We start from the raw sequence: 58,490 nt of genomic DNA on the forward strand, positions 1-58,490 counted from the left end.
CGATCGAGGCATCCGAGGTGGCATTAGATGATGATTTGGATGGAGACAACGTGTAGGGGTACAGGGAAAAGGCAAAGCAATGGCACTAGGTCATAACGCTCATCAGGAGAGCCGGTGCAGACACGACGGGCCGAATGGTCTCCTTCTTGGTACTTTTCCACGTTCAAAGTGACACTTCCTGAACGAAGGGCCCTTTTGGAAGCTGGTGACTAATGCAACCGCCATTTCCTCGCCACAGCCTGGGCTGGAAAGCGTCGGACCCGGGAAGGCTTGACCAGCTTCAGTCCCGTTATTTTCTCCATCCGCTTTCCTTTCCCAAAGCTTACATTCAATCTGTTCCCTTCCCCCCTCTCCCACCCACCCCCTCCCCCCCCCCCCCCCACCCCCCACCCCCCACTCCCCAAACGCCCTGAAATTTCTTCAAGTCTCCCTCAAACGATGGCAGGTTTCCTTCCCCTCCAGCGAGCGATTCGGGTCTCAGCAAAAACGTCCGTTGGCTTCACCGCCCCCACCTCAAGCGCGCATCGTGTTGCCAACTCCGGTTGGCCGCATTCCTGGAGCTGGCGTCCTCCGAACTTTGCACCTGGAATCGTCGGCCATTCCTTCCCCCCCACCCCCCCCCCCCCCCCTCCCTCCCTCCACACCCTACGCCCCATCTCCAAGCGGCCCTCGCTTTCGGTCACCGGACCGTGGCTGACCACGCCAGGCCAGGCCAGGCCAGGCCCTGCCCGGGAGGACCGGTTGGCTTCTCGACTCCCCCCTGGGTCAAGGTCTTGCCCAGGCAGCGTCCACCATATCCACAACTCATGAGGGTGGGGAAGGGGAAATTTTGCTTCCTTGCGTTTTCTTTGGTGAGGTTGGGCTGACCTCCCCCTCCCCCTCCCCCCGCAAGAAAGGATTTGCTGAGGAAATTCACCTTGCAATCGGTCCCAGGGGACCTTCCGGGCCGGTTGGCAACCGGGATGGGCGCGAAACGTTGACCGGCTCGAGGGCTGGGCCGGAGTGCGCACGCGCGCAAGACCAACCGCCGTTTTCGGTCCCGCCCGGCGCGAGGGCGCGGTAGTGCGCATGCGTCCGGGTGCCGGCCCCCGGCCCTGGGTGGGTGCTGGCGCGTGTTTCTCGGCGGGTGACCCCGCTGGGTTGGAGATGCCACTGCGCAGAAGCGGCAGGGTGGTGGGCGGGGCGACGCGTCAGGTTGAAAACACGCCCACTACCCCTCACAGCCGGGCTCGGTTCCCCCTCGCCCCGTCCCATGCCCTTCTCACCAAGGCCACGTAACTCAAACTAACCCCGCCCCCTTTCAGTGGCCCCCCCCCACATCGTTACCCGCTGGCCACGCCTCCTGCCTTCAGGTCACGCCCCTTCTTTATAAGCCCCACCCACTCTCCATGTACCTCGCAATTCCCCAAGGCCCCGCCTACTCGCTCCTGGTACCTCCCCCCGTTATGAGGGCCCCTCCACTCTCGAGGCCCCGCTCCCTCTCTCAAAGCCCTACACCACACTGTCCCCGCCCCAATCATTCAGGCCCCTCCCCACCCCTTCAGGCCCCTCCCCCTCTATACAGGCACCTGCCCCTCCGTCCAGGCCCCTCCCCTTTCATCCAGGCCCCCCCTCCCCATCCGAAACCTCCGCCACGCTCCAGACCCCACCCCCTCCCGCCACGCCACACCCACTCCCTCCAGGCCCCGCCCACTCCCTCCGGAACCCCCGCCCCCTCCCACGGGGCCCAACCCCTTTCTCCAGGCCCCTCCCCTCCGACATGGCGGCCTCCTCGGCGCTTGGTGATGACTCTCTGTATCCCATCGCCGTCCTCATCGACGAGCTGCGGAATGAAGACGTTCAGGTGACAGACAGAGGGGGAATAAAATACATTAATACTGTAAAAAATAAATATATAATATATATAAACTTAAAATGCGATGGGGGGAGCGATCAGTGAGGGGGAGGGGTCAGTGGAGGGGGAGGGGGAAGGAAGGGATGGGGGAGGGGAGGGGGTGGGGTCAGTGTGGTTGAGGGGGAGGGGGTGTGGCAGGGGAGGGGTGTTGAGGGGGAGGGGTCAGTGGAGGGGAGGGGTCAGTGGAGGGGAGGGGTCAGTGGAGGGGGTGGGGTCAGTGAATGGGAGCGGTCAGTGGAGGGGAGGTGTCAGTGGAAGGGGAGGGTTCAGTGGAGGGGGTGGGGTCGGTGCAGGGGAGGGGAGGGGACGTGAGGGGGAGGGGAGGTGAGGCGGAGGGTTCAGTGGAGGGGAGGGGTCAGTGGACGGGGAGGGGTCAGTGGAGGGGTGGGGTCAGTGGAGGGGTGGGGTCAGTGGACGGGGAGGGGTCAGTGGAGGGGGAGGGGTCAGTGGAGGGAGAGGGGTCAGTGGAGGCGACCAGTCAGTGAAGGTGAGGGGACAGTGAAGAGGAGCGGTCAGTGGAGGGGGCGAGGTGAGGGGAGGAGAGGGGTCAGTGAAGTGGAATGGTCAGTGGAGGGATAGGAGTCAGTGGAGGGAGTGAGAGGTTTCAGTGAAGGAGAGGGGTCAGTGAAGGGGAGCTGTCAGTGACGGGGAGCTGTCAGTGAAGGGAAGCGGTCAGTGCAGGGGGTCGGTTCAGTGGAGAGGAGGGGAATGGAAACGGTCAGTGGAGGGGGAGGGCGAGGGGTCAGTGGAGGGGAGCAGTCAGTCGAGGGGTAGGAGTCAGTGAGGGTAGGGGTTAGTGGAGGGGGAGGGGTAAGTCGAGGGAGAGGGGTCAGTCGAGGGAGAGGGGTCAGTGGAGAGGAATGGGTCAGTGGAGAGGGATGTGTCATTGAGGGGGAGTGGTCAGTGGGGAGGGAAGGGTCAGTGGAGGTGGAGGGAATCAGTGGAGGTGGAGGGAATCAGTGAAGGGGAGGGGTCAGTGAGGGGAAGATGTCTGAGGGGGAGGGGTTAGCAGAGGGGGAGGGGTTATTGAAGCAGAGGGGTCAGTGAAGGGGTGCGGTCAGTGGAGGGGAGGGGCAGCGGTCAGTGGAGGGGAGCAGTCAGTGTGACGGTCAGTTGAGGGGAGGGGTCAGTGGAGGGGTAGGAGTCAGTGAAGGTAGGGGTTAGTGGAGGGGGAGGGGTTAGTGGAGGGGGTGGGGTTAGTGGAGGGGGAGGGGTCAGTGGAGGGAGAGGGGTTAGTGGAGAGGAAGGGGGTCAGTGAAGGGGAATGGTCAGTGGAGGGGGAGGAGGAGGGGTCAGTGGAGGGGGAGGGGGAAGGGGTCAGTGGGGGTCAGTTGAGGGAAGGGGTCAGTGGAGGGGTAGGAGTCAGTGAAGGTAGGGGTTAGTGGAGGGGTCATTGAGGCTGAGTGGTCAGTGGGGAGGGAAAGAATCAGTGGAGGTGGAGGGAATCAGTGGAGATGGAGGGAATCAGTGGAGGGGAGGGGTCAGTGGAGGGGGAGGGGTCAGTGAATGGGAGTGGTCAGTGGAGGGGAGGGGTCAGTGAAGGGGAGCAGTCAGTGGAGGGGTCAGGGTCAGTAGAGGGGAGGGGAAGGGTCAGGAAAGGGGTGTGGTCAGTGGAGGGGAGTGGTCAGGGGAGGGGGAGGGGTCAGTGGATGGGAGGGAATCAGTGGATGTGGAGGGAATCAGTGGAGGGGAGGGGTCAGTGAGGGGGTGGGGTCTGAGGGAGATGGCTCAGTGAGGGGGAGATGTCTGGGGGGAGGGGTCAGTGAGGGGGAGGGATCTGAGGGGGATGGCTCAGTGAGGGGGAGTTGTCGGGGGGAGGGGTCAGTGAGGGGGTGAAGCTCTGTGAGTGAGAGGACTCAGTGATGGAGAGGTGTCTGGGAATGTGTGATAAGAGGATTTTGTTGAAGTGGAGCAGGCCTGAGGGGTTGAATAGCCTCCTCCTCCTCCTATTTCTGATATTTTTACCGGCGAGTTACTGGTAAATGGGAGGGCACGGATGGATGTACTGCTTGTGATGCCCTTTGCTGGATGTATTATCCTTGGAAAGGAGACAGCAGTGCCCCTGAAGGTGATGCCAGAGGTTCGGTTACGAGGAAAGGTTGCACAGACTGGGCTAGTATTCCATCAAGTCGAGAAAATTGAGGGCTGTTCTAATAATTTGATAGGGTAGAGATGGAGAAACATATTTCCTCTGCTTGTGGAAGTGTCTGGCAAGGAACTTGCCTGCATGAGGTGTCCTAGTTATCAGAGAGGCTGTAATACTTGGGACTTTACGCTTTCCAGAAGTGAGATTCAACAGGCAAGGAAGGTTGAACGTCATTGCTTGTACGCTTTGGTCTCTGGATCCTGAACCCCTCCTCCCACCCCCCAAAAAAGGCCCCCATGGCCAGAAATGATGGCAGGTGGAAATCGTTGCAGGTATAGCGATGGTCTGAGCCTATAATGTTACTGCTCTGTGTTCCAGCTCCGTCTCAACAGCATCAAGAAGCTGTCTACCATTGCTCTGGCTCTGGGGGTGGAACGGACACGCAGCGAGCTCCTCCCATTCCTAACAGGTGAGTGCGAGGGATAGAGAGAGAGAGAGAGAGAGAGAATGACGGAGACAGAGAGTGGTATTCCTGGCTGCGTATCGTATCTCAGTATCCCACGCTTTGCTCAGGTTCAGCGCTTCTCGTTCCACAGAGCTTCCCTTGCCCCGGGTTTAACATCAGCAGCATATGCTGCTCAGACGACACCATTTCCAGCACAGAAACAGGCCATTCGGCCAGTCTGCTCCATACGAGTCCCCTCCCACCCCCTCTGCATCTCACCCCCATCCTTCTATCCTTATCCTCATATTCTTCTGTTCCTTTCTCCCCCTCATGTGTTTATCCAGCTTCCCCCTTAAATACATCGACACTATTCACCTCAACCACTCCCTGTGGGAGCGAGTTCCACGTTCTCCCCACTCTCTGGGTAAAGAGGTTTCTCCTGAATTCCCCATTGGATTTATTAGTGACGATCTTGTATCGATGGCCCTTAGTTCGGGTCTCTTCCCCCCTAGGTGGAAGCATCTTCTGTCGTCTACCCTACGGAAACCCTTTCATCATTTTAAAGACCTCTATCAGGTCATCCCTCAGCCTTCTCTTTTCTAGAGAAAAGAGCCCCAGCCTGTTTACTCTTTCTTGATCGTTATAGGCTCATAATTCTGGGATCCTTCCAATTAATCTTTCTTCAGTGCCTCCATAACTATGTTATGATATGGAGATTGGAACTATGCACAGTGCTCCAATTGTAATCTAACCGAGGTGTATGGAGACTAGAACTGTGCACAGTGCTCCAAGTGTGGCCTAATTAAGGGATATGGAGACCAGAATTGTGCACAATGCTCCAGGTGTGGTCTAACTGAAGTTTATGGAGACCGGAACTGTGTACAGTGCTCCAAGTGTAGTCTAATTGAGGTTTATCGAGACCAGAACTGTGCACAGTGCTCCAAGTGTGGTCTAACCAAGGGATATGGAGACCAGAACTGTGCTCAGTGCTCCACGTGTGGTCTAACCAAGGGATATGGAGACTGGAACTGTGCTCAGTGCTCCACGTGTGGTCTAACCAAGGGATATGGAGACTGAAACTGTGCACAGTGGTCCAAGTGTGGTCTAACTGAAGTTTATGGAGACCAGAACTGTGCACAGTGGTCCACTTGTGGTCTAACCAAGGGATATGGAGACCAGAACTGTGCATAGTGCTCCAAATGCGGTCTAACCAAGGTTTGATACAAGTCAAATACAGCTTCTCTACTATTTCCTCCAGAAACAAACCCCAGTGCTCGATTTTCATGCTGGGTGGATTCTGAGTGAACATAAACGTGTACTCTTTTATACTCTAGACACGATATACGATGAGGACGAGGTACTGCTGGCCTTGGCTGAACAGCTGGGATCGTTCACGGCCCTGGTGGGAGGCCCTCCATTTGTCCATTGTTTGCTGGTGAGTTATGGAGATTTCCCCTGTGCTGTGCCGCGCTAAGGGAGCGGGTGGCATTCCCCGACGCGTCTGAATAAAGGGAACAGCAGAGGTTTTCAGCAAAGTCACGAAGTGCAAGTGGACAGCTCCTAGGAAACTTTTAATCAAAAGGTGATTGGAATGTCGGCCTTTATCTCCAGCGGCCTGGGTCACAAACTGAAGCAGTTCTCTGACGGTTTGATCAGAACCCCCCCGCCCCAGCTGAAGTCACTGGGTTCAGTTCTGGGCCCCGCTCCTCAGGGAAGATGTATTGTCCTCGGAGGGGGTGCAGCGCAGAGTCACCAGAACGATCCCGGGGCTGAAAGGGTTAAATCCTGAGGATAGGTTGCACAGATCAAGAACAGGAGGAGGCACATTCAGCCCCCCACGAGCTTGTTACACAGGAACAGAAGGAGGCCCATTCAGCCCCTCGAGCCTGTTACACAGGAACAGGAGGAGGCCCATTCAGCCCCTCGAGCCTGTTACACAGGAACAGAAGGAGGCCCATTCAGCCCCTTGTGCCTGTTACACAGGAACAGGATGAGGCCATTCATCCCTTGTGCCTGTTACACAGGAACAGGAGGAGGCCCATTCAGCCCCTCGAGCCTGTTACACAGGAACAGGAGGAGGCCATTCAGCCCCCTCGAGCCTGTTACACAGGAACAGGAGGAGGCACATTCAGCCCCTTGTGCCTGTTACACAGGAACAGGAGGAGGCCCATTCAGCCCCTTGTGCCTGTTACACAGGAACAGGAGGAGGCCCCTTGTTGCTGTCTCCATGCTGTGCAGATGATACAGTTTCTGGAGCGCGCTGTAGTAACGGTTGCTTTCGGGTGTCCCACTGTGTGTAACCTTGTCTGTCATTTCCACGCCCCCCCCCCCCCAACTCCTCTCCCCTCCCCACCTACCGTCTGTCATTCCCACCGCCCCCCCCCCCTTCCCCACCCCCCACACTCAGCCTCCCCTCGAAAGCCTGGCCACAGTGGAGGAGACGGTGGTGCGGGACAAGGCAGTGGAATCTCTGCGTGCCATCTCCAAGGAGCACTCGCCCTCCGATCTGGAACGCCACTTTGTGCCGCTGGTGAAGCGCCTCACCAGCGGGGACTGGTTCACCTCCCGGACTTCGGCCTGCGGCCTCTTCAGCGTGTGTTACCAGAGAGTCTCCAACACCGTCAAGGCGGAGCTGAGGCTGTAAGTATGGCGTACCGAGCAGTGCGGGCTCGGCTGTGCGCGTGGCACAGGTGAAGGCCATTCGGGGTGTGTGGTGTCGAGGCGGGGATATGCCCCCTGAAGCCTCACTCTGAATGAACACCGGGATGGCGCTTTGAGAATCTCGCTATAAAGATCGATTTGCGATCCCCTCGCGCCTTTCACCACCTCGGGACACCCCAAAGTGTTTCACAGCCAATGAAGGAGTGCGGTCACCGTTGTAATGTAGGAAATGCAGCAAGAACCAAGAACCAGAACTAGGAGGACTATCGATATAAGATCGTCACTAATAAACAAAATGGGGAATTCAGGAGAAACCTCTTTACCCAGAGAGTGGGGAGAATGTGGAACTCGCTCCCACAGGGAGGGGTCGAGGTGAATAGTGTCGATGTATTTAAGGGGGAAGCTGGATAAACATCTGAGGGAGAGAGGAATAGAAGGATATGGTGATGGGGTGAGATGGAGAGGGGGTGGGAGGAGGCTCGTGTGGAGCAGAAACCCCAGCACGGAGCAGATGGGCCGAATGGCCTGTTCCTGTGCTGGGAAGATTTAGTTGAAAAGATCTTTGCTGGATACATTAAACTATTTGTACTGACATGCGTGCTGCGTGTTTTCAACCTGATCTGTTTATTTACTTGATTTTCCTTTCCCTCCCGAAACTTTGCCTCCCTCCAATGTGGGGTCCCTCGCCCCGTTCCCCTCTTCCCTCTCCCCCTCCTCCCTTTCCCCCTCCTCCCTCTCCCCCTCTCCCTCTCCTCCCTCACCCCTCCTCCCTCACCCCTCCTCCCTCACCCCTCCTCCCTCACCCCTCCTCCCTCTCCCCCTCCTCCCTCTCCCCTCCTCCCTCTCCCCCTCCTCCCTCTCCCTCTCCTCCCTCTGCCTCTCCCCCTCTCCCCTTCCTCCCTCTCTCCCCTCTCCCCCTCCTCCCTCACCCTTCCTCCCTCACCCTTCCTCCCTCTCCCCCGCTCCCTCTCCCTCTGCTCCCTCTTCCCCCCTTCCCTCTCCCCCTCCTCTTACTCCATCTTTCCTCCTTCTCCCTCTCCCTCCCCCTCCTTCCCCATCTCTTCCTTCTCCCCCATCTCCTCCTTCCCCGTCTCCTCCTCCTGCATCTCCTCCCTCTCCTCCCCCTCCTCCTCCTCCTGCTCTTCTCACTCCTCCTCCCCCCTCTCCTCCTCACCGTTTCCCTTGCAGGAACTTTAAGAACCTGTGTACGGACGACACTCCCATGGTGCGGCGAGCAGCAGCCTCCAAACTGGGCGAGTTCGCCAAGGTCCTCGAACTGGACAACCTGAAATCTGAGATCATCCCCATGTTCACCACCCTGGCCTCTGATGAGCAGGTACCTGTCAGAGAATCCCTCCCTCACCCTCATAAATAGACCTGTTTGAATGAGAGGCTGCAATGTATTTGTCAATTCAAAATAAAAGGGAAAAAGAGTTGTATTTCAAAGCGCCTTTCACCACCTCAGGACATATGAAGATACGAAATAGGAGCAAGAATAGGCCATTCGGCCCCTTGAGCCTGCTCTGCCTTTCAATAAGATCATGGCTGATCTGCTTGTGTTTCGAGTTCCACATTCTCAACTACCCCCGATAACCTTTGATTCCCTTGTCTAGCAAGATTCTATCTCCCTCTGCCTTAAAAATATTCAGTGGCCCCCACCTCCACCGCCTTCTGGGACTGAGAGTTCTAAAGTTGCACAACCCCCTGAGAGAAAACAATTTCTCCCCATCTCTGCCCTGTAAGGATGACCCCCTAATTTTAAACCAGTGCCCCCTAATTCTGGACTCGCCCACAAGAGCAAACATCCTTTCCACGTCCACCTTGTCAAGGCCGTTCAGGATCTTGTACACGTCAATCAAATCACCCCTCACTCTTCTAAACTCCGGTGGAAACAAGCCCAGCCTGTCCAACCTCTCCTCATAAGACAACCCGCTCGTTCTCGGTATCAATGCATTAACATGCTTCCTTAAGTAAGGAGACCAAAACTGCACACAGTATTTGAGATGTGGTCTCACCAATGCCCTGTACAACATTTATGTTCAATTCCTCTCATAATAAAGGATGGTATTCCATTAGCCTTCTTGATTACTCGCTGTAGTTGCACACTAACCTTTTGTGACTCATGCACGAGAACACCTAGATCCCTCTGCACGTCGGAATTCTGCAGTTGCCCTCCGTTAAGTATTTCTCTGCTTTTTTTTTATTCTTCCTGCCAAAGCGAACAAATTCAGATTTTCCCACATTAAACTCCATTCGCCAGATTTTTGCCCACTCGCTCAACCTATCTATATCCATTGCAAACTCCTGATGTCTTCTTCACAACATACTTTCCCATCTAGTTTTGTGTCGCCTGCAAATTTAGTAGCCATGCCTTTCCTCCCCTCATCTAAGTCATTGACGTAAATTGTAAAAAGTTGAGGACCCAGCACAGACCCCTGTGGGACTTCACTCACCACATCCTGCCAATCGGAAAAAGACCTATTTATGCATTCTCTGCTTTCTGCCTGCTAGCCAAACCTCTATCCAGGCTAATGTGTTACCCCCTACACCATGAGCTTTTATTTTCCACAATAATCTCTGATGTGGCACCTTATCAGATGTCTTCTGGAAATCCAAGTACAGTACATCTACAGGCTCCCTGTATCCACCACACATATTACCCCTTCAAAGACACCCAATAAGTTGGTTAAACCTGATTTCCCTTTCACAAAACCATGCTGACTCTTCTCAATTACCTTTAGTTTTTTCCAAGTGCCCCGCTATAACCTCTTTAACAATCGATTCTAACACCCTCCCCACAACAAACATCAAGCCAACTGGCCTATAATCTCCTGTTTTCTGCCTCCCACCTTGAATATAAGGGTAATATTTGCAGCTTTCCAGCCTGATGGAACCTTTTCAGAATCTAGGGAATTTTGGAAAATTAACACCAACACACCTGCTACCTCATTAGCCACCTCTTTTAAGACCCCAGGATGAAGTCCATCTGGACCCGGAGACTTGTCAGCCCGCAGCTCAATCAGTTTGCTCAGTACCTCTTCCCAAGTGATTGTAATTTCACCAAGTTCCCCTCCCACCTCCGCCTCCCGATTTACAACTATCACTGGAATGTTTTTATACCCTCTATAGCGAAGATAGAAGCAAAATATTTGTTTATTTCATCTGCCATTTCTTCATTATCTACTATTCACTCTCCATTCTCACTCCCTAGAGGACCAACACTCACTTTGCTTACCCTTTTCCTTTTTAAATGCCTGTAGAAACTCTTGCTATCCATGTTTACATTTCTAGCTAGCTTCCTCTCATACTCCAACTTCTTTCTCCTGATTAACCTTTTAGTCATTCTCTGCTGTTCTTTATATTCTATCACAGTACCTTAACAGTGCAGGAGGAGGCCATTCCGCCCATCGAGTCTGCACTGGCTCTCTGAAAGAGCATTCCACCTAGTCCCACTCCCCTGCCTTATCCCCGTAACCTTGCACATTCTCTCTTTTCAGGGAGCAACCCAATTCCCTATTGAACACCACCCTCTCAGGAAGTTTGTTCCAGGTTCCAACACCACCCTCTGGGTGAAAAAATGTTTCCTCACATCACATTTACTCCTTTTGCCAATTATTTTGAGTCTGTGCCCTTTAGTTCTTGATACTCTCTTGAGTGGGAACAATTTCTCACTATTTACCTTGTCCATACCTCTCAGGATCTTGAATATCTCCATCAAGTCTCCTCTCAACCTTCTTTTCCCCAAGGAAATCATTCCAACATCTCCAATTTATCCTCATAGCTACAGTTCTTTATCGCTGTACACAAAAGGGAGCCTGTTGATGTACTGTACTTGGATTCCCAGAAAGCATTTGATAAGGTGCTACATTTATTGCTGGAGTCATTCTTATGAATCTCCTCTGTACTCTGTCCAAAGCCATCACATCCTTCCCCAAGATTGAAGCCCAGAACTGGATGCAGTACTACAGATGAGGCCTGACCAATCATTTGACCTGCCATTCATCTTTACGCAGTTATATACTTTTTCCTTAAGTTTGCTGCTTTCCTTAACTTCTTTAGTTAACTACGCATAGTGGAACCTCACTATAAAATGTTTCTTTATAGAGGTAATCTTCTGAGTATTCTGAAATACTCCCTTAAATGTCCGCCACTGCTTCCCTATTGATCTAACCCCTATCCTAGTATCCTAGTTCACTTCAGCTAGCTCAGCTTTCATGCCCACATAGTTGCCCTTATTTAAGCGTTTCACAGCCAATGAAAGACTTTTTTTTTGAAGTGCGGTCTCTGTTGTAATGTAGGAAACGCAGCAGCCAATTTGTGCACAGCAAGCTCAAACAAACAGCAATGTGATAATGAAGTTATTTGGGGGATAAATATTGACCCCAGAACACCAGGGAGAACTCCCTACTGCTCTTCTTCCAAATAATGCCTGAGAGGACAGTCGAGGCCCCGGCTTAATGGCTCATCAGAAAGAGCACATCTCTGAGGGTGCCGCGCCCCTCAGCAATGACTCTCCGACAGTGCACCGCTCCCTCAGTACTGACAGGATGACAGCAATGCACTACCTCATTACTGACCCTCTGACAGTGCAGCACTCCCTCAGTACTGACACTCTGACAGTACAGCACTCGCTCAGTGCTGACCCTCTGACAGTGCAGCGCTCCCTCAGTGCTGACCCTCTGATAGTGCAGCACCCCCTCAGTACTGACTCTCCGACAGTGCAGCACTCCCTCAGTACTGACCCTCCGACAGTGCAGCACTCCCTCAGTACGGACCCTCTGACAGTGCAGTACCCCCTCAGTACTGACCCTCTGACAGTGCAGCATCCCTTCAGCACTGACCCTCCGACAGTGCAGCACTCCCTCAGTACTGACTCTCCGACAGTGCAGCACTCCCTCAGTACTGACCCTCCGACAGTGCAGCACTCCCTCAGTACTGATCCTCCGACAGTGCAGCACTCCCTCAGTACGGACCCTCCGACAGGGCAGCACTCCCTCAGTACTGATCCTCCGACAGTGCAACGCTTCTTCCGTATTGATCTTCTGAAATTGCAGCACTCCCTCAGTACTCATCCTCTGACGGTGCAGCACTCCCTCAGTACTGACCCTTTGACAGTGCCGCACTCCCTCAGTACTGACCCTCTGACAGTGCAACACCCCCTTAGTACTGATCCTCTGACAGTGCAGCACTCCCTCAGTACTGATCCTCCGACAGCGCAGCACTCTCTCAGTACTGATCCTCCGACAGTGCAACGCTTCTTCCGTATTGATCTTCTGAAAGTGCAGCACTCCCTCAGTACTCATCCTCTGACAGTGCAGCACTCCCTCAGTACTGACCCTCTGACAGTGCAGCACCCCCTTAGTACTGACCCTCCGACAGTGCAGCACTCCCTCAGTACGGACCCTCCGACAGTGCAGCACTCCCTCAGTACTGATCCTCAACAGTGCAACGCTTCTTCTGTATTGATCTTCTGAAAGTGCAGCACTCCCTCAGTACTCATCCTCTGTCAGTGCAGCACTCTCTCAGTACTGACCCTCCGACGGTGCAGCACTCCCTCAGTAATGACCCTCCGACGGTGCAGCACTCCCTCAGTACTGACCATCCGATGGTGCAGCACTCCCTCAGTACTGACCCTCCGACGGTGCAGCACTCCCTCAGTACTGACCCTCCGACAGTGCAGCACTCCCTCAGTACTGACCCTCAAACAGTGCAGCAGTCCCTCAGTACTGACCCTCTGACAGTGCAGCACTCCCTCAGGACTGACCCTCAGACAGGACAGGTGGTCTCCCTCAGAGTCTGTCCACTATCTATCTTAGCATCTGTCCACAGTCTCCCTCAGAGTCTGTCCACTGTCTCCCTCAGAGCCTGTCCAGTGTCTCCTTCAGAATCTATCCAATCTCTCCCTCAGAGTCTGTCCACTATCTATCTTAGCATCTGTCCACAGTCTCCCTCAGAGTCTGTCCACTGTCTCCCTCAGAGCCTGTCCAGTGTCTCCTTCAGAATCTATCCAATCTCTCCCTCAGAGTCTGTCCATTGTCTCCCTCAGAGTCTGCCCACTCTCTCCCTCAGAACCAGTCCCCTGTCTCCCTCAGAGCCTGTCCCCTGTCTCCCTCAGAGTCTGTCCACTGTCTCTCTCAGAGTCTGTCCACTACCTCCCTCAAAGTCTTTCCACTGTTTCCGTCAGAGTTTGTCCACTGTCTCCCTCAGAGTCTGTCCACTCGATGGTGGGATAGTTCGATCGTGGGAGAGCTCGATGGTGGGATAGCTCGATGGTGGGATAGTTCGATGGTGGGATAGTTCGATGGTGGGATAGTTCGATGGTGGGATAGTTCGATGGTGGGATAGTTCGATGGTGGGAGAGCTCGATGGTGGGATAGTTCGATGGTGGGATAGTTCGATGGTGGGAGAGCTCGATGGTGGGATAGTTCGATGGTGGGATAGTTCGATGGTGGGATAGTTCGATGGGATAGTTCGATGGTGGGATAGCTCGATGGTGGGATAGTTCGATGGTGGGATAGTTCGATGGTGGGATAGTTCGATGGTGGGATAGCTCGATGGTGGGATAGTTCGATGGGATAGTTCGATGGTGGGAGAGCTCGATGGTGGGATAATTCGATGGTGGGATTGGTTGATGCTGGGATAGTTTGATGGTGGGATAGTTCGATGGTGGGAGAGCTCGATGGTGGGAGAGCTCGATGGTGGGAGAGCTCGATGGTGGGATAGCTCGATGGTGGGATAGCTCGATGGTGGGATAGCTCGATGGTGGGATAGCTCGATGCTGGGAGAGCTCGATGGTGGAAGAGCTCGATGGTGGGATAGCTCGATGGTGGGATAGTTCGCTGGTGGGATAGCTCGATGCTGGGAGAGCTCGATGGTGGGATAGTTCGATGGTGGGAGAGCTCGATGGTGGGATAGTTCAATGGTAGGAGAGCTCGATGGTGGGACAGCTCGGTGGTGGGATAGCTCGATGGTGGGATAGTTCGATGGTGGGAGAGCTCGATGGTGGGATAGCTCGATGGTGGGAGAGCTCGATGGTGGGATAGTTCGATGGTGAGATAGCTCGATGGTGGGATAGTTAGATGGTGGGAAAGTTCGATGGTGGCAGAGCTCGATGGTGGGAGAGCTCGATGGTGGGAAAGTTCGATGGAGACTGCTGCTCCCGGGTTCCTCTCACTGACTGACTGCACGGCTCTTGCAGGACTCTGTGCGGCTGCTGGCTGTGGAAGCCTGCGTGAACATCGCCCAGCTCCTGAAGCGCGAGGAGGTGGAGAACCTGGTTATGCCCACTCTGCGCCAGGCGGTGGAGGACAAGTCGTGGCGGGTGCGCTACATGGTGGCAGACAAGTTCACCGAGGTAAGCCGGCCAGGCGGGAGGAATGGGTCGCGTCGGCCCCGCGCGAGGGAAAAGCTTTTGTTCCCAGTTGTCCCCTTCAGGGTTTTGAACGCTGCTGTCAAACTTCCCCGTCTGCTTGAAGGAGAACTGTCCCGGCTTCGAGGCGGCCCACAAAGCTGTGTGTTTGGCCCAAGGTGCTTTCTACCTGAAACTGAACAATTCCCTGTCCCTTTTGGGCGATTGCCGCTTCTCCTCTTAAAATATCAATTCCTCGAGCCTCTTATACAGGAACAGGAGGAGGCCCATTCAGCCCACTCGAGCCTGTTACACAGGAACAGGAGGAGGCCCATTCAGCCCCTCGAGCCTGTTACACAGGAACAGGAGGAGACCCATTCAGCCCCTCGAGCCTGTTACACAGGAACAGGAAGAAGCCCATTCAGACCCCTCGAGCCTGTTACACAGGAGCAGGAGGAGGCCCATTCAGACCCCTCGAGCCTGGTATACAGGAAGAGGAGGAGGCCCATTCAGCTCCCTCGAGCCTGTTACACAGGAACAGGAGGAGGCGTATTCAGCTCCTCCTCGAGCCTGTTACACAGAAACAGGAGGAGGCCCATTCAGCCCCTCGAGCCTGTTAAACAGGAACAGGAAGAAACGCATTCAACCCCTGCTCGAGCCTGTTACACAGAAACAGGAGGAGGCCCATTCAGACCCCTCGAGCCTGTTACACAGGAACAGGAGGAAACGCATTCAACCCCTCCTCGAGCCTGTTACACTGGAACAGGAGGAGGCCCATTCAGTCCCCTTGAGCCTGTTACACAGGAACAGGAGGAGGCCCTTTCAGCCCCTCGATTATGTTGTACAGGAACTGGAGGAGGCCCATTCAGACCCCACGAGCCTGTAACACAGGAACAGGAGGAAGCCAATTCAGACCCCTGGAGCCTGTTACACAGGAACAGGAGGAGGCCCATTCAGACCCCTCGAGCCTGTTACACATGAACAGGAGGAGGCCCATTCAGACCCCTCGAGCTTGGTACACAGGAAGAGGAGGAGGCCCATTCAGCTCCCTCGAGCCTGTTACACAGGAACAGGAGGAGGCCCATTCAGACCCCTCGAGCCTGTTACACTGGAACAGGAGGAGGCCCATTCAGTCCCCTTGAGCCTGTTACACAGGAACAGGAGGAGGCCCTTTCAGCCCCTCGATTATGTTGTACAGGAACTGGAGGAGGCCCATTCAGACCCCACGAGCCTGTAACACAGGAACAGGAGGAAGCCAATTCAGACCCCTGGAGCCTGTTACACAGGAACAGGAGGAGGCCCATTCAGACCCCTCGAGCCTGTTACACATGAACAGGAGGAGGCCCATTCAGACCCCTCGAGCTTGGTACACAGGAAGAGGAGGAGGCCCATTCAGCTCCCTCGAGCCTGTTACACAGGAACAGGAGGAGGCCCATTCAGACCCCTCGAGCCTGTTACACAGGAACAGGAGGAGGCCCAAACAGACCCCTCGATTATGTTGTACAGGAACTGGAGGAGGCCCATTCAGACCCCCTGAGCCTGTTACACAGAAACAGGAGGAGCCTAACTCATCTCCTTGCATCTGTTACACAGGAACAGGAGGAGGCCCATTCAGACTCCATGAGCCTGTTACACAGGAACAGGAGGAGGCCCATTCAGCCCCTCGAGTATGTTGTACAGGAACAGGAAGAAGCCCACTCAGCCCCTCGAGCCTGTTACACAGGAACAGGAGGAAGCGCATTCAGCCCCTCGAGTATGTTGTACAGGAACAGGAGGAGGCCCATTCAGACCCCTCGAGCCTGTTACACAGGAACAGGAGGAGGCCCATTCAGACCCCCCGAGCCTGTTACACAGAAACAGGAGGAGCCTAATTCATCTCCTTGCATCTGTTACACAGGAAGAGGAGGAGGCCCATTCAGTGCCCTGGAGCCTGTTACACAGGAACAGGAGGAGGCCCATTCAGACTCCTCGAGCCTGTTACACAGGAACAGGAGGAGGCCCATTCAGACCCCTCGAGCCTGTTACACAGGAGCAGGAGGAGGCCCATTCAGCTCCCTCGAGCCTGTTACACAGGAACAGGAGGAGGCGTATTCAGCCCCTCCTCGAGCCTATTACACAGAAACAGGAGGAGGCCCATTCAGCCACCTGGAGCCTGTTACACAGAAACAGGAGGAGGCCCATTCAGCCACCTGGAGCCTGTTACACAGAAACAGGAGGAGGCCCATTCAGACCCCATGAGCCAGTTACACAGGAACAGGAGGAGGCCCATTCAGCCCCCTGGAGCCTGGTACACAGGAAGAGGAGGAGGCCCAATCAGATCCCTCGAGCCTGCTACACAGGAACAGCAGGAGGCCCATCCAGCCTCCTTGAGCCTGTTACACAGGAACAGGAGAGGCACATTCAGCCCCCTCGAGCCTGTTACACAGGAACAGGAGGAGGTCCAATCAGATCCCTGGAGCCTGTTACACAGGAACAGGAGGAAGCGCATTCAACCCCTCCTCGAGCCTATTACACAGAAAAAAGAGGAGGCCCATTCAGACCCCTCGAGCCTGGTACACAGGAAGAGGAGGAGGCCCATTCAGCTCCCTCGAGCCTGTTACACAGGAACAGGAGGAGGCCCATTCAGACCCCTCGAGCCTGTTACACAGGAAGAGGAGGAGGCCCTTTCAGCCCCTCGAGTATGTTGTACAGGAACAGGAGGAGGCCCATTCAGACCCCTCGAGCCTGTTACACAGGAACAGGAGGAGGCCCTTTCAGCCCCTCGAGTATGTTGTACAGGAACAGGAGGAGGCCCATTCAGACCCCTCGAGCCTGTTACACAGGAACAGGAGGAGGCCCATTCAGACCCCCCGAGCCTGTTACACAGAAACAGGAGGAGGCCCATTCAGCCCTTCGAGTATGTTGTACAGCGACAGGAAGAAGCCCACTCAGCCCCTTGAGCTTATTACACAGGAACAGGAGGAAGCGCATTCAGCCCCTCCTCGAGCCTGTTACACAGAAACAGGAGGAGGCCCATTCCGCCACCTGGAGCTTGTTACACAGAAACAGGAGGAGGCCCATTCAGACTCCTCGAGCCTGTTACACAGGAACAGGAGGAGGCGCATTCAGACCCCTCGAGCCTGTTACACAGGAGCAAGAGGAGGCCCATTCAGACCCCTCGGGCCTGGTACACAGGAAGAGGAGGAGGCCCATTCAGCTCCCTCGAGCCTGTTACACAGGAACAGGAGGAGGCGTATTCAGCCCCTCCTCGAGCCTATTACACAGAAGCAGGAGGAGGCCCATTCAGCCACCTGGAGCCTGTTACACAGGAACAGGAGGAGGCCCATTCAGACTCCACGAGCCTGTTACACAGGAACAGGAGGAGGCCCATTCAGACCCCTCGAGCCTGTTACACAGGAGCAGGAGGAGGCCCATTCAGCTCCCTCGAGCCTGTTACACAGGAACAGGAGGAGGCGTATTCAGCCCCTCCTCGAGCCTATTACACAGAAACAGGAGGAGGCCCATTCAGCCACCTGGAGCCTGTTACACAGAAACAGGAGGAGGCCCATTCAGCCACCTGGAGCCTGTTACACAGAAACAGGAGGAGGCCCATTCAGACCCCATGAGCCTGTTACACAGGAACAGGAGGAGGCCCATTCAGCCCCCTGGAGCCTGGTACACAGGAAGAGGAGGAGGCCCAATCAGATCCCTCGAGCCTGCTACACAGGAACAGGAGGAGGCCCATTCAGCCTCCTTGAGCCTGTTACACAGGAACAGGAGGAGGCACATTCAGCCCCCTCGAGCCTGTTACACAGGAACAGGAGGAGGCCCATTCAGACCCCTCGAGCCTGTTACACAGGAACAGGAGGAAGCGCATTCAACCCCTCCTCGAGCCTATTACACAGAAAAATGAGGAGGCCCATTCAGACCCCTCGAGCCTGGTACACAGGAAGAGGAGGAGGCCCATTCAGCTCCCTCGAGCCTGTTACACAGGAACAGGAGGAGGCCCATTCAGACCCCTCTAGCCTGTTACACAGGAAGAGGAGGAGGCCCTTTCAGCCCCTCGAGTATGTTGTACAGGAACAGGAGGAGGCCCATTCAGACCCCCCGAGCCTGTTACACAGAAACAGGAGGAGGCCCATTCAGCCCTTCGAGTATGTTGTACAGCGACAGGAAGAAGCCCACTCAGCCCCTTGAGCCTATTACACAGGAACAGGAGGAAGCGCATTCAGCCCCTCCTCGAGCCTGTTACACAGAAACAGGAGGAGGCCCATTCCGCCACCTGGAGCTTGTTACACAGAAACAGGAGGAGCCTAATTCATCTCCTTGCATCTGTTACACAGGAAGAGGAGGAGGCCCATTCAGCTCCCTCGAGCCTGTTATACAGGAACAGGAGGAGGCGTATTCAGCCCCTCCTCGAGCCTATTACACAGAAGCAGGAGGAGGCCCATTCAGCCACCTGGAGCCTGTTACACAGGAACAGGAGGAGGCCCATTCAGCCCCCTGGAGCCTGGTACACAGGAAGAGGAGGAGGCCCAATCAGATCCCTCGAGCCTGCTACACAGGAACAGGAGGAGCCCCATTCAGCCTCCTTGAGCCTGTTACACAGGAACAGGAGGAGGCACATTCAGCCCCCTCGAGCCTGTTACACAGGAACAGGAGGAGGCCCATTCAGACCCCTGAGCCTGTTAAACATGAACAGGAGGAAGCGCATTCAACCCCTGCTCGAGCCTGTTACACAGAAACAGGAGGAGGCCCATTCAGACCCCATGAGCCTGTTACACAGGAACAGGAGGAAGCGCATTCAACCCCTCCTCGAGCCTATTACACAGAAAAAAGAGGAGGCCCATTCAGACCCCTCGAGCCTGGTACACAGGAAGAGGAGGAGGCCCATTCAGCTCCCTCGAGCCTGTTACACAGGAACAGGAGGAGGCCCATTCAGACCCCTCGAGCCTGTTACACAGGAACAGGAGGAGGCCCTTTCAGCCCCTCGAGTATGTTGTACAGGAACAGGAGGAGGCCTATTCAGACCCCTCGAGCCTGTTACACGGGAACAGGAGGAGGCCCATTCAGACCCCCCGAGCCTGTTACACAGAAACAGGAGGAGGCCCATTCAGCCCTTCGAGTATGTTGTACAGCGACAGGAAGAAGCCCACTCAGCCCCTTGAGCCTATTACACAGGAACAGGAGGAAGCGCATTCAGCCCCTCCTTGAGCCTGTTACACAGAAACAGGAGGAGGCCCATTCCGCCACCTGGAGCTTGTTACACAGAAACAGGAGGAGGCCCATTCCGCCACCTGGAGCCTGTTACACAGAAACAGGAGGAGCCTAATTCATCTCCTTGCATCTGTTACACAGGAACAGGAAGAGGCCCATTCAGTGCCCTGGAGCCTGTTACACAGGAACAGGAAGAGGCCCATTCAGTGCCCTGGAGCCTGTTACACAGGAACAGGAGGAGGCCCATTCAGACTCCTCGAGCCTGTTAGACAGGAACAGGAGGAGGCGCATTCAGACCCCTCGAGCCTGTTACACAGGAGCAAGAGGAGGCCCATTCAGACCCCTCGATCCTGGTACACAGGAAGAGGAGGAGGCCCATTCAGCTCCCTCGAGCCTGTTACACAGGAACAGGAGGAGGCGTATTCAGCCCCTCCTCGAGCCTATTACACAGAAGCAGGAGGAGGCCCATTCAGCCACCTGGAGCCTGTTACATAGAAACAGGAGGAGGCCCATTCAGCCACCTGGAGCCTGTTACACAGAAACAGGAGGAGGCCCATTCAGACCCCATGAGCCTGTAAAACAGGAACAGGAGGAGGTCCAATCAGATCCCTGGAGCCTGTTACACAGGAACAGGAGGAGGCCCATTCAGACCCCTCGAGCCTGTTAAACAGGAAGAGGAGGAGGCCCATTCAGCTCCCTCGAGCCTGTTACACAGGAACAGGAGGAGGCGTATTCAGCCCCTCCTCGAGCCTATTACACAGAAGCAGGAGGAGGCCCATTCAGCCACCTGGAGCCTGTTACATAGAAACAGGAGGAGGCCCATTCAGCCACCTGGAGCCTGTTACACAGAAACAGGAGGAGGCCCATTCAGACCCCATGAGCCTGTAAAACAGGAACAGGAGGAGGTCCAATCAGATCCCTGGAGCCTGTTACACAGGAACAGGAGGAGGCCCATTCAGACCCCTCGAGCCTGTTAAACAGGAACAGGAGGAAGCGCATTCAACCCCTGCTCGAGCCTGTTACACAGAAACAGGAGGAGGCCCATTCAGACCCCTTGAGCCTGTTACACTGGAACAGGAGGAGGCCCATTCAGTCCCCTTGAGCCTGTTACACAGGAACAGGAGGAGGCCCTTTCAGCCCCTCGATTATGTTGTACAGGAACTGGAGGAGGCCCATTCAGACCCCAAGAGCCTGTTACACAGGAACAGGAGGAGGCCCTTTCAGCCCCTCGAGTATGTTGTACAGGAACAGGAGGAGGCCCCTTCAGACCCCACGAGCCTGTTACACAGGAACAGGAGGAGGCCCATTCAGACCCCTGGAGCCTGTTACACAGGAACAGGAGGAGGCCCATTCAGAGCCCTCGAGCCTGGTACACAGGAAGAGGAGGAGGCCCATTCAGACCCCTCGAGCCTGTTACACAGGAACAGGAGGAAACGCATTCAACCCCTCCTCGAGCCTGTTACACTGGAACAGGAGGAGGCCCATTCAGTCCCCTTGAGCCTGTTACACAGTAACAGGAGGAGGCCCTTTCAGCCCCTCGATTATGTTGTACAGGAACTGGAGGAGGCCCATTCAGACCCCACGAGCCTGTAACACAGGAACAAGAGGAGGCCCAATCAGATCCCTCGAGCCTGTTACACAGGAACAGGAGGAGGCCCATTCAGACCCCTGGAGCCTGTTACACAGGAACAGGAGGAGGCCCATTCAGACCGCTCGAGCCTGATACACATGAACAGGAGGAGGCCCATTCAGACCCCTCGAGCCTGGTACACAGGAAGAGGAGGAGGCCCATTCAGCTCCCTCGAGCCTGTTACACAGGAACAGGAGGAGGCCCATTCAGACCCCTCGAGCCTGGTACACAGGAACAGGAGGAGACCCATTCAGACCCCTCGAGCCTGTTACACAGAAACAGGAGGAGCCTAACTCATCTCCTTGCATCTGTTACACAGGAACAGGAGGAGGCCCATTCAGACCCCATGAGCCTGTTACACAGGAACAGGAGGAGGCCCATTCAGCCCCTCGAGTATGTTGTACAGGAACAGGAAGAAGCCCACTCAGCCCCTCGAGCCTGTTACACAGGAACAGGAGGAAGCGCATTCAACCCCTGCTCGAGCCTGTTACACAGAAACAGGAGGAGGCCCATTCAGACCCCTTGAGCCTGTTACACAGGAACAGGAGGAAGCGCATTCAACCCCTCCTCGAGCCTATTACACAGAAAAAAGAGGAGGCCCATTCAGCCCCCTCAAGCCTGTTACACTGGAACAGGAGGAGGCCCATTCAGTCCCCTTGAGCCTGTTACACAGGAACAGGAGGAGGCCCTTTCAGCCCCTCGATTATGTTGTACAGGAACTGGAGGAGGCCCATTCAGACCCCAAGAGCCTGTTACACAGGAACAGGAGGAGGCCCTTTCAGCCCCTCGAGTATGTTGTACAGGAACAGGAGGAGGCCCCTTCAGACCCCACGAGCCTGTTACACAGGAACAGGAGGAGGCCCATTCAGACCCCTGGAGCCTGTTACACAGGAACAGGAGGAGGCCCTTTCAGCCCCTCGAGTATGTTGTACAGGAACAGGAGGAGGCCCCTTCAGACCCCACGAGCCTGTTACACAGGAAGAGGAGGAGGCCCTTTCAGCCCCTCGAGTATGTTGTACAGGAACAGGAGGAGGCCCCTTCAGACCCCACGAGCCTGTTACACAGGAACAGGAGGAGGCCCATTCAGACCCCTGGAGCCTGTTACACAGGAACAGGAGGAGGCCCATTCAGAGCCCTCGAGCCTGGTACACAGGAAGAGGAGGAGGCCCATTCAGACCCCTCGTGCCTGTTACACAGGAACAGGAGGAAACGCATTCAACCCCTCCTCGAGCCTGTTACACTGGAACAGGAGGAGGCCCATTCAGTCCCCTTGAGCCTGTTACACAGTAACAGGAGGAGGCCCTTTCAGCCCCTCGATTATGTTGTACAGGAACTGGAGGAGGCCCATTCAGACCCCACGAGCCTGTAACACAGGAACAGGAGGAGGCCCAATCAGATCCCTCGAGCCTGTTACACAGGAACAGGAGGAGGCCCATTCAGACCCCTGGAGCCTGTTACACAGGAACAGGAGGAGGCCCATTCAGACCGCTCGAGCCTGATACACATGAACAGGAGGAGGCCCATTCAGACCCCTCGAGCCTGGTACACAGGAAGAGGGGGAGGCCCATTCAGCTCCCTCGAGCCTGTTACACAGGAACAGGAGGAGGCCCATTCAGACCCCTCGAGCCTGGTACACAGGAACAGGAGGAGGCACAAACAGACCCCTCGATTATGTTGTACAGGAACTGGAGGAGGCCCATTCAGACCCCACGAGCCTGTTACACAGGAACAGGAGGAGACCCATTCAGACCCCCCGAGCCTGTTACACAGAAACAGGAGGAGCCTAACTCATCTCCTTGCATCTGTTACACAGGAACAGGAGGAGACCCATTCAGACCCCCCGAGCCTGTTACACAGAAACAGGAGGAGCCTAACTCATCTCCTTGCATCTGTTACACAGGAACAGGAAGAAGCCCACTCAGCCCCTCGAGCCTGTTACACAGGAACAGGAGGAAGCGCATTCAGCCCCTCCTCGAGCCTGTTACACAGAAACAGGAGGAGGCCCATTCAGCCACCTGGAGCCTGTTACACAGAAACAGGAGGAGGCCCATTCAGCCCCCTCGAGCCTGTTACACAGAAACAGGAGGAGCCTAATTCATCTCCTTGCATCTGTTACACAGGAAGAGGAGGAGGCCATTCAGTGCCCTGGAGCCTGTTACACAGGAACAGGAGGAGGCCCATTCAGACTCCTCGAGCCTGTTACACAGGAACAGGAGGAGGCCCACTCAGACCCCTCGAGCCTGTTACATAGGAGCAGGAGGAGGCCCATTCAGACCCCTCGAGCCTGATACACAGGAAGAGGAGGAGGCCCATTCAGCTCCCTCGAGCCTATTACACAGGAACAGGAGGAGGCGTATTCAGCCCCTCCTCGAGCCTATTACACAGAAACAGGAGGAGGCCCATTCAGCCACCTGGAGCCTGTTACACAGAAACAGGAGGAGGCCCATTCAGCCACCTGGAGCCTGTTACACAGAAACAGGAGGAGGCCCATTCAGACCCCATGAGCCTGTTACACAGGAACAGGAGGAGGCCCATTCAGCCTCCTTGAGCCTGGTACACAGGAACAGGAGGAGGCCCAATCAGATCCCTCGAGCCTGCTACACAGGAACAGGAGGAGGCCCATTCAGCCTCCTTGAGCCTGTTACACAGGAACAGGAGGAGGCCCATTCAGCCCCCTCGAGCCTGTAAAACAGGAACAGGAGGAGGTCCAATCAGATCCCTGGAGCATGTTACACAGGAACAGGAGGAGGCCCATTCAGACCCCTCAAGCCTGTTAAGCAGGAACAGGAGGAAGCGCATTCAACCCCTGCTCGAGCCTGTTACACAGAAACAGGAGGAGGCCCTTTCAGCCCCTCGAGCCTGTTACACAGGAACAGGAGGAGGCCCATTCAGACCCCTTGAGCCTGTTACACAGGAACAGGAGGAAGCGCATTCAACCCCTCCTCGAGCCTATTACACAGAAAAAAGAGGATGCCCATTCAGCCCCCTCAAGCCTGTTACACTGGAACAGGAGGAGGCCCATTCAGTCCCCTTGAGCCTGTTACACAGGAACAGGAGGAGGCCCTTTCAGCCCCTCGATTATGTTGTACAGGAACTGGAGGAGGCCCATTCAGACCCCAAGAGCCTGTTACACAGGAACAGGAGGTGGCCCTTTCAGCCCCTCGAGTATGTTGTATAGGAACAGGAGGAGGCCCATTCAGACCCCACGAGCCTGTTACACAGGAACAGGAGGAGGCCCATTCAGACCCCTGGAGCCTGTTACACAGGAACAGGAGGAGGCCCTTTCAGACCCCTCACGCCTGGTACACAGGAAGAGGAGGAGGCCCATTCAGACCCCTCGAGCCTGTTACACAGGAACAGGAGGAAACGCATTCAACCCCTCCTCGAGCCTGTTACACTGGAACAGGAGGAGGCCCATTCAGTCCCCTTGAGCCTGTTACACAGTAACAGGAGGAGGCCCTTTCAGCCCCTCGATTATGTTGTACAGGAACAGGAGGAGGCCCATTCAGACCCCACGAGCCTGTTACACAGGAACAGGAGGAGGCCCATTTAGACCCCTGGAGCCTGGTACACAGGAAGAGGAGGAGGCCCATTCAGCCTCCTTGAGCCTGTTACACAGGAACAGGAGGAGGCCCATTCAGCCCCCTCGAGCCTGTTACACAGGAACAGGAGGAGGTCCAATCAGATCCCTGGAGCCTGTTACACAGGAACAGGAGGAGGCCCATTCAGACCCCTCGAGCCTGTTAAACAGGAACAGGAGGAAGCGCATTCAACCCCTGCTCGAGCCTGTTACACAGAAACAGGAGGAGGCCCATTCAGACCCTTCGAGCCTGTTGCACAGGAACAGGAGGAAGCGCATTCAACCCCTCCTCGAGCCTATTACACAGAAAAAGGAGGAGGCCCATTCAGCCCCCTCGAGCCTGTTACACTGGAACAGGAGGAGGCCCATTCAGTCCCCTTGAGCCTGTTACACAGGAACAGGAAGAGGCCGTTTCAGCCCCTCGATTATGTTGTACAGGAACTGGAGGAGGCCCATTCAGACCCCAAGAGCCTGTTACACAGGAACAGGAGGAGGCCCTTTCAGCCCCTCGAATATGTTGTACAGGAACAGGAGGAGGCCCATTCAGACCCCACGAGCCTGTAACACAGGAACAGGAGGAGGCCCAATCAGATCCTTCGAGCCTGTTACACAGGAACAGGAGGAGGCCCATTCAGAGCCCTCGAGCCTGGTACACAGGAAGAGGAGGAGGCCCAATCACATCCCTCGAGCCTGTTACACAGGAACAGGAGGAGGCCCATTCAGTTCCCTCGAGCCTGTAACACAGGAACAGGAGGAGGCCCAATCACATCCCTCGAGCCTGTTACACAGGAACAGGAGGAGGCCCATTCAGTTCCCTCGAGCCTGTAACACAGGAACAGGAGGAGGCCCAATCACATCCCTCGAGCCTGTAACACAGGAACAGGAGGAGGCCCAATCACATCCCTCGAGCCTGTTACACAGGAACAGGAGGAGGCCCATTCAGCCCCCTCGAGCCTGTTACACAGGAACTGGAGAAGGCACATTCGGGCCTTTGATCCTGTTCCATCATTCAATTAGATCTCCATCTGTATATTAACCCCATCCACCGACTCGGTTCCTTAAACCTTAACCCCCCGACCCAACAAAAATCTCTAAATCTCAGTTTTGAAATTTCCAATTGACCCCTCCCAGCCTCGACATCTTTTTCTGGGGGAGAGCGTTCCAGATTTCCACCCCCCCTTTGTGTGAAGAAGTGCTTCCTGACATCACCTCCTGAACGGCCTGGCTCCAATTTTAATGTTCTGCCCCCTTGTTCTGGACCCCCCCACACCACCAGGGGAAATAGTTTCTCTCTGGCGACACTATCGAATCCTTTAATCATCTTAAACCCCTCGATTAGATCAGCCCTTAATCTTCGAGACTCGGGGGAACACAAGCCTGGTCTGTGCAACCTATCCTCGGGATTTAACCCTTTCAGCCCCGGGATCGTTCTGGTGACTCTGGGCTGCACCCCCTCCGAGGGCAATATATCCCAGGACTGAACCCGGTGACTCCAGGTGAGGTCTCACGCGGGGAATGCAAGCCCGGCCTATGTGACCGGTGCTGGTAATTTAATCCCCTCTGCTCCGTTGGGGATCCCAGGCTATGTTTGCCCCGATCTTTAATGGCTTCTTATTCGCTTTTCTCCTTTGTTCTTCCACCCGCCCACGCGCGTGTGTTGTGCTGGGCAGTTGCAGAAAGCCATCGGGCCCGAGATTACCAAGAAGGACCTGGTACCAGCCTTCCAGAACCTCATGAAGGACTGCGAAGCAGAAGTCCGGGCGTCAGCTGCCAACAAGGTCAAAGGTCAGCGTTTGCGCTAAGTTCACCGCGCAGAAAGAGCTCGGCCCCGCGGTCTCCGAAGCCAGTGGCGGAGTTTTTTTTTGAAGCGGAGTCACCGTTGTGATGTAGGAAATGCGGCTCCGATGATGCACACAGCAAGATCCTACAAAACAGTGACGTGACAGTGACCCAGACCATCTGCTTTCCATCATGTTGTTTGGGGGAGAAACGTTGCTCTGTGGCCACCAGGGGAAGCCCCTCTCATGGTGGCCGTGGATGTGTTACACACACCAGAGAGGGCAGGTCGAGCCTCGGTTTAATGGCTCGTCCGAAAGACAGCACCTCTGACAGTGCAGCGTTCAATCAGTACTGACCCTTCAACTGTGCAGGACTCCCTCAGTACTGACCCTTCGACTGTGCAGCACTCCCTCAGTACTGACCATCCAACTTTCAGCACTCCCTCAGTACTGACCCTCCGACAGTGCAGCACTCCCTCAGTACTGATCCTCCGACAGTGCAGCACTCCCTCAGTACTGACCCTCTGACAGTGCAGCACTCCCTCAGTACTGACCCTCCGACAGTGCAGCACTCCCTGAGAACTGACCCTCTGACAGTGCAGCACTCCCTCAGTACTGACCCTCCGACAGTGTAGCCCACCCTCAGTACTCACCCTCCGACAGTGCAGCACTCCCTCAGTACTCACCCTCTGACAGTGCAGCACTCCCTCAGTACTGACCCTCCGACAGTGCAGCACTCCCTGAGAACTGACCCTCTGACAGTGCAGCACTCCCTCAGTACTGACCCTCCGACAGTGTAGCCCACCCTCAGTACTCACCCTCTGACAGTGTAGCACTCCCTCAGTACTCGCACTGGCAGCATAGCAACATAAGATGAGGAGTAGGCCATTCGGTCCGTCAAGCCTGCTCCACCGTTCAACTAGATCATGGCTGATCATCTACCTCACTGCCACTTTCCTGTGCTATCCTCATATCCCTTGATGTCATTGGTCTCCAGAAACCCATTGATCTCTGTCTTGAAGATGCTCAATGGGGCAGGGAATTCCAAACATCCACCACCCTGTGAGTGAAGAAATTCTTTCTCATCTCAGTCTTAAATGGCCTACCCTTATTCTGAAACTGTGTTCCCTGGTTTTAGACTCACCCGCCAGGGGAATCATCCTATCTACATCCACTCTGTCACACCCTGTCAGAACTTTGTAAGCTTCAATGAGGTCACCCCTCATTCTTAGAAACTCTGGGGAATACAGGCCCAGTCTCCTCAATCTCCCTTCAGAAGAGAATCCCCCCATCCATCGATTAATCTGTTACACTCCCTCTGTGGCAAATGCACCCCCTCCTTAGATAAGGGGACCAACACTGTTCACAATACTCCAGGTGGGATCCCACCAAGGCTCTATATAATTGCAGCAAGACATCAACTTTACTCCTGTACTCAAATCCCCTCGCAATGAAGGCCAACATACCCATATGCTAACCCTTAGTGACTCATGAACAAGGACTCCCAGCTCCCTTTGGATACCTGCACTTCCCAACCTCTTGCCATGATGGAAATACCCTGCCTTTCTGTTTCTTTCGAACTTTACACTTAGTCACATTATATTCCATCTGCCATGTTCTTGCCCTTTCACTTAGCTTGTCCAAAATCCCCTTGAAGCCTCCCTGCATCCTCCTCGCAACTTGCATTCCCGCCCACTTTGGTGTCACCAGCAAATTTGGAAAGATTACAATTGGTCTCCACATCCATATCATTAACATAGATTGTGAACAGCTCTGGGCCTAGCATGGATCCTTGTGGTCCCCCAGTAATAACAGCCCGCCATCCTGAAAATCATCCGTTTGTTCCTGCTCTCTGCTTGCTAACCAATTCTCCATCCATACCAGGATATTTCTTTTTATTCATTCACGGGATATGGGCTTCGCTGGCTGGGCCCAGCATTTATCGTCCTTCCCTAGTTGCCCTTGAGAAGGTGCTGGCGAGCTGCCTTCTTGAACCGCTGTGGCCCATGTGGTGTAGCTGTTAGAGAGGGAGTGCCGGGATTTTGACCCAGTGACAGTGAAGGAACAGCCGATATATTCCCAAATCAGGATGGTGAGTGGCTTGGAGAGGAACTTCCAGGTGGTGGTGTTCCCATCTATCTACTGCCCTTTTCCTTCTAGATGGTAGAGGCCATGGGTTTGGAAGGTGCTGTCAAAGGAGCCTTGGTATTACCCCCAATCCCATGTGCTCTAATTTTGTTCGCTGACCTTCTGTGTGGGACCTTTTATGAAAAACTTTCTGAAAATCCAAATACACCACATCCACTGGTTCTCCTTACCCATGCCGCAAGTGACATCCTCAGAAAACTCCAAGAAGTTTGTCAAACATGATTTCCCTTTCAGAAATCCATGTTGACTCTGCCCAATTTTACCATTCTTTTCTAAATGACCTTAATAATAGATTCCAACATTTTCCCTGCTACTGACGTCAGACTAACAGGTCTGTTGTTCTCCATTCTCCCTCTCCCTCTCTCCTGAAATAGCGGGGTTACATTTGCTACTTTCCAGTCTGCAGGAATCTTTCCAGAACGTTCTGAATTTTGAACGATAACCACCGATGTATCCACCATCTCTCCAGCCACCTCCTCCATCACTCTGGGATGAAGCTCGTCAGATACAGGGGATTTGCCAATCTTCAGTCCAGTTAATTTTTCAAGCACTACCTCTGTACTAATACCCATTTCTTCTAGTTCCTCAGTTTCACAAGTCCCTCGGTCACATAATATTCCTGGGAGTTTTCCTGTATCTTCCTCCGGGAAGACAGATGCAAAGTAATTTTTTAGCTTCTCCGCTATTTCCCTGTTCTCCATTATAAATTCTCCTGTCTCCACCTGTAATGGACCCACACTTGTTCTCGCTAACCTTTTCCTTCTCACCTACCTAAAGAGGCTTTTACAGTCTGCCTTTATTTTTTTAAATTCCTTCAGGGGACCTGTGCATCGCTGGCTCAGCATTTATTGCCCATCCCTAAACTGAATGGCTTCCTAGGCCATTTAAAAGAAGTCAACCATATTGCTATATCTAACCCCGTGCTGTACCTGTCCTGGGAGTGTTTGATGGGGACAGTGTAGAGGGAGCTTTACTCTGTATCTAACCCCGTGCTGTACCTGTCCTGGGAGTGTTTGATGGGGACAGTGTAGAGGGAGCTTTACTCTGTATCTAACCCCGTGCTGTACCTGTCCTGGGAGTCTTTGATGGGGACAGTGTAGAGGGAGCTTTACTCTGTATCTAACCCCGTGCTGTACCTGTCCTGGGAGTGTTTGATGGGGACAGTGTAGAGGGAGCTTTACTCTGTATCTAACCCCGTGCTGTACCTGTCCTGGGAGTCTTTGATGGGGACAGTGTAGAGGGAGCTTTACTCTGTATCTAACCCTGTGCTGTACCTGTTTTGGGGGTGTTTGATGGGGACAGTGTAGAGGGAGCTTTACTCTGTATCTAACCCCATGCTGTACCTGTCCTGGGAGTGTTTGATCGGGATGGTGTAGAGGGAGCTTTGCTTTGTGTGTAAGGACAGCAGATTTCCTTCCTTAAAGGGCATTAGTGAACTAGATGAGTCTTTACAACAATCAGCAATTCCAGATGTTTATTGAATTCAAATTTCACCATCTGCGATTCGAACCCAGGCCCCAAGAGCATTACCCTGAGTCTCAGGATCACTAGTCCAGTGACAATACCACTGGGTCATCGCCATCTTCCTCACTAGTTTATATTCATATTCCCTTTTCCCTGTCTCTATCAGTTCCTTGGTCCTCCTTTGCTGCGTTCTAAATTGCTCCCAATCCTCAGTCTCACTACCTCTTCTGTCAATCTTACCAACCATTTCCTCTGATTTAATGCAGTTTTTAACTCCTTTTGTTAACTACGATGGATTTACCTTTCCCTTTGGCTGCTTGGGTCTTAGAGGAATGTATATCTGTTGTAGACCGTGTATATTCCTTTAAATACCAGCCATTGCCTGTCTATCGTCAAATCTGTCTGTGTTTTCTCGCAATCCATTCAGTTAGCTTTCGTTGTAATATGAATGCACCCTGAAATGTTCAAGGATATTGGGATAAGAATTGTGAGCTCTTCAGTGAATCTTTGTTTCTTTCAGATTTCTGTGAGAACCTGCCCACTGACGGGCGGCAGCAGATCATCCTGACGCAGATCCTACCCTCCATTAAGGTGAGCTCTCCCAACCGAACCCAGCCCTCACTTCCCCTGACCAAACCTCTGCCCTTTTCCCACAGCCATGTCCATCTTTCCCTTGTACAACACTCAAAGTGTATCCAACCCCATGCTGTACCTGTCCTGGGAGTGTTTGATGGGGACAGTGTAGAGGGAGCCTTACTCTGTATCTATCCCCATGCTGTACCTGTCCTGGGAGTGTTTGATCGGGACGGTGTAAAGGGAGCTTTACTCTGTATCTAACCCCGTGTTGTACCTGTCCTGCGAGTGTTTGATGGGGACAGTGTAGAGGAAGCTTTACTCTGTATCTAACTCCGTGCTGTACCTGTCCTGGGAGTGATTGATGGGGACAGTGTAGAGGAAGCTTTACTCTGTATCTAACTCCGTGCTGTACCTGTCCCGGGAGTGTTTGATGGGGATGGTGTAAAGGGAGCTTTACTCTGTATCTAACCCCGTGTTGTACCAGTCCTGGGAGTGATTGATGGGGACAGTGTAGAGGAAGCTTTACTCTGTATCTAACACCGTGCTGTACCTGTCCTGGGAATGTTTGATAGGGACGGTGTAGAGGGAGCTTTACTCTGTATCTAACCGCGTGCTGTACCTGTCCTGGGAGTGTTTGATGGGGACAGTGTAGAGGGATCTTTACTCTGTATCTAACCCTGTGCTGTACCTGTCCTGGGAGTGTTTGATGGGGACAGTGTAGAGGGAGCTTTACTCCGTATCTAACCGCGTGCTGTACCTGTCCTGGGAGTGTTTGATGGGGACAGTGTAGAGGGAGCTTTACTCTGTATCTTACCCTGTGCTGTACCGGTCCTGGGAGTGTTTGATGGGGACAGTGTAGAGGGAGCTTTACTCCGTATCTAACCCCATGCTGTACCTGTCCTGGGAGTGTTTGATGGGGACAGTGTAGAGGGAGCTTTACTCTGTATCTAACTGCGTGCAGTACCAGCAGTGTAAAACGTCAGATGAGTGCTCACCGAGCTGTGTTCTGCTTCAAACAGGAGCTCGTATCGGATGCAAATGAGCATGTGAAGTCCGCTCTGGCCTCAGTCATCATGGGTTTGTCTCCAATGCTGGGGAAGGACGGCACTGTGGAACACCTCCTGCCCATGTTCCTGGCGCAGCTGAAAGATGAGGTTTGTTCTCTGGGCTCCAGTCGTCTCTCTGGTACCGGGGCCCTTGCACCTGATACTTGTTGACATGTGAAATCCTAATGCTCTGGTTCGCCATCAGCTTTCCCACTTTGGAGCAGGGTTAGAGTAACCTTTCGCAGACCGAAGCGGACTGAGAGGGAGGATACATCTCGCGTGTGTGGGCTCTGCTGAGTTTGCTCAGCTCTTTGATTGCTTGGGTACGGACACAGACCCCTCGGATCCCCTGGCCTGGATGGGAAATGAAACATTTCTCGTTCCACAATTTCCCCCTGCCCTACCCAGTAACCTGACTCTGCCCCTGCTCCCATTCCCCTCTGTGCATCTGAAAGTTGCGATTAAATCTACATCCACCGCCCCTTCAGGCGGTTCCAGATCACAACCTGCTGCATGAAAAATCAGCTCTGTGTCCTCACAACACGTTGTGTCAGATTGTTTGACATTCTCTTCCGTGCTTATTATATCCTCTTTGCCCATCTTTCTATCCCTGTCTGTTTCCCTCTCCGTGCCTTCTGTATAACATCTCTTTCTCGTTATCCTGCCTCTCTTTCTCTCTGACACTTTCTCTCTGCCTCTCTCTCCCTATGCCCCTCTCTCTCTCTCTCTCTCTCTCTGTCCCTGTCTCTCTCTCTCCCCGCCTCTCTCTCGCTCTCTCCCCGCCTCTCTCTCGCTCTCTCCCCGCCTCTCTCTCCCTGCCTCTCTCTCGCTCTCTCCCCGCCTCTCTCTCGCTCTCTCCCCGCCTCTCTCTCGCTCTCTCCCCACCCCTCTCTCGCTCTCTCCCCGCCCCTCTTTCGCTCTCTCCCCGCCTCTCTCGCGCACTCTCCCCGCCTCTCTCGCGCTCTCTCCCCGCCCCTCTCTCGCTCTCTCCCCGCCTCTCTCTCGCTCTCTCCCAGCCTCTCTCGCGCACTCTCCCCGCCTCTCTCGCTCTCTCCCCTGTCTCTCTCTCTCTCTCCCTCCCTGTCTCTCTCTCTCTCTCCCTCCCTGTCTCTCTCGCTCTCTTTCTCTCCGCCTGTCTCTCTCTCTCCGCCTGTCTCTCTCTCTCCCCCTGTCTCTCTCTCTCCCCCTGTCTCTCTCTCTCCCCCTGTCTCTCTCTCTCCCCCTGTCTCTCTCTCTCCCCCTGTCTCTCTCTTTCCCCTGTCTCTCTCTCTCTCCCTGTCTCTCTCTCTCTCCCCTGTCTCTCTCTCTCTCCCTGTCTCTCTCTCTCCCCTGTCTCTCTCTCTCTTCCCTGTCTCTCTCCCCCTGTCTCTCTCTCTCCCCCTGTCTCTCTCTCTCTCCCTGTCACTCTCTCTCTCCCCTGTCTCTCTCTCTCTCCCTGTCACTCTCTCTCTCTCCATCTCTCATCTTTTCTCTTTCTCCCCCTCTCTCTCCACCTCTATTGATAGGATAATGCTAAGAGCATATTATTTCCCCTCGTGGGAGAATCTAGCACTTGGGAGACCTCTTAAGACAGAGATGAGGAAGAATTTCCTCTCTCAGAGGGTCATCCGAGTTTGGAATTCTCTTCCCCAGAGAGCAGTGGAGGCTGGGTCATTGAATATACTCATGGCTGATCGACAAGCGAGTCGAGGATTATGCAGGGAGTCAGGCTGCAAAGTAGGATTAAGGCCACAGTCAGAGCAGCCATCATCTTATTGGATGGCAGAGCAGGTTTGTGGGGCTGAATGGCCGATGCCTGATTGTATTTCTTATGTTCTCTCTGCACTCTGTCTCTCCCTCTCTCACTGTTTCTGCGGTGTCAATGTCTCTCCCACGCTCTCTGTGCTCTCTCTCTCCTTCCCCATCTGTCTCTCTCTCCTACTTTCCCCTGCTCCCCACTGTCCTTCTCCCCCTCTTCATCCTCTGTCTCTCAACCCCTATCCCCCTCTGTCCCTCTCTCTCTCTCTCTCCCTTTTCCCCCTCTGTCCCTCTCTCTCTCTCCCTTCTCTCCCTCTGTCTCTCTCTCTCTCTCTCCCTTCTCCCCCTCTGTCTCTCTCTCTCTCCCTTCTCCCCCTCTGTCTCTCTCTTTCTCTCTCCCTTCTCCCTCTTTGTCTCTCTCCCCCTTTCCCCTCTTGTCCTCTGTCTCTCTGTGTCTCTCCAACCCCCCCCGCCGTGTGCTCTTCACTCTCAGTGCACTCTTTCTCTCTCACTCTGCACTCTGTCTCTCTTTCTCTCTATCTCATCCCCTCTCTCTCTCCCTCTCTCTCTCTCCCTCTGCACTCGGTCTCTTCCTCTGTCTCGGCCTCTCTCTCCGTCTCTCTCCCCCTTTTTCTTTGTCTGCACTCTTGTGTGCCTCTCTCTGTCTCTTTCCCTTTCTCTCTCCCTGAACTCTGTCTCTCTTTGCACGCTCTCTCTTTCTCAATGCACTCTGTCTGTCCCCCTGTCTCTCTGTCTGTCTGTCCCTCCCCCTTTCTCTCTCTCTCTGACTCTCTCTCTCTCTCTGACTCTCTGCAGTGCCCAGAGGTCCGACTGAACATCATTTCTAACTTGGACTGTGTTAACGAGGTGATTGGCATCAGGCAGCTGTCACAGTCCCTGCTACCTGCCATTGTCGAGCTGGCAGAAGATGCCAAATGGCGCGTGCGATTGGCTATCATCGAGTACATGCCCCTGTTAGCGGGACAGCTGGTAAGTATGTGACCTGATTTAGTCATGTGAGAAAGACAGGCTTGCATTTCTCTAGCTCCTTTCCCCACCTCTGGACGTCCCAAAGTGTTTCACAGCCAATGAAGGACTTGTTATGAAATGTGGTCACTTTTGTAATGTAGGAAACATGGCAGCCAATTTGTGCACAGCAAGATCCCAAAAATAGCAAGGGGATTATGACCCAGATCATCTGATTTTTTTTTTGTTTCTATTGATTTGTTCGGGGGATGTGGGCTTCGCTGGCTGGGCCCAGCATTTATTGCCCATCCCTAATTGCCCCTTGAGAAGGTGGTGGTGAGCTGCCTTCTTGAACCTCTGCAGTCCATGTTTTGTAGGTACACCCACAGCGCTGTTAGGGAGGGAGTTCCAGGATTTTGACCCAGTCACAGTGCAGGAACGGCCAATATTTTCCAAGTCAGGATGGTGAATGTCTTGGAGGGGAACTTACAGGCGATCGTGCTCCCATGTGTCTGCTGCCCTTGTCCTTCTAGATGGTAGAGATTGCAGTTTTGGAAGTTGCTGTCGAAGGAGCCTTGGTGAGTTGCTGCGGTGCATCTTGTAGATGGTACACACGCTGCTGCTACTGTGCGTCGGTAGTGGAGGGAGTGAATGTTTGCGGATGGGGTGCCAATCAAGCGGGGCTGCTTTGTCCTGGATGGTGTCGAGCTTCTTGAGTGTTGTAGGAGCTGCACTCATCCAGGCAAGTGGGGAGTATTCCATCACACTCCTGACTTTCTTGTAGATGGTGGACAGGCTTTGGGGAGTCAGAAGGTGAGTTACACGCCGCAGGATTCCCAGCCTCTGACCTACGCTTGTAGATACAGTATTTATGTGGCTGATGCAGTTCAGTTTCTGGTCAATGGTGGTCCCCAGGATGTTGATAGTGGAGGATTCAGCGATGGTAATGCCATTGAATGTCAAGGGGAGATGGTTGGATTCTCTCTAGTTTAAGAAGGTCATTGTCTGGTACAAGTGTGGCATGAATGTTACTTGCCACTTGTCAGCCCCAAGCCTGGATATTGTCCAGGTCTTGCAACATTTGGACATGGGCTGCTTCAGTATCTAAAGAGTTGCAAATGGTGCTGAACATTGTGCAATCATCAGCGAACATCCCTACTTCTGACCTTATGATGGAGGGAAGGTCGTTGATGAAGCAGCTGAAGATGGTTGGACCAAGGACACTACCCTGAGGAACTCCTGCACTGATGTCCTGGAATGAGATGATTGACCCGCAACAACCCCAACCGTCTTCCTTTATGCTAGGTGTGACTCCAACCAGCTGCTTGGGCTAACCAGTGCCCAGCGATGTTGTTTGAGGGATTAAATATTGGCCCCAGGACACCGGGGAGAACTCCCCCCTGCTCTTCCTCCAAATAGTGGCCGTGGGATCTTTCACACCCGCCCAAGAGGGCAGACGGGGGCCTCGGTTCAATGTCTCATCCAAAACACAAGTGAAGAAAGCTCGCCGTTATCTCAGTTAGTTCCGTTTTTTGATTTGGCTGCTGTGTTACCCAACATTACAACAGTGAGTGGAATTCAAAGGGAAGTTGTTCTCCTCTGAGTTTAGAAGATTAACGGGTGATTTGAACCAAGATATTAATGAGAACAAGGGTTGATAGAAACTATTTCCGCTGTTTGTGGGGAGTCTGGGACAAGGGGGCAGTCTAAAAATAAGAGGCTGACCTTTCAGAAGTGAAATTAGGAAACATTTCTACACACAAAGGCTGGGAGAAGTTTGGAACTCTCTTCCCCAAATGGCATTTGATGCTCAGATCAAATTGTTCATATTATATTGGGGAGATTGATAGATTTTTGTTAGGCAAAGGTATTAAGGGATAAGGAGTAAAAGGTGGGCGCATGGAGATAGGTCGCACATCAGCCATGATCACATTGAATGGGGGAAACAGACTCAAGGGGCTGAATGGGCCTCCTCTTGTTTTTGTATAACAGGCTTGATTGGGCTGAATGGGCCTCCTCCTGATCCTGTGTAACAGGCTCAAGGGAGCTGAATGGGTCTCCTCCTGTTCCTGTGTAACAGGCTCAATTGGGCTGAATAGGCCTCCTCCTGTTCCTGTGTAACAGGCTCAAGGGGCTGAATGGGTCTCCTTGAATTCCGATGGATATATAAAGACATTTGGATAGCTGTTGCGGCAACATAGGGAACTGCTTCTGTGCCTTGGCTTTGGACCTCTTGGCCGCTAGAGACTGGCAGTGTGATTGGGAGGCTAGTGACACGTGGCCAGTGTGATATTTAACCTGTGTGCTGCATGAAGTGAACAAGTGTCAACTTTAGACATCTCTTTAACTGTCCCTTTGCCTCCACAGGGTGTTGAGTTCTTCAATGAGAAGTTAAACGCGATCTGCATGGCCTGGCTGGTAGATCACGGTAAGGACGGGAACCAGCGTCATCCACTTACTATATCCTTGTCACCATCGTTTCTATAAGTGTTGTACGGTTTAATTTAAGAGGCAGCCACCTTGTGAGGGAGCTTTTGCCTCAGGCTCCTGTAATCATAGAATGGTTACAGCACAGAAGGAGGCGATGGTTCATAAAATGTAAAAGCAGAGTGTTACTTAAACGGAGAACGGCTGCGCAACTCCGAGCTGCAGAGGGATCTGAGTGCTCTCGTGCATGAGTCACACAAAGTTAGTCTGCAGGTTCAGCGTGTCACCAGGAAGGCGAATGGAATGCTATCCTTTATTACGAGAGGGATTGAACATAAAAGTAAGGATGTTATGCTTCAGTTATACAGGGCATTGGTGAGACTGCACCTCGCATACTGTGCGTGGTTTTGGTCTCCTTATTTAAGGAAGGATGTAGATGCGTTGGGAGCAGTTCAGAGGAGGTTTTCTAGATTGACACCTGGAACGAGCAGGTTGTCTTATGAGGGTAGGTTGGACAGACTGGGCTTGTTTCCACTGGGGTTTAGAAGAGTGAGGGGTGATCTGATTGAAGTGTACGAGATCCTGAAAGGCCTTGACAAGGTGGATGTGGAAAGGATGTTTCCTCTTGTGGGTGAGTCCAGAACTAGGGGGCACCGGTTTAAAATTAGGGGTCGCCCTTATGGGACACAGTTGAGGAGAATTTTTTTCTCTCAGAGGGTTGTGTGACTTTGGAACTCTCTGTCTCAGAAGGCGCTGGAGGTGGGGGCCACTGAATATGTTTAAGGCGGAGTCGATAGATTTTTGTTAGGCAAAGGAATTTTATAAAAAAAAAATAATTTACAGGATGTGGGCATCGCTGGCTGGGCCCAGCATTTATTGCCCATCCCTAATTGCCCCTTGAGAAGGTGGGGGTGAGCTGCCTTCTTGACCCGCTGCAGTCCATGTGGTGTAGGTACACCCACAGTGCTGCTAGGGAGGGAGTTCCAGGATTTTGACCCAGCGACAGGGAAGGAACGGCCGATATATTTCCAAGTCAGGGTGGTGAATGGTTTGTGGGGGAACTTCCAGGTAGGGGTGTTATTGGGTGTGGATAGGAATGTGGAATTCGAAACGCAAACAGATCAGCCATAATCTTATTGAATGGCAGAGCAGGCTCAAGGGGCCGAATGGCCTACTTCTGCTCCTATTTTATATGCTATATGTACACTCATACCTTACAGCACTGAAGGAGGCCATGGTCACAGCACAGAAAGAGACCAGTCGGCCCGTTTGTGTCTGCTGGCTCTCAGCTGGTCTCACTCCCCCACCTTCTCCCTGTAACCCTGTAAATTTTGCCTCTTCAGATAATGATCCAATTCCCTTTTGAAATCCTTGATTGAGTCTGCTTCCACCACACTCTCAGGCGCTCAAAAGCGAGATTCTACGGGCACAGTGTAAACATTTCCCCACAAATTAAAAGGGTGGTACTGCTAAATCTAGAGCCCCCTGGTTATCCAGAAGCATACAGGGTGAGTAAAGCATAAAAAGAAAGCTTATAACAGTCACAAAACACTTGCACATTAAGAGCAAGAGAATAGCTAAGGAAAGGGTAGGCCCTATCAGATGTACATGATAACTTGTGGGTTGATGTAGAAGATGTGGGCAGGGTTCTCAATGATACTTTGTCTCTATCTTCAGTAAGGATGCAGACATTCTAGTTAAAGAGGAGGAGTGTGAAATATTAGATACAATAAGCATAGCGAGAGAGGAAGTACTGGAGGGACTGACATCCTTGAAGGTGGATAAATCACCAGGGCCTCATGGACTGTATCCCAGTCTATTAAAGGAAGCCAGGGAGGAAATCACGGATGCTCTGAGGATCATTTTCCAATCCTCACTCGATGCAGATGAGGTACCAGAGGATTGGAGGTCGGCGAATGCTGTGCCATTATTTAAAAAGGGTGCGAGAGATAGGCCAGAAAATGATAGGCCGATCAATCTGACTTCGGTGGTGGGCAAATTATTGGAAACAATCCTGAGAGACAGGATAAACTATCACTTAGAAATACTCGGATTGGTCAGGGATAGTCAGCATGGTTTTGTTCAGGGAAGATCGTGCCTTATTAAATTAATCGAATTTTTTGAGGAAATAACAAGGAGGATTGATGAGGGTAGCGCAGTGGATGTTGTCAACATGATTTCAGTCAGGCATTTGACCAGACCCCACATGGCAGACTGGTCAGAAAAGTAAAAGTCCAAGGGAGACAGGGGAAGGTGGCGAGTTGGATCCAAAATTGGCTCAGCGACGGGAAACAAAGGGCAATGGTCAATGGATGTTTTTGCGAATGGTAAACAGTTTCCCGTGGTGTTCCACAGGGGGCAGTGTTGGGTCCCTTGCTGTTTGTTGTCCATATATTAATGATTTAGACTTAAAGGTGGGAGGCACGAGTGGGAAGTTTGCAGATGACACAAAACTGGCTGTGTAGTTGGTAGTGAAGGGGATAACTGTCGACTCCAGAATGATATCAACGGTTTGGTTGAGTGGGCGGTAGAATGGCAAATGGAATTCAATCCGGAGAAGTGCGAGGTAATGCACTGGGGGAGGGCAAACAAAGCAAGAGAATTCGCGATAAATGGGAGGGAGGATATTGAGAAGGGTTGAGGAAGTGAGAGACATTGGAGTGCATGTCCACAGGTCCCTGAAGGTGGCAGGACAGGTGGATAAGGTGGTAAGGAAGGCATATGGAATGTTTTCCTTTATGGGGCGAGGTATTGAGCACAACAGGGGCGTAATGATGGAACTGTATAAAACGCTGGTTAGGCCACAGCTGGAATTTTGTGTCCAGTTCTGATCACCACATTACAGAAAGGACATCATTCCTCTGTAGGGAGTACAGAGGAGATTTATAAGAATGCTACCGGGGCTTGAAAATTGCAGCTATGAGTAAAGATTGGCTGGGCTGGGGATGTTTTCCTTAGAACAGAGAAGGCTGAGCCGTGACCTAATTGAGGAGTACAGAATTATGAGGGGCCTAGATACGTTAGACAGGAAAGACTTGCTTCCCCTCGTTGAGAGGTCAGTTCCCAGGGGGCATAGATTTGGTGATTGGAGGGGACATGAAAAAAAACCTTCTTCACCCCGAGAGAGGGCGGTGGACATCTGGATTGATGGCTGAATTGGTGATTGAGGGTGAAGCGCTCAACACATTTGAAAGGTACCGGGATCTGCATCTGAAGGGCTGGAACCTGCAAGGAGAACAGTCCCAACTTCTCCAATCTCTCAACCTAGTCCCTCATCCCTGGAACCATTCTCGTGAATCTTTCCTGCACTCCCTCTCTCTAAAGCCTTCTCATTATCCCTAAAGTGTGGTGCTCAGAACCAGACGCAATACTTCACTTGAGGATGAACCAGTGTTTTATACACGTTTAACATAACCTCCCTGCTCTTGTACTCTGTGCCACTAATAATAAAGCCCAGGATACTGTATGCTTTATTAACTGCGCTCTCAACCTGTCCTGCCACCTTCAATGACATTTACACCCAGGTCCCTCCACTCCTGCACCCCCTTTAGAGTTGCACCCTTATTTTATACTGTCTCTCCATGTTCTTCCTACCAAAATGAATCAGTCCACGCTCCTCTGCATTAAATTTCACCTGCCACCTGTCCGCCCATTCCACCAACCTGTCTAAGTCCTCTTGAAGCTCTACACACTCCTTCTCGTGGTTCTCAGTGCTTCTCGGTTTTGCCTGATCTCAGAGGGGCAACGACTGGCCAGCAGTAATAGCTGCCCCAGGTCCTTGGGCTGGTTCCTGAGGACGGACTGATTCCAGCTCCCCTCATCGCAAATCCCCGTCACTGAGCCGATGGCATGTGACACAAAATACCAGAGCGCAAGGGATAGGACCCGTCAAGCCTGCCCCGCTATTCAGTGCGATCATGGTTGATCCTGGGCTTTAACCCCAGTTTCCCGCCCGCTCCCCATATCCCTTAATTCCCTCAGAGACCGAAATTCTGCCTGTTGCAGCCTTAAACATCCACAACCCTCGGTTGGGGGTGGGGGGGGTGCGGGTGGGGGTGGTGGGGGCAGAGAATTCCAAAGATTCACAACCCTTTCAGGGAAGAAATTCCTCCTCATCTCAGACCTAAATGATCGGCCCCTTATCCTGAGACTGTGCCCCCCTGCCTCGCCCAGTGTGTTTGAGCCCCCCGACCAGCGGAAACAATCTCTCCGCATCCACCCTCTCGAGCCCCTTCAGAATATTGTTGGTTCTTCTAAACTCCAGAGTGTATAGACCCCAATTTACGCAGCTTCTCATCACAGGACAACCCCCTTATCCCCAGGAACCAATTTACTGAACCTCAGCTGTGCCGCCTCCGATACGAGTATATCCTTGCTTAAGTAAGGAGACCAAAACTGCACCCAGGTGTTCCACGCGGCATTTTATTGCACTGCAGTCCCTGGCAGAGTAATTGCTCAAATCGCTGTGTTGTGCCGTTTTATCAGAAGCTGCAACATGCTCCTGTGTTCAGTCTTTTGCTGTCCCTTTACCTTTTTAGACTGCGACCCTGTCTAAGCTGCCTGATCTTCATCTCTCCCCAGCTCCCTGCAGCTGAAGGGAAGTATTTCCAGTTGCACTCGTAACGCTTCCTTGATCAAAGTGACGAAGTGGCCGGTGGGGAGGGGAGGGGGAGGGGGAGGGTGAGGGTGGGGGCGGTCGTTTTGATAGGGTGGACGTAGAGAAGGTGTTTCTATTTGAGGGGGCGGAAGGCCTGAACCAGGGGCCATCGATATAAGATCGTCACTAATAAATCCAATGGGGGAATTCAGGAGAAACGTCTTTACCCAGAGAGTGGGGAGAATGTGGAACTCGCTCCCACAGGGAGTGGTGGAGTGGAATAGTGTCGATGTATTTAACGGGGAAGCTGGATAAACACGTGAGGGAGAGAGGAATAGAAGGAACATGGGGATGGGGGTGAGATGAAGAGGAGGTGGGGGGAGGCTCGTGTGGAGCAGAAACACCAGCACGGAGCAGATGGGCCGAATGGCCTGTTTCTGTGCTGTGGACCCGATGTGTTAGAGATTAGGTGCAACGTTAGAACTCAGTTACCTTGCGTGGTGTCACTAAGGAATATTATGAAGGGCTGTCGCTAGGTGAGGGGCTGTGCTGACGAGAGTGGTACAGGGCTGCCAGGCAGTGGTTCTGGGTGGAGATTTTTCCAGCTTGGTTTGTGACCTTTTCCTTTTCTCCCCCCGACCTCTCCACCCCCTCTCCCCCCACCAACCCCCACCTCACCCCCCCCAACCCCGCTCCACCTTCAGTCTACGCCATTCGCGAGGCGGCCACTAACAACCTGAAGAAGCTCACCCAGAAGTTCGGCAAGGTTTGGGCCCAGAACACCATCATCCCCAAGGTTCTAGCCATGTCCAGCAACCCCAACTACCTGCACAGGATGACCACTCTCTTCTGTGTCAACGTAAGTCTCTGCTACAGGCTGGACTGTTGCCCCCCCCCCCCCCCCCACCATCTCCCACCACCCTCGTCCGCGGGCTCCATTACCCCCCCCCCCCCCGATAACGGTGCGGCACAAAGGAGGGGTCTCGCTCGGCCCTTGCAGAGGGGCGGATAGGAGTCGACCACCTCGCCGTGGGGTCTGGGAAGCCACGTTGTAGGCCAGACCGGGTAAGGGAGGCAGATTTCCCCTCCCCAAAGGAGACATTAGTGACCCAGATGGGTTTTTTTTTTCAGCAGTCGACGACAGTTTCGCGGTCACCGTCGCTGAGACCGGATTTCAATTCCCGATTTTGTTCAGTGAGTTTAAATCCCACCAGCTGCCCTGGCGGGATTCGAACCCACGGCCCCCCCCCCCCCCCCCCCAGAGCATTAGCCCAGTGACATTGCCGCGCTCCCACTGTCCTCCCGATCCCCCGAGCCCCATTTAAACTTCTCTGCAGCGCCTGCTCAAATGACTTCTGAAAATCGAGAGACCACATCTGCCAGTTCACCCTTTTATTGACTCGGTTAATGATAACTCTCCAAAACCCTCAAACCGATTTCTCAACCACAGCTTCCTTTCAGAAACCAAGTTGACTGTGTCTAATCGTGCTCTGAATCTCTGTGACCTCTCACCACATCCTCAGTAACAGAACCCAGCCTTATTTTTTCACAGCAGCTGATGTTAGGCTGCACTGTTTTCTCTCTCCTTCTGCTCTTGAACAGCGGGGTTACATTTTCTAACCCCCCCCCAATCTGCTAGGAGCGTTCCAGAACCTTGTGGGTACTAGGCAGCAAGTGAAAGAAATGGCCTGTCGCTGCAAATATATCCTTCCAAAACCGTCAACGTCCTGGTGGGTTACCATTGACCAGAAGCTGGACTGGACTAGCCATTTCATGACTGTGGCTGCAAGAGCAGGTCAGAGGCCAAGAACCCTGCACAGAGTAACTCATCTCCTGACTTCCCCACCCCCAATGTCTGTCCACTATCTACAAGGCACAGGTCAGGAGTATGATGGAATACTCTCCACTTGCCCTGGATGAGTGCAGCTCCCACAACACTCGAGAGGCTTGAAACCATCCGGGACAAAGCAGCCCCGCTTGATCGACACCCCATCCACAAACATTCACCCTCTCCCCCACCGACGCACAGTGGCAGCAGTGTGTGTACCATCTACAAGATGCACTGCAGCAACTCAGCAAGGCTCCTTCGACAGCACCTTCCAAACCCACGACCACTACCATCTAGAAGGACAAGGGCAGCAGACACATGGGGAACACCACCACCTGGAAGTTCCCCTCCAAGTCACTCACCATCCTGACTTGGAAATATATCACCGCTCCTTCACTGTCGCTGGGACAAAATCCTGGAACTCTCTCTCTAACAGCACGGTGGGTGTTCCTACGCCACATGGGGTACAGCAGTTGAAGGAGGCAGCTCATCAGCACCTTCTCAAGGGCAATTAGGGATGGGCAACAACTGTTGGCCTTGCCAAAGACACTCATCTCGTGAATGAATTTTAAAAAGTCCAGCATCCTACTTGCAACCACTAGAGGGAGCCATGGTTTAATGGTTTAACACTGTCTCCCCCATCTCTCTCTCTGTTTCTATCTCTCGTTCTCCCTCTGTCTCTCTCTCTGTTTCAATCTCTCTCTCTCTCTCTCTGTCTCTCTGTTTCTTTTTTTTTTCTGTGTCTCTCTCTCTCTGTCTCCATCTCTGTCTCCCTCTCTCTCTCTGTTTCAATCTCTCTCTCTGTCTCTCTGTTTCTTTGTCTTTTTCTGTCTCTCTCTCTCTCTGTCCATCTCTGTCTCCCTCTCTCTCTCTTTCAATCTCTCTCTCTCTGTCTCTCTGTTTCTTTGTCTCTCGCTGTGTCTCTCTCTCTCTGTCCATCTCTGTCTCCATCTCTCTGTCTCCCTTTCTCACTCCCTTTTCTCTCCCACTCTCTTGTCTCTCCTACTCTCTGTCTCTGTCCCTGTACCTCTCTCTCTCCCTCTCTCTCTGCCTCTATTGCTCTCTGTCTTTCACTGCCTGCCTCTCTGTCCCTATCTTTCTCTCTCTCTCTCTGTCTGTCTCTATATCTCCCTCTCTCTGCCTCTGTCTGTCTGCTCTTGTATCTCGCTTTGTCTCTATCTCGCTCTCTGCCTCTGTATCTCTCTTTCTGCCTATCCCTGTATGTCTTCTCTCTCTGTCTCTCTTTCCCTCTCCCCGTCCCCCCTCTCTCTCCATCTCTCTCACACTCTCTCGCATTCTCGCTCTCTCTCTCTCGCTGTCTCTCTCTCTCTCACTGTCTCTCTCTCTCTCTCGCTGTCTCTCTCTCTCGCAGTCTCTCTCTCACTGTCTCTCTCTCTCTCTCTCTCTGTCTCTCTCTCTCCATCTCTCTCCCTCTCCCCGTCTCTCTCTCTCCCCGTCTCTCTCACTCTCTCCCCGTCTCTCTCACTCTCTCCCCGTCTCTCTCACTCTCTCCCCGTCTCTCTTATTCTCTCCCCGTCTCTCTCCCTCCCCCGTCTCTCTCCCTCCCCCGTCTCTCTCCCTCCCCCGTCTCTCTCCCTCCCCCGTCTCTCTCCCTCCCCGTCTCTCTCCCCGTCTCTCTCACTCTCTCCCCGTCTCTCTCACTCTCTCCCCGTCTCTCTTATTCTCTCCCCGTCTCTCTCCCTCCCCCGTCTCTCTCCCTCCCCCGTCTCTCTCCCTCCCCCGTCTCTCTCCCTCCCCCGTCTCTCTCCCTCCCCCGTCTCTCTCCCTCCCCCGTCTCTCTCTCTCCCCGTCTCTCTCTCTCCCTGTCTCTCTCTCTCCCCCCCGACTCTCTCTCTCCCCCCGACTCTCTCTCTCCCCCCGTCTCTCTCTCTCTCCCCGTCTCTCTTTCTCTCCCCGTCTCTCTCTCCCCCTCACTCCCTCCCCCTCACTCCCTCCCCCTCTCTCCCTCCCCCTCTCTCCCTCCCCCCTCTCCCTCCCCCTCTCTCCCTCTCCCCGTCTCCCCCTACCCGTCTCCCCCTCCCCGCCTCTCACTCTCTCTCACTCTCTCTCTATCTCTCTGCCTCTCTCTCTCTATCTCCCCACCACTGTCTCCCCCTCTGTTTCTCCGTCTGTCTCTCTCTCTCTGATTCTTTGTCTCTTCCTGTCCCTCTCCATGTCTCTCTCTCTCTATCTCTCTCTCTCTGTGTCTTTGTCTTTTCTCTCCTCCCCTCAAGCTGTGACCCGGCGATCCAGGCCGGCAATGCAGAGTAAACATCCTCTCGTTGTCCCAAAATGCTGCCAGTGCCTTGAAGCGAGGTCACTGTTGTCATGTAGGAAACGCGGCAGCCGAATTGCGCACAGCAAGATCCCAGAAACGGCAACCTGACAATGAACCGGATCTTTACAGCGACGTAGTTTGAGGCATAAATATTGGTCCCAGGATTCTGAGCGAAACCCCTCTGCCCAAACTCCGCACATGCTGTTGTTCCTTCACCTCCATTTCTCTCTCTCTCCTTGTCCCTCTGTTTCTGCCTGCTCTCTCTCCATCTCTCTCACACTCTCTCGCATTCTCGCTCTCTCTCTCTCGCTGTCTCTCTCTCTCTCACTGTCTCTCTCTCTCTCTCGCAGTCTCTCTCTCACTGTCTCTCTCTCTCTCTCTGTCTCTCTCTCTCCATCTCTCTCCCTCTCCCCGTCTCTCTCTCTCCCCGTCTCTCTCACTCTCTCCCCGTCTCTCTCACTCTCTCCCCGTCTCTCTCACTCTCTCCCCGGGATCCTTCACCTCCATTTGAGATTTACCCTCGGATTTTTTTATTTTGTCGCCAATTCCTAAGAGTGGGGGGTGCTGTCTTTCAGAGGTAATTAATTCTGTGTTCCGCCGCACCCCCACCACCCAGGGCTGGGGGGGGTTAAAGACCCCACGCCTCCCAGCAGGGAGGGTTATTGTGAGGGAACAGGGGTGTCAGTGGAAATCCGCTGCTGTTTCTGGGATCTGGCTGGGCCGTGTTTCTGAGGTCACCGCAGGGACATCGCTGGAGGAAGCTGCGCGGCGACGTCCCGAACCAGCGCGGGATCTTCCTGTGTAGCTCTAATTCTCCTCCCTCCCCCTGTCCGCACCCCCACGCCTCCCCTCCCCCCTCCCCTCCCACTCACCCGCACACCCTCAACCCACCCCCACACCCTCACCCCACCCCCACCCGCTCCCCCACCCACCCCCACACCACCACCTCACCCCACCCACCCCCACCCCCACACCCTCACCCCACCCCCACCCGCTCCCCCACCCACCCACCCCCACCCCCTCACCCCACCCACCCCCACCCCCACACCCTCACCCCACCCCCACCCGCTCCCCCACCCACCCCCACACCACCTCCCCCCCCCTCCCCCACACCACCACCTCCCCCACTCCCCCACACCACTACCTCCCCCCTCCCCCACACCACCACCTCCCCCTCCCCCACACCACCACCTCTCCCCCTCCCCCACACCACCACCTCTCCCCCTCCCCCACACCACCACCTCTCCCCCTCCCCCACACCACCACCTCTCCCCCTCCCCCACACCACCACCTCTCCCCCTCCCCCACACCACCACCTCTCCCCCTCCCCCACACCACCACCTCTCCCCCTCCCCCACACCACCACCTCTCCCCCTCCCCCACACCACCACCTCTCCCCCTCCCCCACACCACCACCTCTCCCCCTCCCCCACACCACCACCTCTCCCCCTCCCCCACACCACCACCTCTCCCCCTCCCCCACACCACCACCTCTCCCCCTCCCCCACACCACCACCTCTCCCCCTCCCCCACACCACCACCTCTCCCCCTCCCCCACACCACCACCTCTCCCCCTCCCCCACACCACCACCTCTCCCCCTCCCCCACACCACCACCTCTCCCCCTCCCCCACACCACCACCTCTCCCCCTCCCCCACACCACCACCTCCCCCACTCCCCCACACCACTACCTCTCCCCCTCCCCCACACCACCACCTCTCCCCCTCCCCCACACCACCACCTCTCCCCCTCCCCCACACCACCACCTCCCCCTCCCCCACACCACCACCTCCCCCACTCCCCCACACCACTACCTCCCCCCCACCCCACACCACTACCCCCCCTCCCCCACACCACTACCTCCCCCCATCCCCCACACCACCACCCCTCCCCCTCCCCCTCATCACCACCTCCCCCCACACCACCACCCCTCCCCTCCCCCCCTCCCCTCCCCTCCCCCACCCCCACCATCCTCCCTCCTCCCTCCCTCCAGGTTCTGTACGACGTGTGTGGAAAGGACATCACGACCAAAATCATGCTGCCCACCGTCCTGCGGATGGGGAGTGACCCGGTGGCGAATGTGCGTTTCAACGTGGCCAAGACGCTGCAGAGGATCGGGCCTGTCCTGGACTACAGGCAAGTGGGCTGCTCCTAACCGGCACCGAGACAGACATTCCCGCTTATGCCCCCCTCCCCACCCCGCGATAACGTGTTCACCGGGTAAAGCTGCCCTCCGTTATCACTTTAGCGCGGTTACTGTGTTGGTGACTACACGTGTTCAGTCACAGGCATAGAATCATTGTACGGTTGGCAGAACAGGCGGAGGCCATTTGGCCTGCGTGCCTGTGCTGGCCCTCTGAAGGAGCAACTCAGCAACCCACCCTTCCACTTTTTCCTCCCGTAGCCCCTCCCCCAACGGTTTTCCATTTTGGGGACAATAACCCAATTCCCTCTCCGAAAGCCACCATTGAATCTGCCTCCCCCACAAACCTGAGGCAGTGCGATCCAGATCCCAAACAGGCGCCGCGTGAAAAAGACTCGCTCGTCCACAAGCCTGGACACCGGAGCCGAATCCACGTTACCATTTAGCGTACACGTAGTCATTTGGGTGGTACGGGACTCCGGTATTGTTGACGAGAGGGGACATTCCGTCAAAGCTTTTCATCTTGAACATCATCAGGGCAGAACCGCGAGAATACCCAACCTCAAAGCGAACAACAATTTACACCGCCTGAGAAGAGAGTGCCGATTGATTGGCAGGTGGCCTCTGATTGGCAGACGCGTTGCCATGGAGGACGCACCAGCCAATGACTCGGTGTCTTCCTGTTCGGTTGCTGGGCTCCTCCTCAAGTTGAAGATGGGGGACTTCCCTTCAGTTTACCGAAGTCAAAACCGGAGTGATTTCAGGACCAGATACCGATCTCCCTCAACTCCAACCGTTCAAATCTGGCCAAGGGGGCGGGCAAGGGCAAATTTTTCCTTTCTGGTTTTTAAAAGGAGAAAAACCAAAAGGCCCCTTGGAACCCGGCAAGAGTTTTTTTGAGCGGCTGGTGAAGGGGTTGTCAATAAGCAATCCCAGGACTGCTTCAGATAACAGGACGAGTTGAAAAGGAGAGTCTTAGAGTCTCGAGGCTGCCATGAATTGACAGCTCCTTCCTATTGAATTCCTCTTTTTGAGCGACCACCCACCCCCCCACTCTCCCCCGTCATTAAGCACGCTGTTTCTCGGCGACATGTTAGGAACGATAAATAAGGGTAGCTGTAGTTGGGGGGGTGGGGGGGGGTGGGGTGATGGGAGGGGGGAGATGGTGGTGTCGTGGGAGCGTCGCTGGGTGAGTAACCCGGGCGAATCCGGCTGAATGGGTTAAAATCCCACCGCGGCGGCTGGTGGAATTTAAATTCAGCTAATAAGTCCGGAATTGAGACCCCCGCAACCATCGCCCGCCACTTGCCACGGAAACCCGCCTGGGTCACCACTGACCTCCCTCCGGGGAGGGGAATCTGCCCGACGGGCGACTTCAGACCCCTCCGCAGCGGCCGGGCAGGCCGTTGCCCAGTCCGAGGGCAGTTGGGGATGGCCGACGGTGCGCCACCTCCCCGTGACCGAACGAATCGATCAGGGAAGAATTGACACCGGCTCCCCCGATGTCCTGGCGTTTTTCCTTTCGCTCGTTCCGTTACTCCACGGGGCGTGGGCGCCACTGGCGAGGCCGGGGCTTGTTGCCCCGTCCCTGACCGGCCCTCGGACCGGGCGGTGGCTTGCTCAGCCCATCCAGAGGGCCAGCTAAGAGCCAGCCACGCTGCTGTCGCCCGGGAGTCACGTGTCGGCCAGGCCCAGGGTAAGGGCGGCAGACTTCCCCTCCCTGAAGGGGGCGGGGGTGCGAACCAGCTGGGTTTTCACGACCGTCGGCCGTGGCTGTCACGGTCACCCCCACCGAGACTCGCCCTCCATTCCAGATTTATTGCTTGGATTTAAATCCCAAAACAGCAGCCCCCCACCCCCCCCCCGCAACCCCAGTGGGATTTGAGGCCGTGTGCCCAGAGGGCCTGCCGGGATCATTCGTCCATTACCCCCTGTGCAGAGAGCGCAGAACTCCCTCGCCCGTTACGGTGTCGAACCTGATCGTGCAAGGACACTGCCCCGAGCCGCACCAAGCCTCCGAGGCGTTGTTGAACGTAGAACTGAGCAGCACAGGCCAGCCGGCTTTAGGTTAGCCCACCTCTCCCGTGCTCTAGGAGTTGGAGGCAGTGCCCTCAAGTTGGCGAGTCGACCAAGGCCCCGATGGTGACGATTGCAGTGCCCTCCTCCCCCTCCCCCTCCCCACCGGCCGCCTGTCTTCTGCTCTTCCTCCACCTCAGCAGGTCCCAATCTTTGCTGCCCCCCCATGCCTGAGCTCGCACCAGCTCCAATTTCCCCCCCCCCACCCCCCCCGCATCACGAAGCTTCCTCAGCTCTGCTCCCCAATAATACGGAGCAAGGCCACAATCATCTCAACTGGGAAGAGCCTGAGATGCTTAACAGCACCAACCCCCATGTCGGAGGGTCACTGCAGAGGGAGCGCTGCCCTGTCGGAGGGTCAGTGCTGAGGGAGTGCTGCACTGTCGGGGGGGGGTCAGTGCTGAGGGAGTGCTGCACTGTCGGGGGGGGGTCAGTGCTGAGGGAGTGCTGCACTGTCGGAGGGTGAGTGCTGAGGGAGTGCTGCACTGTCGGAGGGTGAGTGCTGAGGGAGTGCTGCACTGTCGGAGGGTCAGTAATGAGGGAGTGCTGCACTGTCAGAGGGTCAGTACTGAGGGAGTGCTGCACTGTCGGAGGGTCAGTACTGAGGGAGTGCTGCACTGTCGGAGGGTCAGTACTGAGGGAGTGCTGCACTGTCGGAGGGTCAGTACTGAGGGAGTGCTGCACTGTCGGAGGGTCAGTACTGAGGGAGTGCTGCACTGTCGGAGGGTCAGTACTGAGGGAGTGCTGCACTGTCGGGGGGGGGTCAGTGCTGAGGGAGTGCTGCACTGTCGGGGGGGGGTCAGTGCTGAGGGAGTGCTGCACTGTCGGGGGGGGGTCAGTGCTGAGGGAGTGCTGCACTGTCGGAGGGTGAGTGCTGAGGGAGTGCTGCACTGTCGGAGGGTCAGTACTGAGGGAGTGCTGCACTGTCGGAGGGTCAGTACTGAGGGAGTGCTGCACTGTCGGAGGGTCAGTGCTGAGGTGGTGCTGCACTGTCGGAGGGTGAGTGCTGAGGGAGTGCTGCACTGTCGGAGGGTCAGTGCTGAGGGAGTGCTGCACTGTCGGAGGGTCAGTGCTGAGGTGGTGCTGCACTGTCGGAGGGTCAGTGTTGAGGGAGTGCTGCACTGTCGGAGGGTCAGTACTGAGGGAGTGCTACACTGCTGATGACCCCGCCTTTCAAATAAGACATTAAACCAAGGCCTCCGTCTGCCCTCTCAGATGGGTGTAAACAATCCGAAAGCCACTATTTGGAAGAAGAATGGGGGAAGGTCTCCCCGGTGTGCTGGGGCCAATATTTACCCCTCAACCAACATCACTAAAAAAGTAGATGATAGGGTCATTATTACATTGCTGTTTGTGGGATCTTGCTGCGCGCAAGTTGACTGCTGGGTGGCCTACATGACCACAGTGACCACGCTCCCAAAAACAAAAATCTTCATTGGCCGTGGAACGCTTTGGAACGCCCTGAGGTGCGGAAAAGGCACTGGAGAAACGCAATCTCGCGTTTAGTGGTGACAGAACACCGCGGACGCTGGAACATCTGCAATAAAAGCAGAAAACGCTGGAAAAACTCAGCAGGCCGGGCAGCGTCTGTGGGTGGGGATCAGAGTTAGTGTCCCGGCTCCGACAGGACTCTTCATTAGAATCCTGCTGGCGTTTGCCGGGTTTGACACACCAGCTCCCGCGTGACCTCTGAGGGAACATTCGGTTTGCGGGGGCGTGCAGGTTGTGACAGCGAACAGTGTCAGCGAGAGCCTGGGGTGTTTCCCTGTTTTCAGTCTGATTAACTGTTTCCTCCCTCGCTTCCTGTTTCCCTTCAGCCCCTTGAATAACGAGATTAAGCCCATACTCGACAAACTGAGCCGGGACCAAGACATGGACGTCAAATACTTTGCCCAGGAAGCTTTAATTGGTGAGTGGCGAGCGGTTCAGATTTCCCAGACGGTGGAAACGGTGACAGGGGGTATCAGTGGCGGTCCCGGGAGGGGGAGGGGGGGTGGGGGGGAGGGTTGGGGAAGCAATCGGATGTCCTCTCGCTTTCCCTCCCTGGGAGTGGGTGCGCACGTTACTCGAGGGGTGACCCAGACCCAGTCCCCTTCCTTCCTGCGTTCGTGCTTAGAAACACCCGACATCACCTGCTCTCTCGACCAACGTATCGCGCCGGGTCGCTGGGTTGAGGCATGGGCCGGGAGTCAGTGTGATCAACTCCCACACGACTGATGCTCCTTCCGCACCACCACCCCCCCCACCACCACCCTCCCTCCCCTGTCCAGAACCTGCCACCCATCACCTTCAGAAGGAGCCAGCTAGGCTCCAGGAACTTGAGAAGCCGAGAATGGGGACTGAGTAAACAGAAAGAAGCTACCACCGAAATGGTACAGTGCTACAACGTGATCCAGGTCGTCAAAACCTATAGAGAGATTTCGGTATGGCAGACGTGATAGAAAATGTTTCCACTTGTGGGGACGAGACCAGAACCAAGGGCCGTCAATATCAGATAGTCGCTAATAAATCCAATGGGGAAATCAGGAGAAACCTCGTTACCCAGAGAGTGGGGAGGGAGAAAGAACTCTATTGGATTGCCCAACTCTCAGCCAAGGATACGTAATGAGGCTTGGTTTGGAGTCCACAGATCCATTAGAGCACTGACGTACCTAAACCCCAGGAAAAACATTGTTTGATTGTGACAGCTCTGGATCTCTGACCCCTGTTGTCAATTTCGCAATGTTTATTTGCACAAGGTTAAGAGGTTTCAAGTGCTTGCTGTTTCAGCTATTGATACTTTGAAGGGTCTTGATGATTGGCACTTTTATTGTCCTGTAGGAAAAATGAGTTTTTTGAAGCAAGTGAAATGTTATCAACGAACGATTTTTATAAAAGCCTTTTTTTTTTTTACACATCCTACTGTCATTATAGGTTGCATTGGTTCTATGCACAGTGCACGGTGGGTGAATGGGTAGGAAGGTGCCTTAACTTGAATGGGGTGGCAGGGTGATGGCTGGCATAAGGGACCATGGTGGGTGGGTGGGTGCAGGGAAGAGTACAGATACATTCAAGGGGGAAGCTGGATAAACACACGGGGTAGAAAGGAATCCAGGCCTCGGCTGTTAGAGTTGAATGGGGCGATGTTCGAATGGGGAATGAACGCCGGCATGGATCTGATGGGCTGAATAGCCTGCCCCACTGCCTTTGATGCTTTGTACCCCTGCGCCAAGCAGGTTTCCTCCGCGGGGGGCAATGCCTGCTCTCCCGATCTTTAATCTGTCCTTTCCCTCACCCGCTTCCCTCTCTCTCTCTCTCTCTAGTGCTGTGCCTGAATTAAGACAGAGCGGAGCCATGCTGAGTGAGACGTCACAGGTCCCGACCGTGGGCAACAGAACGCCCCACATGAACGGCAGCGACTCCTCCCACCCCCCAATGCTGATGTGCACGTCCTGAGGAGTAAACGAACGGCCGGAGCGACTCGACCCCTCGGCCCGAAGCTGGACGCCTGCAGCCGCCTCGTGACGGCCTTTTCCACTTCACCGAAACCGCTGCCTCATTCTCCTTTTCTCCCCACCACCCCCCCAACCCCCCCACCCCTTAGGTCCTACTTGTTCCTCTCCCTCCCTCGTTCGCACTCCCTCGTTCTTTACCTCTCCGGTTGCAACGTTGTGTTTTGAAAGGTTGGTTCTCTTTTTGTTTCCGGCCCTGTTGGTTGATGCAGAGCGAGTTGCAGATTGTTGCCTAATAAAGATGGTACGAATGTTTCCTTCAGCCGCCTCTCATCCAGACCTATTTGTGTTTCACGACGGCTCACAAGGGATTTGGTTATCGACAATAGCGACTGGCGCTTATATCGCACGTTTAATAGGGTTAACTGCCCTGAGGCACTTACCAGGAGTGATTACCCAACTCAGTTTGATCCCGAGCCACGTAGGGAGATATTGGGGCAGGCAACCCAAAGCCCTGTCAAATTGGTTGGTTTTAAGGAGCGTCTTAAATCAGGAGAGAGAAAGAAAGAGGCGCAATGGGATTGAGGGAGGGAATTCCAGAGCTTAGGCCCCAGGCAGTTGAAGGCTTCTCCACTGGTGGAGCGATGGGAATCAGGCGATGCTCAAGAAGCAGGAATTGGAGCAGCACAGAGATCTCGGAGGGTTGTAGGAGATGGAGGAGGCTACAGAGATAGGGAGGGTTGTAGGATTTGGAGGGGGTTACAGAGATAGGGAGGTTTGTAGGGGCTGGAGGAGATTACAGAGAAGGAGGGTTGCAGTGGCTGGAGGAGGTTACAGATATAGGGAGGGTTTTAGGGGCTGGAGGAGGTTACAGAGAAAGGGAGGGTTGCAGGGGCTGGAGGACGTTACAGAGATAGGGAGGGTTGTAGGGGCTGGAAGAGGTTGCAGAGAGGGTTGTAGGAGCTGGAGGAGGTTACAGAGATAGGGAGGGCTGTAGGGGCTGGAGGAGGTTACAGAGATAGGGAGGGTTGTAGAGGCTGGAGGAGGTTGCAGAGAGGGTTGTAGGAGCTGGAGGAGCTTATGGAGATAGGAAAGGTTTTAGGGGCTGGAGGAGGTTACAAAGATAGGAAGGCATGTAAGAGCTGGAGAAGGTTTCAGAGATAGGGAGGGTTGTAGGATTTGGAGGGGGTTACGGAGATAGTGAGGATTGTAGGGGCTGGAAGAGGTTACAGAGATAGGGAGGGTTGTAGGGGCTGGAGGAGGTTGCAGAGAGGATTGTAGTGGCTGGAGGAGGTTACAGAGATAGGGAGGGCTGTAGGGGCTGGAGGAGGTTACAGAGATAGAGAGGGTTTTAGGGGCTGGAGGAGGTTACAGAGATAGGGAGGGTTGTAGGGGCTGGAGGAGGTTACAGAGATAGGGAGGGCTTTAGGGGCTGGAGGAGGTTACAGAGATAGGGAGGGTTGCAGGGGCTGGAGGACGTTACAGAGATAGGGAGGGTTGTAGGGGCTGGAGGAGTTTGCAGAGAGGGTTGTAGGAGCTGGAGGAGGTTACAGAGATAGGGAGGGCTGTAGGGGCTAGAGGAGGTTACAGAGATAGGGAGGGTTGTAGGGGCTGGAGGAGTTTGCAGAGAGGGTTGTAGGAGCTGGAGGAGGTTACAGAGATAGGGAGGGCTGTAGGGGCTAGAGGAGGTTACAGAGATAGGGAGGGCTGTAGGGGCTGGAGGAGGTTACAGAGATAGGGAGGGTTTTAGAGGCTGGAGGAGGTTACAAAGATAGGGAGAGTTGTAGGGGCTGGAGGAGGTTACAGAGATAGGGAGGACTGTAGGGGCTGGAGGAGGTTACAGAGATAAGGAGGGTTGTAGTGGCTGGAGGAGGTTACAGAGATAGGGAGGGCTGTAGGGGCTGGAGGAGGTTACAGGGAAAGGGTTTTAGGGGCTGGAGGAGGTTACAGAGATAGGGAGGGTTTTAGGGGCTGGAGGAGGTTACAGAGATAGGGAGAGTTGTAGGGGCTGGTGGAGGTTACAGAGATAGGGAGGGTTGTAGGGGCTGGAGGAGGTTGCAGAGAGGGTTGTAGTGGCTGGAGGAGGTTACAGAGATAGGGAGGGTTGTAGGGGCTGGAGGAGGTTACAGAGATAGGGAGGGTTGTAGGGGCTGGAGGAGGTTACAGAAAGGGTTGTAGGGCCTGGAGGAGGTTACAGAGATAGAGAGGGTTGTAGGAGCTGGAGGAGGTTACAGAGATAGGGTTGTAGGAGCTGGAGGAGGTTACAGAGATAGGGTTGTAGGAGCTGGAGGAGGTTACAGAGATTGTGGGATGCAGGAATTTGAGGTACACAAGCCCTGAGGGCTGCAAGACGTTAATTCTATTTGGGCAGTAAGGACTAACAGGAGATTGAATTGAGCCGTTCAGAATCGTGAAGAGGTCTCGATAGAGTGAATAAGGAGAAAGTGTTTCCAGTGGCAGGAGGGTCAGTAACCAGAGGGACACAGATTGAAGAGAATCGGGAAAAGAGCCAGAGGGGGAGATGAGGAGAATTTTTTTTAAACAACCAAGTTGTTGCAAAGTGAGGTGAAATCCTCTGATATAATTTAAAATTGCCTTGCAATGTTCGTTAAGCAGTTTCAATTTATTAATTGGCAGTAAAAGACACAGCATCACATGAATAGAAGTCTAAATAAATTTGCTAGCTGTTGTTGTCCTGCATCACGATGATGACGTTCGTTTTCTGTGATGGTGCGATTTTTAACCTGGCCAGGCCCCTCAAGGCCCTACTCAGTTCCTGTTAGCTGAAAAATGATCTGTACTGAGGGAGTGCTGCACTGTCAGAGGGTCAGTACTGAGGGAGTGCTGCACTGTCAGAGGGTCAGTACTGAGGGAGTGCTGCACTGTCAGAGGGTCAGTACTGAGGGAGTGCTGCACTGTCGGAGGGTCAGTACTGAGGGAGTGCTGCACTGTCAGAAGGTCAGTACTGAGGGAGTGCTGCACTGTCAGAGGGTCAGTACTGAGGGAGTGCTGCACTGTCAGAGGGTCAGTACTGAGGGAGTGCTGCACTGTCGGAGGGTCAGTACTGAGGGAGTGCTGCACTGTCAGAAGGTCAGTACTGAGGGAGTGCTGCACTGTCAGAAGGTCAGTACTGAGGGAGTGCTGCACTGTCAGAAGGTCAGTACTGAGGGAGTGCTGCACTGTCAGAAGGTCAGTACTGAGGGAGTGCTGCACTGTCAGAGGGTCAGTACTGAAGGAGTGCTGCACTGTCAGAGGGTCCTGCTGAAGGAGTGCTGCACTGTTGGAGGGTCAGTACTGAGGGAGTGCTGCACTGTCGGAGGGTCAGTACTGAGGGAGAGCTGCACTGTCAGAAGGTCAGTACTGAGGGAGTGCTGCACTGTCGGAGGGTCAGTACCGAAGGAGAGCTGCACTGTCGGAGGGTCAGTACTGAGGGAGTGCTGCACTGTCGGAGGGACAGTACTGAGGGAGAGCTGCACTGTCGGTCAGTACTGAGGGAGTGCTGCACTGTCGGAAGGTCAGTACTGAGGGAGTGCTGCACTATCGGGAGGGTCAGTACTGAGGGAGTGCTGCACTGTCAGAGGATCAGTACAGAGGGAGTGCTGCACTGTCGGGAGGGTCAGTACTGAGGGAGTGATGCACTGTCGGAGGGTCAGTACTGAGGGAGTGCTGCACTGTCGGAGGGTCAGTACTGAGGGAGTGCTGCACTGTCGGAAGGTCAATACTGAGGGAGTGCTGCACTGTCGGAGGGTCAGTACTGAGGGAGTGCTGCACTGTCGGAGGGTCAGTACTGAGGGAGGGCTACTCTCATAATGATATCAGCTCCCTCATAGTTTCTCTTGCATGATCAGTGGTTCCTTAATTTGTTACTGAAAGATGATAGATATTTTCGAAGCAATAAAGCATCAGCGGATCTGTACAACACAAGCAGAACTGATATTCCTGACAATAAGAAACTGAGTGAGATGACTAGCCACTTGCGTTAAAGTAGAGGAAATGAGGATCAAGAACCCTTTTTTCGTCAAGCTCCTGATGTGGGTGTCGCTGGCTGGGCCAGCGTTTATTGTTCCATAATTGCCCTTGAGAAGGCGGTGGTGAGCTGCCTTCTTGACCCGCTGCAGTCCCTGCGGTGTAGCTACACCCACAGTGCTGTTAGGGAGGGAGTTCCAGGATTTTGACCCAGCGACAGTGAAGGAACAGTGATATATTTCCAAGTCAGGATGGTGAGTGACTTGGAGGGGAACTTCCAGGTGTTGGTGTTCCCATGTGTCTGCTGCCCTTGTCCTTCTAGATGGTAGAGGTCGCGATTTAGGGAGATGCTGTTGGATCCCCATTGTCTAACGAATCTCTTTGGATCCTCAGAGGCGCCAAGGAGCCACTCTTGGTGATGGGCATTGAAGCCCCCCACCCAAAGTAGATTCTGCACCTTTACCACCCTCAGTGCTTCCTCCAAGTGGTGTTCAACATGGAGGAGCACGGGTTCATGAGCTGAGGGAGGCCGGTACGTGGTAATCAGCAGGAGGTTTCCTTGCCCATGTGTGACCTGATGGCATGAGACTTAAGGGATCTGGAGTTGATGAGGAGGACTCCCAGGGCAACTCCCTCTGCTGCCACCTCTGCTGGGCAGTGGGACAAGACATACCCAGGGATGGTGATGGTGGTGTCTGGGACATTACCTGTAAGGATGACTATGTCAAGCTGTTGCTTGACTAGCTCTCCCATAGAAGTTAGTGAGGAGGACTAGTAAGGAGGGCTTTGCAGGGTCGACAGGGTTGAGATTGCCGTTTTCGTTTCCAGTGCCTTGGTCGACGTTGGGTGGTCCATCTGGTTTCATTCCTTTGTAACACAACTGAGCGGCTTGCTCGGCCATTTCGGAGGGCGAGTTCAGTGTCAACCACATCGCTGTGGGCCCGGTGTCACATGCAGGCCAAACCAGGTAAGGACAGCAGATTTCCTTCTCTAAAGGGCATTAGTGAAACTAGAGAGGTTTTTAGGACAATAGTTATCAGCAGGTTTTTTTTTTATTGAATTCAAATTTCACCATTTGCCGTGATGGGATTTGAACCAAGGTCCCCAGCACATTACCCCAGGACTCTGGATTACTCATTCAGCGACTACACCACTGGCTTTCCCAGAAGGAACTCTGCACTGTCGGAGG

General features: G+C 54.2%; 1 protein-coding gene across 2 annotated transcripts; it reads left to right on the forward strand.

Annotated features, from left to right (window-relative positions):
• The first annotated feature begins 1,746 nt into the window (after positions 1-1,746).
• LOC121274087 (serine/threonine-protein phosphatase 2A 65 kDa regulatory subunit A alpha isoform-like) lies at positions 1,747-53,637 on the forward strand. 2 transcript variants are annotated; one of them, XM_041181241.1, is made up of 15 exons: positions 1,747-1,843; positions 4,359-4,449; positions 5,760-5,860; positions 6,833-7,065; positions 8,275-8,422; positions 14,285-14,440; positions 26,511-26,625; positions 30,751-30,821; positions 31,826-31,960; positions 34,406-34,579; positions 36,923-36,983; positions 42,284-42,438; positions 47,679-47,821; positions 51,722-51,813; positions 53,207-53,637. In XM_041181241.1, the coding sequence occupies exons 1-15, from the start codon at positions 1,760-1,762 to the stop codon at positions 53,221-53,223; spliced, it is 1,776 nt and encodes a 591-aa protein (XP_041037175.1). In that variant the 5' UTR covers positions 1,747-1,759; the 3' UTR covers positions 53,224-53,637. The 2 variants fall into 2 exon arrangements, with proteins under 2 accessions (XP_041037175.1, XP_041037174.1); XM_041181240.1 differs by lacking the exon at positions 51,722-51,813.
• Positions 53,638-58,490: the final 4,853 nt, after the last annotated feature.

This window comes from Carcharodon carcharias (genome assembly GCF_017639515.1).
Source record: "Carcharodon carcharias isolate sCarCar2 chromosome 29 unlocalized genomic scaffold, sCarCar2.pri SUPER_29_unloc_3, whole genome shotgun sequence".
Taxonomy (NCBI): Eukaryota; Metazoa; Chordata; class Chondrichthyes; order Lamniformes; family Lamnidae; genus Carcharodon; species Carcharodon carcharias.

Bases quoted from the DNA above. Each gene is read 5' to 3' on its own strand.
- LOC121274087 (XM_041181240.1), top strand. From the start codon at position 1,760: ATGGCGGCCTCCTCGGCGCTTGGTGATGACTCTCTGTATCCCATCGCC. The intron at 42,439-47,678 runs GTAAGTCTCTGC...CCCTCCCTCCAG, and splicing joins CCACTCTCTTCTGTGTCAAC to GTTCTGTACGACGTGTGTGG. The intron at 47,822-53,206 runs GCAAGTGGGCTG...CTCTCTCTCTAG, and splicing joins GGGCCTGTCCTGGACTACAG to TGCTGTGCCTGAATTAAGAC.